At 37.9% G+C, this 72,089-nt stretch overlaps 2 protein-coding genes, 3 long non-coding RNA genes and 1 other non-coding gene across 6 annotated transcripts; 3 read left to right on the top strand and 3 right to left on the bottom strand.

Annotated features, from left to right (window-relative positions):
* Positions 1 to 516: 516 nt before the first annotated feature.
* Positions 517 to 623, top strand: LOC145566488 (small nucleolar RNA R71). Its single transcript, XR_014095432.1, has one exon. It is a non-coding gene; the product is annotated as a small nucleolar RNA R71 (small nucleolar RNA).
* Positions 624 to 24,066: 23,443 nt separating this feature from the next.
* LOC145634691 (uncharacterized) lies at positions 24,067 to 24,681 on the top strand. The gene is made up of 2 exons (XM_081686092.1): positions 24,067 to 24,342; positions 24,421 to 24,681. Exons 1-2 carry the CDS (start codon positions 24,067 to 24,069, stop codon positions 24,679 to 24,681), a joined length of 537 nt encoding a protein of 178 aa, XP_081542218.1.
* An 8,726-nt stretch (positions 24,682 to 33,407) lies between these two features.
* LOC145597912 (uncharacterized) lies at positions 33,408 to 37,062 on the bottom strand. The gene is made up of 3 exons (XR_014103457.1): positions 36,955 to 37,062; positions 34,841 to 35,102; positions 33,408 to 33,897 (listed from the first exon to the last, which is right to left on the bottom strand). It is a non-coding gene; the product is annotated as an uncharacterized LOC145597912 (long non-coding RNA).
* A 1,228-nt stretch (positions 37,063 to 38,290) lies between these two features.
* On the bottom strand, positions 38,291 to 38,711 carry LOC145597853 (uncharacterized). The gene is made up of 3 exons (XR_014103433.1): positions 38,623 to 38,711; positions 38,454 to 38,553; positions 38,291 to 38,361 (listed from the first exon to the last, which is right to left on the bottom strand). It is a non-coding gene; the product is annotated as an uncharacterized LOC145597853 (long non-coding RNA).
* Positions 38,712 to 39,724: 1,013 nt separating this feature from the next.
* LOC145634683 (uncharacterized) lies at positions 39,725 to 41,259 on the bottom strand. Its single transcript, XM_081686087.1, has 2 exons — positions 40,521 to 41,259; positions 39,725 to 40,299 (listed from the first exon to the last, which is right to left on the bottom strand). Exons 1-2 carry the CDS (start codon positions 41,257 to 41,259, stop codon positions 39,725 to 39,727), a joined length of 1,314 nt encoding a protein of 437 aa, XP_081542213.1.
* A 14,697-nt stretch (positions 41,260 to 55,956) lies between these two features.
* Positions 55,957 to 57,229, top strand: LOC145597793 (uncharacterized). Its single transcript, XR_014103429.1, has 2 exons — positions 55,957 to 56,336; positions 57,011 to 57,229. It is a non-coding gene; the product is annotated as an uncharacterized LOC145597793 (long non-coding RNA).
* The last annotated feature ends 14,860 nt before the right edge of the window (positions 57,230 to 72,089 follow it).

Below are 72,089 nucleotides of genomic sequence, written 5' to 3'. Positions count from 1 at the left end.
GGGAGTTGCTGTTGTGGTTGTTGTGGAGGTGGAGGGTTTTGTACATTGGTACTCAGGTATGAAAGATAAGGATGGTTTTTATAACCGGCATTGTAGGAATTGGAATAGGGGTTATTTTGCCTATAAGTTTGGAAGGCATTAATTTGTTCCATAGAGCTCCTACAATCTTGCTCCCAATGACCTATAATTCCACAATTTTCACAAAAAGCTTCATGGTTAGCAACAGCAGAAACATTAGCTACAGAGTTAGGAGCAGCAGTAAGATTATCTAATTTTTGGCAAATAGATGTTAATTGAGCTTGCAAAAAGGATACGGAATCGACATTATGTTTTCCCTTATTTGCAAACCCCCTCGGATTCCCATATTGGGAATTGTGTATTGCCATGTCTTCGATAACCTGTCCTGCATCATCCACATTTAAATTCATAAACCTCCCACTAGCTGCCGAATCTAGTACTGATCTAGAAGAATTTCCAAGTCCATTATAAAATGCTTGGATCAATTGCCATTGTGCTAGATTGTGGTGGGGGCACTCTCTCTGTAGATCCTTGAACCTCTCCCAAGCCTCATATAACGTTTCGTCGGCCTCTTGAGCGAAGTTCTGAATAGCACTTCTTAGTACCGCTGTTCTCTCTGCAGGATAATATTTATTATAGAAATTCAAAGCAAGAGTTTCCCAGTCAGTAATACCAAGTGCAATTCTATTCAAACCATTAAACCATAATTTTGCTTTGCCACATAATGAAAAGGGGAAAATAATCTCCCTGATTTGGTCCTGCGTGACCCCGGCTTGTCTAATGGTGTTACAATATTGACAGAAATCTGCAATGTGAAGATTAGGATCTTCACCCTTATCTCCGCTGAACTGCTTCCTCTCTATCATAGTGATAAATTGGGGCTTGATCTCAATTTGAACTCCATCTAGAGCCGGAGTAGGAGTAAGGTGCGGGAAATCTGTGAGCTTCGGTTGCGAATAATCACTAAGTTTCTTCTGGGCCGTCATCTCTGATTCTGAATCTGAAGGAATATCTGTATCACTAGAATCAGGGGGAGGATCTCTTCGATCGTTGTCCTCCTTAGAACCCGCCAGAATTTGTCTATAGAGTCTCCTTTGCCTATGAAAAGAACGCTCGATCTCAGGATCAAAAGGGATGTCACCTGATCTAGAACACCTGGGCATAAACAAAGAACTAAAGACAAATATGATATTTGCCTCAAAGAACTAATGTTCTCTGAGGCAAAAGGGGGATAATCTAGACTACAAAAATATAATCAGAAAATAAAAATAAAACCGTTTCCCCGGCAACGACGCCAAATTTTGACATGGTAAAGTCGTGTCCCCTAATAAAAAATAATTACCTAAATCACTAACTAAGGTAGATAGGGAAGTAGGGTCGAACTCCACAAGGAAACAAGTCTTTTTAGTTCTAATTAATTATTATATTCTAAATTATCCAAGTAACCAATGTTTTTAGTGTGAGATCTATACTACGAAGAATAAGTTTAAGGAGAAAAGAAACAATAATAAGAAGGCCTAGGGTCACAGGTTCACCAATAATTAATATTCCGGGATATAACAAAATAATTAATAATTAACAATGCATAGATAATATGATTAACAGGCTCTCGCAATTTATTAACCAACATAGATCTAACAGGCTCTCGCAATTTATTAGACCTAAGTTCCTATAAAAAATAGCCTTTAATATTAAATCAACATCTGCTCGATTCATCAATTCAATATTGCTAAACATTCACAATCAAATTACATCTGCTCGATTCATAATCTAATTGCAAAGAATTAAAACAATTCAATAGGAAATTATTATGCAAAATCAACAATCAATAATAACAATCTATCCCTTCATATTAATCATGGATCCCCATAAACCCTAGAATTAAACTACTCACTAATCATCATAACTAAACCAATCAAATAAATAAATAAGAACATAATCAAGAAAACAATTAAAATAGCTGAAATTAAAAAGGGAAGAAATTGTACCAAACTAAATATGGAATTAATTAAGGAATTAAGAACAAGAGTTTAGGGAGAATTTAAGAGAGAGAAAAATACTAAGTAGAGAGAGAAAGTCTAAGAGAAAAGAGGTAAGTAAATAATCCATACAAAACGTATATATACTTCTCCTAAAACACGAATTAAACTAAGCCTAATCAGACTTTAGAAAAACACGCGCCCGATCGGGCGAAGGGGCGCCCGATCGGGCTCGCCTTTTTTACAACGCTCCTTCTAATGTGCTGCGCCCGATCGAGCCTACGCTCACCCGATCGGGCGCGCCTTTCCTTCATGGCACTCATGCGCGCAGCCGCCCAATCGGGCGTATGCTTGATCGATCGGGCCCGGTCTTCATCTTCAAGGCTTGGACTTCGATTGGGCTAGATTTCTCGGCCCAATCCATATTTCCTCTCGGGTCTCGAATACACGGTCCAATTGCCTCGTGATCCAAATAACCGAGCCCTTAGTCACCGGCTCTCACCGATCTTGGGCTCAGAAAGTGGTCGTGTCCTTCTAGCTTCCGTAGTCGATCCAATAAGGCTCGGGAAAATGCTCCAAGAGTGCAATTTCCTGTAAAATACAACTAAAACTACGAAAACACTAGAACACACAAATTAGTAATAAAAGTGGCCCGAAAGAGCCAAAAACACTACTAATGATGACCACGGGACGGGGGTAAAACACTATATAAAATAGAAATATCAGAACTCCATAAGAAATATGATGAGCTTCCACTTCCGAAAGAAGAACCTAAAAGAGAATTCGCACCAGTGAGAACAACTTATGAGGCAAAGCACTTTCCCTTATAAGTCACTAAAAAACCCAAGAAGAGCAATAGAATCTACACTCCAATTGGGATCCCATATGCGCAAATGTTCGAAATGCTCTCCGAGAGTGGCGAGGTCAAACCTCTCGAACCGAGACCATTCGAATCATTAAAAAGGACAGATAGATATTACTGTCAGTATCATCAATCATGGGTTCACACTATAGAAAACTGTTTCAAATTCAAGGATTTGGTACAGAAAAAGATTGATGAAAAGAAACTACTCCAAGTTCAGCAAGAAGAGGATGCGACCATCAATGGAGTTTGGGACAGTGATGAAGAAGATGTCTATCTAAAGGACATAGTAGGACATTCACCTTCTGTGTCATACACCACAGATGACATTTGGGGTGAAGAAGATTCATCAATAGAAGTCCTCACAAGATCTGGGAGAATGCAACCTCCCGTTTCAACACAACCTATGCCAACCATACACCAAGTTCCCATACCTATCATCGAAGACAATGCCATTGTTAAACAGTTTAAGAAGACAAAAGTTGAGATGAATGTGTGGAAACTTCTGGCAACATCTCGAGAACATAGGTTGGCTGTAATGAATGCTTGGACAAAATCGGGATAGATTCTGACACTACTCCTGAGGGACTAGCCAACTTCCTCACAAGTGACCTTCCTAGTCCGATTAATTTGATCACCTTTTCTGACAAAGATTTACCCCCAGAAGGTGACAAACATTACAAGGCATTAAACCTCACAGTAGTTTGCAAGAGGATGAATGTTCCTATGACTCTTGTAGACAATGGATCGGCTATCAATGTCTGTCCGCTTAGAACTGCGAGGATGCTCGGCATAAGGGATGAAGACTTAACTCCGTCCACACAAGGGATAAGAGCCTACGATAACACTCGTCGTCAAGCTCTTGGCAAGATTACCCTAAATGTAACGGCAGGAGCAATAGAACATGCTACTACTTTCCAAGTAGTGGACATCAAAGCTTCATTCAACTTATTGTTGGGACGCCCTTGGCTTCATGATCTAAAGGCCGTCCCTTCATCTCTCCACCAACAAGTAAAAGCTATAGTTGGGGGAATTCCAATTACTATAGATGCTTTGCCTATGAGGATTAAATCCATAGAGAATCCAATCATTAATGTAGAGCACGACGAAGATGATGAAGATTTGTGGGGCTTTAACGAAGAAGTCTCCTTAATCCAGGAGGATGAAAGGACCCCTCTTTGCCATGACCCCCATTCCAACATGATTGTTAACGCCATGCTGAAGAAACAAGGACACTTTCCTGGGATGACCTTAGGAAAGAAGAAAGGAATGGCAAAATCACTGGAGTCACCTGGCCTCCCTAAGTTAGATACTTTCGGACTTGGTTTTGAATCGACTCGGAAAGATCTCAAGTGAGCCCAGGAAAAGTTGAAAGCACGTAGGGACCCTCGCATTCAAAAGAAAGCAATTCCAATGGATCAATACCCTCTTACACTTAATGGCCAGTTCATAAAAGAAGGAGAGGACTATCCATGCCATGAATTTCCCGAGCCATTTGTTGTAAACGGCATAAGACAATCGGGATTCGAGATTTTCTTGGATTGCTACTTCACTGATGAAATCCCAACTCTCGTCCATAAGGAGAAAGCACCCCCATGCTTTGACTTTAACGTCATGGGATTACTGTTTGGGCGAGAAAATAATGAGCCAACTTATGAAGAAGATAACTCCTCGCTCATTCAAACAGTCCTACAAAGTGAAAGCTTCGACCCCTCGAAGCTAATTACTCCAGCTGAAGGATCACTACAAGGGTGGCGCAAGACTATCAAGGTGACTACTCCAAGCAGAAGAAAGATATCAATCACGACAGGATAAGGACCGGTGTTTGAGGAGTCGTCTGAGTCAGAGTTTGAGTCGGAGTCTCTCCCTCTAGAGTTTTCTAAGTCTTTAGTAGTAACACCTCCCCCTCTTATTTCTTCTCCTAGGATAGTTAGTGATCTAGTCCCTGAGGACATATCACTCTTTGATGTAATGATCTCAGAGTATAATAACATTTCTCATTCTCCTTACTTCTTGTGTTCTTCCCTAACCTAAGATGACGATGAAAAAGACAAAGAAATTATTAAAGCAATGGAAACACTCGAAAAGAAAACACCGGTAATTGAAGAAACTGAAACAGTTGACATCTGAAATGATTCAACTCATAAAAGAGAAGTTAAAATCGGATTAACATTGAATAAGCAAGAAAGAACCGATTTAATTAACCTACTTAAAGAATTTATCGATGTATTTGCTTGGTCATATGAAGACATGCCAGGCATTAATAGAGAAATAGCTCAACACACCATACCACTAATTCCAGGAATGAAACCTGTAAAACAAAAGTTACGTCGAATGAAACCCGACGTAGCACTTAAAATAAAAGAAGAAGTTCAAAAACAGATAACCGCATGTTTCATCAAGGTATCCAAATACCCCGAATGGGTCGCCAACGTCGTCCTAGTTCCGAAGAAAGACAAAAGGGTAAGGATGTGTGTCGACTATCGAGATCTAAATAAGGCAAGTCCAAAGGACGACTTCCCTTTGCCACACATTGATATTCTAGTAGATAACACGGCAAATCACGCGCTTCTTTCATTTATGGATGGATACGCAGGTTACAACCAGATTCTCACGGCAGAAGAAGACATGGAGAAAACAACATTTATAACACCATGGGGCACTTATTGTTACACGGTAATGCCATTCGGGTTGAAAAACGCGGGTGCTACTTACCAACGTGTAGCAACTGCCTTACTCCATGACATGATGCACAAAGAAGTCGAAGTATATGTCGACGACATGATTGTAAAATCAAAAGACCGTCCAGGCCATCATCAAGTAGCCTTAAGGAAATTTTTCGAAAGGCTAAGAAAATATAATATGAGGTTGAATCCATCTAAGTGTGCTTTTGGAGTCACCTTAGGCAAGCTCTTGGGTTACGTCATAAGCTCTAGAGGAATAGAGGTAGACCCAACCAAGATCAAAGCAATCATGTCCATGCCACCGCCCAAGACCGAGAAACAGATTCGAGGATTTATTGGCCGGTTGCAATACATAAGTAGGTTCATATCAAAACTGACAACGATATGTGAACCAATCTTCAAAAAACTCAAGAAGAATGTACCAGTAATATGGGATGACGAGTGTCAAAAAGCCTTTGAAAAGATCAAATCCTATCTCGCAAATCCTCCCGTATTAGCACCAGCACTTCCCGGAATACCCCTTAGGTTATATCCGACGGTTACCAAAGAGACAATGGAAGCTATGCTAGCACAAGAGGTAGAAGGCAAAGAGAACGCAATTTACTACTTAAGCAAAAAGATGTTCGAATTTGAAGCACGCTACACACCGCTTGAGAAATTGTGCCTCACCTTGGTGTGGGCCACAACTAAGCTAAGACATTACATGTTGGTGCATACCGTCTTCGTAGTCTCCCGATTAGATCCACTCAAATATCTATTCGAGAAATCTACACTCAATGGACGCATATCAAGATGGATAGTCAATCTAGCCCAGTTTGATGTGAGATTCATGCCACAAAAAGCTATCAAAGGATCCGTGGTGTAAGACTTTCTAGCAGATTTTCCAATAGAAGACTCGATGCCAATGCAAGACAATGAATTTCCAGATGAAGACCTAATGGTTACTGAAGATGATACTTGGACCTTGTATTTCGACGGAGCCTCAAATCAAAAGGGATGTGGCATTGGAGTACTACTAGTATCACCTAAAGAGGAGCATGTTCCAATCTCCATAAAGCTTGATTTCGACGTTACCAACAATGCTGCTGAATATGAAGCATGCGTGGTAGGCCTTGAAACAGCTTTGACATTGGGAGTAAAGAAGTTAAGGATATTCGGAGACTCTTCTTTGATCATAAATCAGATATCTAAGAGGTGGAAAGTAAGGAGCGAAAGCCTAGCCCCTTACCAAACCTATCTGGAAACTCTTACCGATCAGTTAGAGAAGGTAGAATACACATATCTACCTAGAGAAGAAAATCAATTTGCTGATGCTTTGGCAAGATTAGCTTCAATGGTTAGGATTCCCACGGAAATCGAGCAAATGCCTCTAACTATTGAAAAAAGGCACAAACCAGCATACATCCAGGCCATAGAAGACGATGAAGTAGTCCAAGGCGAAGAAGAAGAAGAAGAAGAAGAAGAAGAAGAAGAACCATGGTACACGGACATACTCAATTATGTCACCAATGGAGAATACCCTCCTCATGCTGACAAAAGAGCAAAACGAGCATTAAGACTTTTGGCTTCTCAATATGTACTCATAGACAACGAGCTGCATAAAAGGGTACCTAAAGGTTGAGCTGTCCTATGCGTAGGAAAGAAGGATGCACAAAGAGCAATGCGAATAGTCCACGAAGGAATCTGTGGGACACATATAAATGGCAAAATGTTAGTCCAGAAAATAATACGAGAAGGATATTATTGGACTACAATGAATAGGGATTGCCATCAATACGTAAAAAGATGCCCTAAGTGCAAAATTTATGCCAATTTACAACATGTTCCTCCATCTTTGCTCTACACCTACACATCGCCATGACCATTCTCTACATGGGGAATTGACATCATTGGCAAAATCACTCCCCAAGGAACAGGAGGCCACGAATTTATCCTAGTAGCAATCGACTACTTCACAAAGTGGGTCGAAGCGCAATCGTACGCTAAACTCACTGCAAAACATGTAGCACTCTTTATCGAGAGAAATATTATTTGTCGATACGGAGTCCCACATGAAATGATAAGTGACAATAGAACTCACTTTCAAGACGAATGTGAGGAATTGCTAAAAAATATGGCATTCAACATCATCATTCTTCCCCTTATAGACCTCAAGCAAACGGAGTAGTCGAGGCAGCTAATAAAAATTTAATCACTATCATCGAGAAAATGACGGAGAATTATAAGGATTGGCCTGACAAGCTTCACTTCGCATTGTAGGGTTATCGCACGTCAATCCATACATCAACAGGAAATACGCCATTTTCCTTGGTATATGGAATGTATGCTGTAGGGAATAAATTTCAAGCTTTAAACCCCTAGCTTGAACCCCACTGTGATCATACACTAAAGTACGGTGGCGTCCAAAAGGGAAGAAGATAGAGCAAAAGAGTCGCCAACAAGTTTTAGGAACTTTTAAACCGTTCACGAGGTGAAGGTTACACCCCTTAACGATCCAAGAGATCGTCAACTCCATAAGGTCTAGAACCAAATAAGGGTTCGGGGATGAAGGTACAAATCCAACCTAAAAGAGATTGAACCTGCCCTAATAATAGGCCTCTACTTTATTCTGATCGTATTCATGTGCGCTTTCTAATTAACATGCAATCAATAGGATTAACCCTAAACCTGTTTAATCTATGTTGGTTGAATTTAATGCACAAATAAACTATTATTGACGATCACTTGAATTATAATCACAATTAACCCTAAACAAGATTATTAATTATATTATTAAGCGTGATTACAAGTACAAAATTCCCTTTAAACATGCATAAAAGGCGTGATCAAGCAATAACAACAAATATAATATCAAGCAACATAATAATAATCAATATCATGAATAATAATTATAATAATCATAATAATAATAATATCATCATAAATAAAATAATCATCATCAAAATAATATTCATAATCATCATGAATTATAACAATTATAATCATAATCATAATCATGTTAATATTAAAGCATAATAATAGCAAGATCCTAGGCATGATACTAACAAGATTAATAACAAAATCTAGCATGTCACTAAGCAATAAAAATCAAATCTTTAACCCTAACATGATACTAACAATTATAAATATTAGGAAGAACATAGGAAACATCGCGGGAATCATAATAAGCATATTTGATATTATAACCTTTTCCCTAAACATGATACTAGGAATATCATAATAACAATATAAACATGATATCTACATCATAATATCAATAAAAACCATTAAAGCACTTACTTTGATGCCTCGTACCTCTTTCTTTCACGTCTAGGGCGAAGGCAACTTCGAACATGGCTAGGTGTTTCTAGATCTTGCGAATGCGAAATTTTGTATTTGAAAACAAAGTTTAGAAAAAGAGAAAGATGAGAGAATGCTAATTAAAACTGATTGTAGATGAGAACTCGTGAATTATGAGAATTGGTGAATAGGTGAGAATAAGAGAGAATTGAAAACTGGTTTTAAAAATAAGAATCGATGAAATCTGGTTATCCAAAACGGAGTTTTTAATACGTAATTTATAGAGAAATTAGCCAAAAAGATAAAATATCAAAACAGAGTCCTTGGCGTACGCAAAACGAGGTTGGCGTACCTAAAATAGAGCTGGCGCCAGCACCAGCTTATTGGCGCCAGGCGCTGATTTCAGAAATTCACGCGTTTTTGTTTTTATCATATCTTTTGATCCAGAAGTCTAAATAAGGCATATAACATGTCGTTGGAAAGATATTAAAGTCTAATTTCTAACCCAATTAGAATCAGATTAAAATATTATGTAGATAAAAAGATATGGTCAAAATAGTGGAAGGGTGTCAGTTTTGGATAAAGTTTCATGTCTCATTCATATCTTTTTCGTTATAACTCGGATTTAATATTATAATATATCATTGGAAAGATAATTTCAAGATCTATCCAATCATATAAAATTTGGATAAATATTATGAGGCACGAAAATAAAATCTGAATATATTCCACTTCGTACAAAACAAGGATACTTAAAAGGAGTAGTTTTATTCAATTTCAATCAATCAATCAATCAATCAATCAAAGCCTTAATCCCAAAAGTGGGGTCGGCTAACATGAACCAAATTTGATTATTCCGTGTAGTCATCAACATAAATCTTTCTCCTCCATCCCTTACGATCCAAAACTTCATCCTCACGTAAATCCATGCACTTCATATCCTTCCTCACTCCTTCCAACCAAGTCATCTTTGGTCTCCCTCTTCCTCGTTTAATCCCTCCATGGTCCCACTCTTCCACTCTTCGCACCGGTGCACCCTCGGGTCTCCGTCTTACATGTCCAAACCAACGCAGACGATTTTCCCTTAATTTATCTACAATGCCCGCCACACCTACTTTCTTGCGAATAACCTCATTTCTGATTCTATCTCTTAAAGTTTTTCCACACATCCACCTTAACATGCGCATTTCCGTAACCTCCATCTTTTTAATATGCTCTTTCTTAGAAGCCCAACATTCTGTACCATAGAGCAACACTGGTCTTATGGCAGTCCTGTAGAATTTTCCCTTCAACTTTAAGGGAATGCTGCGGTCGCATAACACTCCCGTGGCCGCTCTCCATTTAAGCCACCCTGACTTAATCCTGTGGGTCACGTCTTGATCAATGTCACCATTCTTCTGGATGATCGACCCTAGGTACTTAAAACATTCACTCATGGTCAAATCCTTTCCATCCAAACTCACCACTTCATTGCTTGTCCCCCTCTGAGTGCCAAAACGACATACCAAATATTCAGTCTTACTCCGACTTAGCTTAAACCCTCTAGATTCCAACCTTTGCCTCCATTGCTCCAACTTGACATTAACCCCATCCTTAGTCTCATCCACCAAAACGATATCATCTGCGAACAGCATACACCATGGAACCTCATCTTGAATTGGTCTAGTTAATTCATCTAGAACCGTTTCAAAAAGAAAAGGGCTTAATGCAGACCCTTGATGCAATCCGATTGTAATAGGGAAATCTTTTGTCAACCCTCCGCATGTCCTCACATTTGTTGACACATCCCGATACATATCCTTAACTAGGTCTACATACCTTCGTGGGATACCTTTCTTCAACATTGCCCACCAAAGTATCTCTCTTGGCACCTTGTCATATGCCTTCTCTAAATCAATAAAGACCATATGAAGATCTTTCTTCTTTACCCTATAAAACTCCATCATTTGTCTTATCAAATGGATTGCCTCCATAGTAGATCTCCCAGGCATAAAACCAAATTGGTTATCTGAAATGCTTGTGCATGCCCTCAACCTTTGTTCAATCACCCTTTCCCACAACTTCATAGTATGGCTCATAAGCTTAATTCCTCGATAGTTAGAACAATCTTGAGCGTCTCCTTTGTTTTTATAAACCGGGACCAAGGTGCTCTTCCTCCAATCTTGTGGGATCCTTGTAGCCGTCCATATCTTGTTGAAAAGGTTTGTTAACCAATCAATACCAATCTTACCCAAACACCTCCACACCTCTATCGGTACCCCATCAGGGCCAACCGCCTTCTTAGGTTTCATCTTCCTCAGTGCAATCTCCACCTCTACTCTCCTAATCCTTCGCACATACTCCATGTTGATTTCTTCATCACTCATAGAGGTATCTCCTATCACAACTCCATTACTTCCATTAAATAATTCATCGAAGTACCCCTTCCACCTGTCCTTGATGCCCTCCTCTTGCACTAGGACCATTTGGTTCTTATCTTTGACACACTTCACCATGCCAATATCCTTCCTTGCCTCTTGTCTTCTCTTTGCCATCTTATAAATGATCCTTTCTCCCTCCTTGGAATCAAGCTTTTCATAAACCTCCTGATATGCCTTTTCTTTTGCTTGGCGAACAGCTGCCTTTGCCTTACTCTTAGCCTCCTTATACGCTGCAAAGGTTTCATCACTCCTACATTTTCCTAAGGCTTGATAGCATTCCCTTTTTTGCTTAATTACTGCTTTCACCTCTTCATTCCACCACGATGTATCTCTCTGTACCGAAGTTCTTCCCCTTACTTCCCCTAAGACCTCTTTGGCCACTCTTAGGAAACAGTTCTTCATTCGTAACCAAGTCATGTCCGGATCCACCTCTCCATCCCAATCCGCTTCTTCAATTACCTTTTCTGTAAAAACCTTAGCTTTTGCATCCCTTAGGGTCCACCATCTTATCCTTGGTTCTTCTTGTCTAACTTTTTTCTTCGCCTTCTCTTTCAGACGAATAGTCATTACCAATAGCCGGTGTTGGGTGACCACACTCTCCCCTGGGATAACCTTACAGTTTATGCAACTTTGTCTATCTATGCTCCTTGTGAGCAGGAAGTCTATTTGAGTTGCATTTGCTCCATTCCGAAAAGTTATCAAGTGTGAATCCCTCTTCTTAAGCCAAGTATTAGCCAAAATTAAATCATATGATTGGGCAAAATCCATAATAGCTTCACCACCGGCGTCCCTCTGCCCATACCCAAAGCCTCCATGGACACTCTCATAGCCATCTCGGCTCGCCCCAACGTGCCCATTTAGATCCCCTCCAATATATAACTTCTCTGAGTGGTGGACACCCTGCACCACCTCGTCTAGGTCCTCCCAAAATTGTCGTTTCTCTTCTGCATCTAAACCCACTTGGGGAGCATAAGCACTGATAACATTCACAATCTCCTTGCCACATAGCAACTTCAGCCTTATCAACCTATCGTTCTTCCGATAGACCTCGATCACCTCTTTTGCCAACCTCTCATCGAGAACCACACCAACTCCGTTCCTAGCTCCACCATTCCTTGTTCTGTGGCTCGTTTCTTGCCCAACATACCATACCTTATACCCCAAAACCAAGCCTCGAGCTCCTTCTCCTGTCCATCTTGTCTCTTGGAGGCACATGATGTTCACGCGTCGTCTTTTCATTACTTCTACCAATTCTGCTGATTTTCCCGTAAGAGACCCCACATTCCAAGAACCAATCCGCAAACTAAATTCTTTTCTCCCACGCTCCCTCCTGATCCCAACTCCAAGCCCTTGATTATTTGACACCACAATTGGGCAATATGGCGCGTCGCTTCTGGGCGACGACCTAGCAACCCTTACATACTTATCACTGCACCCGGGTCTGGGAAGTGCAGCGCGTCGCTCAGTAGGGAACGCCCCAATGGCACGCCCTTGCTCATTTGACACCACACTCGGGCAATGTGGCGCGTCGCTTCTGGGCGACGACCTAGCAACCCTTGCATACTTATCACTACACCCGGGTCTAGGAAGTGCAGCGCGTCGCTGAGTAGGGAACGCCCCCACGAAAATATCTGTTTGGCTCATGTCATGGGATGTGACGAAGTTTTATACTGGCTGTCACTGGCCTACCGTAACCCTCCTCCTTTATCCAGGCTTGGGACTGGCAGCGGGAAACCCACTGGCGGAGTTAGTTTTATTCAATTTCAAACTCTGTAAAACATAATTATCAATCCTAACTCCATTAGGATTTTAAAGAACGTCCTAGAGTATTCTAAAAGACTATAATCAATCCTAATATCTTTAGGAATGATAATTAATAATAGGCCCTCCTCTAGATCATTGGGCCGCACATAAAAACCAAATCGGGCCCAGTTTAGTATTTTGGCCATAACTTCCTCGATATTCATCGGAATTGGGCTTGTAATATATCGTTGGAAAGGTCTTTTCAAACCCCATCCAACTACACTATTATTGGACCCATATCATGGACCAACCAAACTGGATTGGCTGTTTTCTTAAAATAAGTTTTCAAAAATAGAGAGAAGAGAAAAGAATTAAAACTATCCGCAACACTAGACTTTCCACACTTTCACTTCATTCGATTATGATTCGATGTGAAAGGTACTCATCACCGGGTTTGGTTTTGGGGAGACACAAATGGGTGTCTACAAATGCCGCACAACTTGTCGAACTAGAAATACCATCTCTACGCATTGCGTTGGAGAGTAAACTCGATGAAGTTGAATGGACTAGGGCAAGGTATGAAGAATTGATTCTACTCGATGAGAAACGACTAGAAGCTTTACATCACACTCAGTGTTACCAGAATCGTATGGCTAGGCATTTTAATAAGAAGGTCAAGACAAGAAATATTAAAGTAGGAGACTTGGTGTTAAAAGCATTAAGGAAAAATGTTTTAGATCCAAGGGGTAAATTTAGACCTAACTGGTCTGGCCCCTACATTGTCAAAACAATCCTGTCAGGAGGTGCAGCAAAATTAACTGATATGGATGGCAATGAATTCTCAAACATGACGAATCTTGACCAACTTAAGAAATACTACCCATAATTACTTGAGAAGGATACTCAAGAGAGCTACGTTCGGCCTGATTCCTTAAGAAAGGATACGTAGGCAACCCTTTACGGGTGCGGCCACTTTATTCTTCGACATCCCCACGTTCCAGAATTAATTAAAAATTTAACAGAAGATCAGCGAATCATCGGCGTCGCAGAGAAGGACCTGGCGCCAGCCAACAATCATCAGCGCCAGCCGATGATATTGGCGCCTGGCGCCAGACTTCAATGACAGGCGCCAATTGCAAATAAGCGGCGCCAATCTGGAAATAAATTCTGGGCGAAGTTCGGTGTTTTTCGGAAAATTTTCGACTTCCGTACTCGAAGAATTTCTGGAAAATTATTTTTTTTTCGATTTTCATTGCTTTAATAAAATAAATTTAAAGTAAATAATTTAATTAAAAGCTCAAATTTCATTAATAAAATAGAATTACATTATTGATGGAATTTAAATAATGCTGAAATAAATTAACTTTAAATAAAAATAATAATCTAAGTCTAATAAATTTAAAGCTAAGCAATGCTCCTAATCTTTCTTTTCCTTTCTAGCTCTTTTCCAATTCTTGTCTGCTTCCTCCTCCTCATCCATAACTTTAGTTAGTAGGCATCCTTTAGAGGACCTACATTCAATTTTGGAGTAGATGGTGTCCCCTTCAGCTAACACTCCATGCTTCTTTTCCACCCAAGCCTTTTTATCTGTGGTGTTAGCTTTCCTTTTCCCTTTATCTTTGGTAGCACCTTTCTTCCTAGGCATTGCAGGTGTTTTGAATTCAATTCTTGCACCTAAGCGTTCCTTGGCGGGAATCACCCTGTCACCTAGACGATTCTTCACATCAGTTCTACCCTGATCCTTCGAAGATTTATTTAGCAACCACTTCTTTACATCATTGGGCAAAGAAGGAGGAACCTTTTGGGTAATCACTTCCCATAAAGGTCTAGCGCTCCAGTAAGCATCAAATCTGTCTACTTCTTGAGATACAGGGTACTCATAGGGAGGACAAAGATCCCCGGAAGGAATATTCTGAAGCAAGCCGTATTGTCTTTTTACCCTGTAGGGGTAATAATAAGTTACACGAGACAAGCTTGGAAGACGGCAGAAAGGTTGCTTGTTAACACCAACCATCCTTTCTATTTTCCACCATGGGACGACCCACCTGATAGCAAAATCACGTGATTCGAAGACTTTTCTCTTCTTCCTTCTCACGAAGCAATTGGGAGTATATTTCTCAATATCGTCCGGAGGGCTAATTAATCCTAACTTCTCCATTAGCCACATCTGTAAAAAAAATTGCAATGCAAATAAATTATTATTACAATACAAAAATATATTTTTTGATTTCTGTAATTAAAAATATTATTTTTCTACCTGTAATAAAATTGGAGAGCCGCGAAAAGGTGCTTTTGGGTCCCTTTTCAGTTCATCAAGACTAATCATAGTCTCTCCAACTATCAATGGCATTGGATTTCTCCCCGATTCAATTTGTTCTAAAACAGTGGTTATAATTGATTGACCTTCATTATTTTTACCACTACTAAGAAAAAATTGATTAAGCATGCAAAATAGGAACGCCCTTCTTCTATATATATGAAAAGATTCAGAAAGAGGTTTATCAAAATAATGGCGTGCAAATTCTTTCAAATTAACTATATTGCCATCTACTATTTTTGATAAATCCCTTTCTTTTAAATTAAAGAAGCGCTCAAAATCCTTATAATAATATGCATCTACTCTAGGGATTGCTATAAGGTCTATTGCAGGGAAGCCTAAGATAGCACCAAATTCCTCCGGCAAAGGGCTAATCTCATCATACCCTATTCTGAAGCAATGAGTATCAATATTCCAAAATTCTAGAGCGGTATGTATGAAATCTAAGTCAAGATCTACCCCTTTGATGCCATAAATTCCCCCCAAGTGACGCAAATCTAATTCTTTTCTCTCCCTAGCATTAAGAGATCGACACCATTCATGAGTATATTGGGTGAAGGTTTTGGTGACTAAAGACATGGTTATTATTTCTAAAGCAAAGAATAATTTTATTCGCTGGAATTATGAGAAGAATCGGCTGGGCAGAGGGGCTATTTATGCACAAATTGCGAGAAGTTTTAATCAGAATGAAATACGGCATCAGCGTCAATTGACGTCAAAATCCCGTAATTGGCGCCAGTCGCCAACGCTTGGCGCCACACGCTAAGTATAGCGCCTGGCGCCACGCGACATATTGTGGCGCCATCTGGCGCCAAGTTGTCACAGCAGGCGCGCGTGATTAACCTGTGTTTTTAATACTAAACCCGAGTCGACTAATGACTTTATGGCTCCAATTATCTTTCCTAAGCATCTTCTTTTTTATCCTTTTTCTTAATTAATTAAAATAGCTATTATTTTTTGATTATATTATTCTTTCTTTTGGACTTTATTTAAATTCCAAACACCCGACAGTTCATTTGACTTTTTCCTTTTTTTTATTTTTTTCTTTTTTTCTTTTTGGGGGAGAGAGTCGGATACCCTCCATCAAATAATAAAAATGACGGAATTTTTGCGCAAAATTGTTGTCACACTTCTCTTGCACACACAAACATACACATAAGAATAAATAAACTCATAATAGTATAAATATACAAAATGTGTCTATAAATAATGAGTCTAAGGCAAAGTTCTATAAAAAAGTCAAAATAAAATATACACAGGAACAAACTACGGCGCTGGAGGACGTATGCCCATCATATCATAAAATTGCGCCGTACGAGGAGTCACCTCTCCACCACCTCCAGCTCCAGCTCCAGTCTCCGTAGGAGGAGGAAGACTCAATATAGGACCACTCCACCCAGGATCAACCTGAGGCTGAGGCTGCGGAGGCTGCTACGATGACGAGCCTACCTCGTACATCACACCACATCTGAAAGTCGAGGTAGCCTCTCCTACCGGTGCAGCATGAGCACCCTCAGAAGAAGATCCCGAGCCCTCTGCGACGTCAGTGGGCAGCCTCGGAGCGACCACCTCTACCCCCTGACGAAGTACAACGACGTCTCGAGTTGTACCTCGCCGGATCCCTCCGCCCCTCAGGCCTCGCGCGGGTGTGAGAAGCGATAGGCTGGCCCTGCAAAAAGAATTAAATAAGAAACAAGGCAAAATTGAAACGGTAATGCAAGGAAATATATAAAGAAAGACTACCTCTCGGGTGACGTCATCCCGACAGCATGTGGCCGCATTCCTCATCTGGACGAGCTGGCTCCGGAAGGCATCTATACATCGTGCCATCGCCGAAACCACCTCGCGTGAAAACTGCCAAGAGAAATAAGTCAGTAAACATGCATGATATATGGACAAAAACAAAATAATTATGGGTAACTAGGCTTACTCGAGTCTGGTGGCGAGGAATCGACCGCTCTAGGAAGCGCTCGCCCTCGGGAGCAGGAGAAATCATCTTCTCAATCGGCCCGTACATCCCCTGATAGTGGATGGACATACGGGGTGGCACGAACTCAGCAGCACCACCCTGATAAGGCAAAAAAGTCAGTAAAACATTACTTGGGGGCTACTTCATGGAAAGTAAAGAACTGAAAAAGCTTACCCTCACATCCTCAGCCGGTACGGGGGCTGGAGCTAACAAAGGTAGTAGATCCTCAGCATAGCACCGCCCGAGGATCACATAGGACCGCCAAGGGGTACCAGCTCCCTCAGACATGCTCGACAAACGCGCGTCATTGAACTTATGACGTGGTGGAGGAGTGGGAACGACGAAGACATCAGAGGAATGCTGTGTAGCAACCCTCTCTCCTAAGTACGCGATTGCTCCATAAGTCCCCAAGAAATAGTGACGCTCAGCAGAATACTGTGCGGCTAACCCCGGGACTGTCCAACCGCCCCACGGCCGGTACACCACCTCAGGACCCTACAACGAACATCAATCAGGCGGAAGTATACTTAAAGCATCGCGGAAAAGCAAATAAACAATAAAAGTCGTACCGCGATAATCCAGTTCCGGACATGTGTATTGGACATGTCCACATGGTGGCCGCCCCAAGAGGCGCTCACTAGAAATCCCAGCGGCGATGGTCTCGTCGGCGCAACAGAAGGAAAATACTCGTAGAACCAGATCTACAAAGAGATAAAAGTGTGAGTAAATGCTAACTAATATGCAGATCTAAACTTTATAGGGAATAATGTTTACCTCTACGACCTTCCAAAAGGCAGACAAAGCAACGTTCGTCCCAAAGGACCGGTGTCGACACGAGTCCCTCAGCGCACGAACAAAGTCAGCATAGGCCAAGCTGGCCCAGTCATAAGTCCCGATCCGGTGGAGATCACGGACAGCAGGGAGATAGTAAAGCAACGCCCTACTACCCTTGTCAGGGGAGAATGTCCCTAACAACAACATCAGCACAAAGATGCGCACCCGCTGCTCTCGGGTGGTCGCATCGTCATCAAGAGCCGCTGCCAGCGTCGAGCGGCGAATTCCCCTAGCGCTAAACTGAGTCGTCTCGACCTCAGCTCAGGCCCGAATAGCGATCGGCCCCAACAGCTCCTCGACCTCCGAAGAAAAGACGTCGATTCCACTGTCAAACGGCAGTGGCACAGAGGTGAACTCCAGTCCTGTGATGAGACTGAAGTCCGTAGGGGTGACCATCATCTCGCCCTAGGGGAAATGGAAGGTGTTGGTAGTGTCCTAGAAGAACTCCACCAAAGCGCGCACTACATGATGACCCCCGCTGGAGGCGACCATAGCCTTAGAGGTCTCGAACAGAGTAGCTAGCCCGCAAGACTCCCATAGGAGTCTCGTCTCAAGATCCCTGGCAATGTACATCCTGTACAAATCGCCCAAACCATCACAGCCGGAGCCGTGATGCCGCGTCCTCCCGGGCACGATGCCCTGTCTTACCCTCTCAGAAATATGGTGGACAGGGGCGAAGAACAGGGTCCGCTCATCCCACTCTGGAATTCGACCAAGCGAAGTGGAAGGCGTGACGTCATCGTCTACGGGCTCATGCTCCCGTCTAGTGTTTCGGGACCGTGAACCCGAGCCTCGTTGTCTAGCCATGCTACATTGTGCAAAATTATCATAAATTGAGGTTCTATAGTATCTAAGGTTAGCCTAGCCGCATGATACTATGTTCGCAAAAAAACAGAGTACGTAGTACTAAAACAGAGCACAAATTCAAATCGAGCATAACGACATTTTTCAAGCAATCAAACAATTTCTTGCAACACTATAGTAATTATTGTGACAAATTGGACAAGAATTGCCAGCAAAAACATCAAGAACGAGTCACATTGTTCTTCACGACCTTGAGAGGTCCAACAATGGCAAATTGCTCATTTCTTCACCAAATTGAGTCAAACAAGTCTCAAATTACTCCAAAGGCAATATATAAACATAATCAAGCAATTTCATGGCATAAAACTTGACAAACAAAACAAATTGAACATTATAAATTTCGAATTTTCATGAAATTCGTGAATAAACATGCCAAAAATTCATGAAAACCAATGTGGGTTTGAAGAAAACTTACATAGATCGGGAAAATAGATGAAAAGAGCTTTGATTTGCAACAAATTTGAGCAAATTCGGTTGAGAAACGAGCAAGAACCGAGCAATTGAAGTTTTCGGATTTTTTTTTCGAGCAAAATCGCGACGAGCAGCCAGCAAAATGAAGAGGAAAGGGGTATTTAAGGAAATCCCCGTGCTGGCGCCAAGCCCTATGCATTGGCGTCACAAATTTGGCTTGGCGCCTGGCGCTAAGGCTAAATGATTGGCGCTGATGGTTTTTCAGTGGTGCCAGATCACCCAGCCACTTGGTGAGGTTCTACCTTTCTGCAACATATTTTTGGGTTCCTTGGTACGCCAATTAGCCCCTCTAAGCAATTTGACATGATTTAGTAATCGGCTTGATTACGTAAAGTGATCGACCTGATGAAAGATCGTCTCACTTAGCTTAAAGCGTCTAAGCATTGGCTCATTAACAAAAAGCACCGATATATAGGTTCAAAAGCAAAAGGGCACCGACGTACAGGTTCAAAGTAGCAAAAATATCGACCTACAGGCATAGCGGGAGCAAAGTTCAGGCGAACTTTTAAAGATCGACAGGCGTGGATCTTCGGTAATTTCCTTTGGAAAATTATCGCGTCAAATGAGGATGACTTCAAGAGAGGATATCTTCGACAACATTCCCTAGCTTGCGGAGAGTTGTCACAAACATCTGGAGGTAATTTCGGGCGAAGTTGTCTTCGATCATATTCCCTTAGGCATGGAAGATGGTCATAATGCGGATGGAGATTGTTTCAAGAGAAATAATCTTTGATAGTATTCCCTTGGACATGGAATATTATCAATGCAGATGAGGATTGTTTCGAGAGAAATAATCTTCGATGGTATTCCCTTGGACGTGGAATATTGTCAATGCGGAGGAGGAGTGTTTCAGGCGAAGCAATCTTCTAATTGGAAGCAGTTATAGGCGTAGCGGTTTTCAAGCGGGATGACATTCTCTAGCTTGCAGGAGGTCATCAAAACAATCGGTTACTTTCAGAGACGTGTGCTCGACGGTGAAAGATACGTGTTTCTTAACTCTTTTATTTGTTTAACTAATGCTAGTTTTGCAGGTATCGACGTTACAAGATTGAGTTAGGATCGCAGAACGTTCTGAATCATTCTCCGTCCCTATCGCTACTTTAGCTTTCGTTTTTTGAAACATGCGTTTCTCCAAACTCAGTCAAAGTGGGGGCTTCTGTAGACACCCATTTGTGTCTCCCCAAAACCAAACCCGGTGATGAGTACCTTTCGCGTCGAATCATAATCGAATGAAGTGAAAGTGTGGAAAGTCTAGTGTTGCAGAAAGTTTTAATTTCTTTTCTCTTCTCTCTCTGTTTTTGAAAACTTATTTTTAAGAAAACAGCCAATCCAGTTTGGTTGGTCCATGATATGGGTCCAATAGTAGTGTAGTTGGATGGGGCTTGCAAAGAACTTTCCAACGATATATTATAAGCCCAATTTCGATGAATATTGAGGAAGTTATGGCCAATTTACCAAACTAGGCCCGGTTTGAGCTTTATGTACGACCCAATGATCTAGGGGAGGGCTTAATATGATTTATCATTCCTAATGCAATTAGGAATGGTTTTAGTCTTCTAGATTCTTCTAGAAGGTTCTTTTTATTCCTAATTCAATTAGCATTGATAAATTGACTTTTGTTGACTTTTCAGAGTTTTAATCAAAATCAAATAGAATTTTTGAGGAAATTATATGATTTTATCCTCCAGTACGACAAACTTATCTGATTTTCGAAAACGCGTTAAATTTAGGCTTGGCGCCTAACCCCAGGCCTTGGCGCCTGGCGCTAGCCATTGGTGCCTGGCGCTAGTGTTGGTGCCTGGCGCCAGCTAGCCAGGGTTGTCGGCCAACTCTGTTTTTTATGCGTCAGACTCTGTTTTGTTTAATTTATCTTTTTGGCTGATTTTCTCTATAAATATCGTATTAAAAATTCCGTTTTCATTCACCAATTCTCACGATCATTCACCTACAATCAGTTTTCATTCGCAATCATTCATTCATTCATCATCAATTCTCATCTACATTCATCTACAATCAGTTTTAATTAGCATTCATCTCTTCATCAATTCTTTCTTTCTTTCTCTAAACTTTGTTTTTCATACAAAATTTCGCATTCACAAGATCTAGAAACACCTAGCCATATTCGAAGTTGCCTTCGCCCTAGACGTGAAAGGTTTTAATTTCTGAGGGTATGGTCCCAAATCTCTCTTTCAATTATTTAATTTAATTGGTTGTTTATTATTTTCCTTGAAGTTACTAACGTGTGTATTTTGTTATTAGAAAGAAGTACGAGGCATCAAAGGAAGTACTTTAATGATTTTTATTGATGTTATGATGTAGAAATCATGTTTAAATTGTTATTATGATATTCCTAGTATCATGTTTAGGGAAAAGGTTATAATATAAAATATGCTTATTATGATTCCTACGATTCCTTCTATTCTCTTCCTAATACTTATGATTGTTAGTATCATGTTAGGGCTAAAGATTTGATTTTTATTGCTTAGTGACATGCTAGGGTTTGTTATTAATCTTGTTAGTATCATGCCTAAGATCTTGCTATTATTATGTTTTAACAATAACATGAACATGATTATGATTATGATTGTTATATTTGTGATGATTATTTATGATTATTATTATTATGTTGCTTGATATTTTATTTATTTCTTGATCACGCCTTTTATGCATGTTTAAAGGGAATTTGTACTTGTAATCACGCTTAATAAGATATTTAATAATCTTGTTAGGGTTAATATGATTATAATTCAAGTGATTGTCAATAATAGTTTATTTGTGCATTAATTCAACCAACATAGATAAACAGGTTTAGGGTTAATCCTATTGATTGCATGTTAATTAGAAAGCGCACATGAATACGATCAGAATAATGTAGAGGCCTATTATTAGGGTAGGTTCAATCTCTTTTAGGTTGGATTTGTACCTTCATCCCCGAACCCTTATTTGGTTCATGACCTTATGGAGTTGACGATCTCTTGGATCATTAAGGGGTGTAACCTTCACCTCGTGAACGGTTTACAAGTTCCTAAATAAACTTGTTGGCGACTCTTTTGCTCTATCTTCTTCCCTTTTGGACGCCACCGTACTTTAGTGTATGATCATAGTGGGGTTCAAGCTAGTGGGATTAAAGCTTGAAATCCTTACAAGTATAATACAATATATTGATTTGGCTAACTTGGTTCCGTGCTACCATTTTGTTCCAATTGGTGTGGAGTTCGACCCCAGTAGCTTACAAAATTCAGCATTCAATTACTCCCTCCGTTTCTTATTTCTTGCAACAAAGGGGGGTTGCACATTTCCCAAGTCAAAACTTTTAAGGGAGTAAAGCATAACTTAGGGCACTTTCTTATTACGTTTATTTTCAGCTCAGTTCAGTTCAGTTCAGCTCCTAATTTCCTTCTCTTATAAAATATTCATTTCAGTTTAGTTCAATTCAGTTCAGTTAAGTTTAGTTTAGTTCAGTTCAGTTCAGCTGAGTTCAGTCTATGAGAACAGACCCTTAATCCCATGTGATTAAGTTTTAAAAAGGAGGGAAGTAAAAGGGACAACCTTTATTTTCATATCATTCACATGGGCTGATTTTAGGAGGTTGTACTTTTCCCTCCCAAAATTTCACCTAATTTTAAAAACTTAGTTTTCCATATCAATTTTTTTTCCCTCCACTTACTTTTCACCAGCAAATGTGGGTATAGATTGTTCAAAAGACAACCAGCAATTCATAAATTCATTACATTACCATTTTCTACTCCCTCCTAATGAATACATTTCACCTTAAAATTCCAAAAGTTAGCACCATGCAAGTTCTAAACCTACCATAATTACCCACAACCTACATTCCTAAATCTAATTAGTGCTAAATTAGGGGCAGCATCTTCATTTTGAAATCTTCCAAAAGCTGGTTCAGTTTGAGTTGTCCAAAAAGTTGCATCCTCCACTTCATTACCATTGCAAGACCTGGGTCAGAACAAGGTAGTATCTGTCAATGGATATTGATATTGAAGAATTTTTTTCAATAGAACAGTTACTAGGTGAAGAACAACAACCAATATCCAGTGATTCATCACATTCAAGTAGTGATTCAGAGGATGAATATGCTGCAGAATAGGCATACTCTCATATTTTTGAACAATCAGCAAACAATCCAGCAAGGAGAGAAGAGGAGAGACCTCACCATAGAACAGAATAGGCAAATCGTGGATGCCATTCTATAACAGATGCAAGGAGGTAGGTGAAATTTCAAGGGGAATTTTTTATCACAACAAGCAAGAAAATTTGACATTCATAGATCAACAATATCTAGGTTATATGCAGACACTAAGAAGAAAATGGCCCAGGGGAATGTCATTGATGTCAAGTCAAAAAAACTGGGCAGAACTAGTCCCAAACCCAAAGAGATGAATGGTTACAATATGTCCCATTATACAAGAGGACAATAGAGAGCAGCTATGCTGGAGCACTGAATGTTTCACATTCAACAATTCACAGATTAAGGAAGAAAGGAAGACTTAGGACTCACACAAGCACAAACCATCCTACATTAACATCCAACCATAAAGTGGCAAGGTTAAAGTGGGTTTTAAGTCACATAAATCCAATTCCAACTTAAGGAGACCCAAAGTTTGTTGCATGCAAGAAGTCATTCACATTGATGAGAAATGGTTTTACTTGAACCCAGAAACCAGAAAGTTCTATCTGCTTCGAAAAGAGAAAGATCCCTACAGGTGTCAACAGTCAAAGAGGTTTAAGGTGAAGGCCATGTTAATGGCAATGATAGGGAAACCATTGTATGCAAGAGATGGGATTCTATTACATGATGGAAAGTATGGTATATTTCCATTTGTCAAGAAACAGTTGGCAAAGAAAAAAAGCAAAAACAGAGAAGCTGGAACATTGGAGACTAAGGTTGTACAGAATATCAACAAAGAAGCAATCAGAGAAATGCTAATGAAACACATCATCCCTTCAATACATCTACAATAGCCACAGAATGTACCTAAAAATGTCAAAATTCAATGGGATAATGCAAGGCCTCATCAAATTCCTAAAGATGAGGAATTCATTGCTGCTTGTCATGCAAATGGTTTCAATATTGAAATGGTGTACCAACCAGCACTGTCTCCTGACTTGAATGTGTTAGACCTAGGGTTGTTCAAAGTCATTCAATCCCTCCAATACCAAGCCTTCCCAACAACTTTGGATGACTTAATCAAAGAGGTCATCAATGCATACAATGTATTTTAGGCTAAGGCCAACAAGTATATATGGCTAACACTACAGTCAGTGATGATAAAGGTACACCTTCCGTCCCTTTTTTACATTCTTACTTTCCTTTTTGGGTATTCCAAAATTACATTCCTCCTTTTCTTTTTTAGTAAGTATTTTTTTCCAAATATTCCAAATTATCCCTCTTTTTCTGTTTTATAATTAATGCTCACTCTTATTTCCCCCCTAAAAAAATTTAGAATCCTTGTGCCTAAATCTAGATGAATATGATTGGTTCTTAATTTTCCAATAGGACTATGTTATTGGTCCTCTTTTTTTTTTTTTTTTTTGCAAAGGATTGATGACATGGCATCATTAAATATTAATCTATCTTTGTTTACTCAAAGACATCATTTAATGTTTTGTACTTCCCATTTTTTTGTTTTTTTGTTATTTGTTTTATTCTTAGTTCCTTAATTCCCTTGTAATTTTACAAACAAGAATGTAAAAAAGGGACGGAGGGAGTACTAGAAAAGCAAGGAGGCAATAACTTCTCTCCACCTCATATGAAGAAGAAGAAGCTGGACATATTAGGGGTACTTCCCAAACACCTACATGTTCCAAGGGAGCTGATACATCAAGCTGTGACTTATCTAGACACCATGTTTATCCCAACAACACATGCAGCAGAGGAAGAAGCACACATGGAAAAAGATGCTGACCGAAGAAATGACAATACAAGGAGCCTAACTTGTGTACATTGAATGCCACACATAACCTTCACAGTATTTTAAAGACTTTGGTAAGAAGTATTGTGTGTTATTATTCTATGACTTTCTTTTGTTGTAGTTATGTACTTAATGCTTAGGTTATGTGTATTTTGATCAATCACATTAAAGACATGTAAGGCAGTCATGTATAGACCTGGAAATCCTAACCCAGACCCGATGACCCGAAACCAGTGACCCGAAATTGACCCAAAATCCGAATTAACCCGACCCGACCCGACCCATACCCGACCCGAAGTGGAACTGACCCGACCTTGGCCCGAAACCCGAAATGACCCAACCCGAAACGACCCGACCCAAGATGACCCGACCCGAAGTTGACCCGAGACCCGAAACGACCCGACCCGAAGTTGACCCGAGACCCGAAGTTGATCCGACCCGAAAATGACCTGACCTTTAACTTCTTTTAGTAAATAATTATATGAGTTACTACCTCCGTTAACTTTTATTTGCAATTTTGGAATATTTTATATCTCACAAATAATACCCCAAAGTTACAAATAAAAGTTAACGGAGGTAGTATAAAAAATTTATATTAGGAAATTATACATTAAAATAGACTCAACAACATCTTACATGACTACATTGACTTTCATATAATAGCTAAAGAAGATGGTCAAAGTGAGATGTGTGAATAGTGCAAAATGTCAAATCGTTAAGAGTAATTTGAGACGAAGGGAGTACAAGAATAATTCAAAGAAATTATTACAACAATCACAATGATTATAAGGGTACGTATTAAAACTAAGATCAATAAGAGAGTGAGGTATAAATCAATTAGTTCTTCTTAGTTTCAGGAGATCCTGAAAGTGATTCTTAGCCTAAAGTTCTAAACACAAAAAAAAAAAAAAAAAGTTAATAAAAGTCAAACAATTACTATAATCCATGAAAAAAATAGCCTTAATAAATATTGTGAGTTTTTCGTCAAAAAATAAAAAAATATATATACAGAGTTGAATTTAACCCAATGAATCACCCGAATATGACTCGACTAGAAGTTGACCCGACTCGAAGTTGACCCGGAAATTGGACCCGAAAATTGACCTGACCCGAACTGACCCGACCCAAAAATTGACTCGACCCAAATGACCCGACCCAAACTTGACCCGACCCGAACTGTTGACCCGATACCCGACCCGACCCGATTATCAGTCGACCCGAAATCAACCCGAAACCCGAAATGACCCGACCCGACCCGAACTTGACCCGATAATCTTTTGACCCGAACTTGACCCGACCCATACCCGACCCGAATGACCCATTTTCCAGGTCTAGTCATTATGTTAGGGGCTCTTTATTTTGAAATCATGGGTGTACTGTTTAACCTTTTGGTATTATGATATGAATGTTGGTTTTGTAAAGAACAAGTATTGTTTAACCATCAGCAAGGGTATGCATATATCAAACAGTTGCTTAATGTAGTTACCTCAACATCAAGGCCATATGACCATAGGTGGAGCAAATCTAGCACTAGCAACTATGATTCAAAAGAGTCCCTTCATCATTTGGCTTTATCCAGTCAGGCACAAAGGGACATTAACTAGGGGGGACTCAATCACACAGCAAACCAAAACCAAACATAAAAACATAGAGCTCTGTCATTAACATGTCATTAAGAACATAGTAGGGACTCATAATACCATAAGGCAACATATTCAACACTATAACCAAGTAAAAATACCATCACTCATAAGGGGGGTTGCATACCAAACAGACAAACATAGTGTTCTCTCATTAACATGTCATTGAGAACATAGTAGGGACTCATAATACCATAAGGCAACATATTCAACACAATCACCAAGTTAAAATAACATCCCTCATCACTCATCAACATAACATTCCCGTGGCCATTGTCAAACCAACATAAAAGGCAGCACGTAACAACCAACAAAATCATAAAGAGGAACCACCCAATACAGAGAATATTATCAACCAAAAAAACACAACATTGATACAGGGACTCATACCACACAACACATGCAACATATTAACAACTACAAAAGCAAATAAACTTGATTAAGGGTGAAGAAAGGTTATACGCTGCAGGATTAGTTGTCAGCGAACCACTCAGGGTGGACATCCCTCAGAATATCTTGGACGCCACCATGCTTAAGTGTATGATCACAGTGGGGTTTAAGTTTGGGGTAATTCTTGAAATATTCCCTACAGTTTTTGGCGACTCCACTGGGGACGATTTCTATTTTAATGCCTAAAATTTATTTTGGCAATTATTTTGAATGAGTGGATGAGACTAAAAAAGTTCTAAGTATTTCATGTGCGTAATTTTGATTAACATTATTGTCATATGCATTAAAAAAGGTTCTCATTGGAAAGACCATCCGTAATGAGTAAAAAATATAGGATTTTAACACGTAGGAAATTTGAAAAATATCTTTCACAACTAGAATCGAAATAATACTATGAAAACTGGAAAATTTTAAGAACATAGAAAGCTGCTGAGGCATGTAGGAACTAGCGTCTAGAAAACAAAGCTTGTCGCTGAAGATATGGCTCTGTCGCCATGCTGTCGTCTGGCGATAGAGCTTATATCCTAGCGACAGACTCTGTTGTCTGGCGCCGTGTTCTTCCAATACCGAGCCAGAAATCTGCCTTCTTGTTTTGACAAGTTCTAGCACTATTGGCTCGATTCTATATCCTGATTGAGTTTTTCTCTCTTTTTTGAAACCTATATGTGTTCTACATATGGACATAACCCTTTGGGAATTCATGCTCCATCTACCTGATTGAACGCTCTGAGCAACAAAGGGTACATCCGAGAATGTTGAATTCACCAAACCATGGAAGCAAGTTTAACTCGTGGGGTCCTATCCACACGCGCCAACCCTTCCAACGATAAGGCTTCCGCGCAGTGCATCTGGACTCATAACCATGGACCCTCTTTAACTAAACCCATATCCCGAACTTTAGAGAACTAGAGTCATGGTCAGGTTGCAAACTCATTGCATCATATTGTGCCTACTTGACTACTTGTGCATTATTTGTTGTGCATACTCTATGTGTTTTTCCTAACCGTTTGTTTGACTTGTGTTTAAGTCTAAATTAATTGATTAATGACTAAAAGGACTTTGCCTAATTAATTAATTAATTAATTTGAGTAATTAAAATTTAATAAATTAATCAAAAATAACCTAGTACGACTTTAGGCCTGTCCCCGTAGAGTAAAAATACTGAAAGCAGTCCCAGATTAATGTTCTAGTAATGGCGCAAATTTTGGGCTGCAACGTCGTGCGACAACTCTGTCGTCTGGCGCTGCATTGCAGGGTGCGGCGATAGTTCAGTTCTTTGCTCGAGTCATCACGACGAGTCTATTTAAACATTTTGGTCATTTTTTTAATGGCAGTAACCTTATTTAGTCGTAAATTAAGTCTAAGCACTTAGTCTCATGGTAATACAAAAGTCTTAACATGTCACCCACACTCACTAGTCTTAGCACATACTTTGCCTATGTCACCATGACCATGTCTTAGGTTCATGCATGAGTCATTTTCCGTCATTCGAGTGAGGGGGTCCAATCTATTCCCATTCTCTTCCACATTCTCTTCCATGTTGAATAGAGCTTAAGTCAAAATAAATAAAAAAAAAGAGAGAAAACTTACTCCTAACTTCCTTTTCCTCAGCACTTGATCAAGGAGAGAAGAGCACTTAACCAAGACAACACTTTTGATAAAGCATCACTTTTTACGAAAAGGGTTGTAACAATGGCCGGCAAAAAAGAAATTTTCTTAATTAATACTAGTGAAAGCTCATCAAGCCTAGAAGAGGATGTTCAAGAATTACGAAATACCGTTGTCATGCTTATGGGTGCGATAGAAGGATTAAGAGATTGGATAATGGTTATCGAACAACGTTCTCATTATCGACACCATATAGACCATGATCACACTGCCGAAGGACGATTCATCCTCAAAGATAGCGTTCAAGACCTCATTAATTCAAGTCTCCTCCATGTTCCTCCAAACAACAAAAAGGCCAAAATTAGTAACGATAACAACAGTGGTTGGAAAGGAAAGAAGAACGATTATCCTTATTCTTCCGAAAACACCTACTCTAGTAACAGTGTTGGTACTTTCGGCCTTAATGAAATCTTAGCCATGGATAATCGAGGATTTAGAAAGCAACTAAGAAAGGATTTCACCCCTATTGGAATTAGCTACGATGCTGCTTTCGATCAACTCCATGCCAAGGGACTCATTACTCCTATTGGACCCATTCAAGATCCCCCACCTAAGAAGAGATTGCCTAGTTGGAACCCAAATGTACATTGCAAGTACCATCAAGGTAGGGGTCATACTACTGAGAGCTGTTGGAAGCTAAAGGAAGCAATCCAATATTTGATCGACAATAACGGGCTTCCAATACCTCCAGTCGGCAAGAACACCAAGTGACGATAAGGTAAGGGATAAGAGGCAAGTTTCAACGACAAGATTTCGTGATCTCTTTTCTATTTCTTCTTTTCCTTTCCCCAATAAGTCTAGCATAGACACCTTTTATTTTCTTTAAATTTACTTTGTATATTTTTTTCTTTTTCCCCTTTTAATAAAATGAGCATTTCTTTCCTTGCATATGATCATTGCATTGCATTGCATAAAAATAAAAAAAATAAAAAAAAGAGCCAAACTAAGCATAGGGTATACCAATGATTTGAGGCAACCCTTGTAGACCATCATATCATCTTTACCCTTTCAAATATACAATCCTTTCTAGACCACTTTGAGCCTCGTATAACGATTGACTTTTCTTTCTTCAACCCACATCTACCTAGCCTTGGATGGGACAGTGTGCATCTTATGCAATTTTTTAAAAAAAAATCTTGAGTGATTTCAAAAGAGCAAAATAAATAAAATATAAATAATAAAGTGTACAAAAGGGCAAGTGTTCCAATGTCTTTAATATGAACATGTCTCAGATTGTGTTTCTTATCGAGTGCTTGGTACCGTGCCTAAGAAACATGAATGCCAAGTGAGTGATAGACCGCATGATCGAGATTGCCCACACTTATAAAAATAAAATAAATGCAAAAGCAAAAAAAGAAAGAGAGCTAAAAAAGAGTTAAAAGCCTCAAGCATGAAAATATAAAGATTCAAAAGCAAGGTTGCACACCTTGGGGGCTTATCTAGGGTCTTGAGCCTTTATCTCCTTCTTCTTCAAACCTTTAGCCTAACCACGTTACAACCCTTAAAAGACCTCTTTGAGGTATACACACACTTGTGCGAGGTTTGGCTAGAGCTACGTTCGGCCTGATTCCTAACGGATACGTAGGCTACTTCACATTGAGCTGCGGCCGTAATAAAATGCATTCATATCATATTTAGGAATTTCCAATGCTCACCCCTTTTCATTTAGAGATAGACTTGGGGGCTTGATCCTTACATCATTAGCCTACCCAGCCTAAGAGTCACCATTATTTGACTCTTTTCAATATATTTTTCCACACACTTAGCCCTTGCAGCCTAACCTTAGTGTCACTTTCACACACTGCACAGATACATGACCAAATAATCTTCCCCTTAGGAACCCTCTATCATGAAATCTTAACACGACGTTGAAGCATGCCTTTTCATATCAAAATAACTCATCACTTGTAATCATTATCGCATCACGAAGTATGAAGTTCTTAGCCTCCGTGCCTAAGTTACCTACATACTTTCATTATTTTGTCAACTAGGATAGCCTAGGATGAAATAACCTTTGCACCTTGAAAGACAACATCAAACGCATATACTTGGCTAAGCTCATTCAACATGCATTCAAAAACTTCGCTTCTTCCTTTTCGTGTCTTTCTTTTTTGGGAGAAAGTCGGTACCCTCCACAAAAAAATGACGGAAATTTTTTGCTTTTTTGAGTCGTGCGATCACACTATAATGCACACACGAGTCATGTATGTTGAGTTATGTCGTGTCATATTATCTGGAGTTTAGCCTAACACATGTGTCAAGCACTTTGAGTCGAGTCATGACAAGTCGTATGTGTTAAAGACACATTACGTCTTAATTAAGTTGTAGGACAGTCCTAAGATAATTAAAAAGCTAAGCAAAGTCCTATAGTAAAAAATATAAACGCTTGTACAATCCAAAGAGCAAACGAGTAAGAATATTCCCGGATTTTTTTTTTTCGAAAAACCGCGAATATAAATGCATGAGATTCTTCTAGGGATAAGAGGGGGTTAAGCAAAACTTACAAATTAGAGATGAAGAGCTTTAATTTGAGCAGATTTGGTTGAAAGGAAACAACCAAGTTAAAGGTTCGGAGGGAAACCAGGCACTGAACAGCAGCAACATAAGGAAAGAGGATTTATTTGAAAATCCCGAGTGCAGCGCCAGGCGACAAAATTGTCGCTTGGCGACAAGCAATAAGCACGGCGACAAGTCCTTCCAGCAGGCGCTGGTGCGGCGATAAAGTGTGTGGCCCCGTAATATGGTTATGTGGACCTCGTGCAGCAGTTTGGGTTACAATCACAGAAAGTGATCGACCTGATAATTGATCGTCTCACTTCGCTTAAAGCGCCTAAGCACTGGCTCATTAAAGGCATCGACGTAATGGTTCATAAATAGCAGAGGCACCGACATAATGGTTCACAAGCAGCAAAAGTGCTAACGTACTAGCATAGCGGAAGTAAAGTTCAAGCGAGCTTTTAAGGATCGACAATCGTTGATCTTCGGTAATTTTATTTGGAATATTATCGCAACCACTGGAGATGACTTCAAGCGAAGATATCTTCAACAGCGTTCCCTAGCTTGCGGAGGGTTGTCACAAACACTGGAGATGACTTCAAGAGAAGATATCTTTGACAGTGTTCCCTAGCTAGCGGAGGGTTGTCACAAACAACTGCAGGTGATTTCAAGCGAAGTTATCTTCGATCATGTTGCCTAGCTTGCGGAAGGTGGTCACAAGGCGGTAGAATATCGTTTCAAGCGAAGCAATCTTCGATAGTATTCTCTAGCTTGCAGAAGACTATCACAGCGGAAATGGAGGCGGTTACAAGCGTAGCAGTGTTCAGGCGGTATCATTTAGCTTGAGGAAGATCGTCAAAAACAACAGGATAACGTTCCTTAGCTTGTGGAAGGTTGTCACAACAACAATGTAACAAATCGGTTACCCCCAGAGACGTGTGCTTGACGGTGCTAGGTACGCGTTTCTTAAACTCTATTATCTGTTTTACGCTACAAGAAAAAGGGTAATTAGCGACGACCAATGTAGTCGCAAATCCGTCGCAAAAATGGATTTGCGACGGATTTGCGACTACTTTGGTTCGTTGCCAAAGACCTCGTCGCAAATCCATTTTTGCGACTAATTTTTGGACAGTCGCAAATTTAGCGACGGATTTGCAACGCCTTTGCAACTACCATTTCGCGACTAACTTTCAAATTTTAGCAACTAAATTATTGTCCGTCGTAAAATATTTGCGACGGATTAGCAACTACTTAGACCAATGTTTTAGGACTACTTTTGCGACGGATTAGCGACTACAAGACCAAACTTTTGCGACTACGAGACTAAACTTTTGCGACTACGGAGACTAGTTTAATTGCGATGGATTTGCGACTACTGAGACTAATGTTTTTTGCGACGGATTAGCAACTACTTACGAAACAAATTTTTGCGACTACAAAACTAATTATTTGTGACAAATTAGCGACTACTGAGACTAGTGATTTTGCAACTAACGAATCAGTCTCTAAACCTTGCAGTCGCTAAATATTTGCGACTGACGATCAATATTTGAGACCATAATTTAGTGACAACCAATATCAATCACAAAAAAAAGGTACCCACGCACAAATTCAAATAACCAAAATGTTAATTTTATTCAAATATCCAAAATATAATCAATTTTGTATCAATGCATTAAAAAACAATATTTAACTCATGTGACTAATTGTTCCAAAAGTCACCTCCCATATAAAAAAAGCTGCTTCAAATAAGAACTAATGACAATGTAAAAGACTAGTTGTTCATAAAATTACCACCAATAAAATAAAAATCACTTAGTTGTATCACGAGAGCGGGTGACTGCAGGCGTAGGAGGCTTATAAGGACGGTAAACTTGTTTTACAAGTGATGCCATTTCCTGCAATGTTTTTTGCATAGCTAATTTTTCCTTCTTCCATGTAGCTTTTTCGATCTCATGATTTTCGACGAATTCCTTAGCACATTTTAAGCTCTCTGTCGCTCTTTTTTTGCTTTCTTCCACCTTGTTATGGTTTTCTTCCACCATCTTCTTTAGTTCTTCAACTTGAGAACTTAATTGAGAAATCATGGAAGGAGTGGAAGATGATGCAGTAGATTGAGAAGTAGGATCGCTCTTGTAATACATTTGTGAAGCACTCCCTAAACCGTAGACTTTTCCTTTCTTTTGCCCACCTACAACCTCCAAGTAGACTTTGTCGGGGTTTATCTCAATTCCTTTGTTCTTATATTCCTCAAGTTTTTCCATATATTCTCCCTGCATTAAGATATGTATTAGTAACTATGATCTCAAATGTTAAAACTTAAATAAACTAAATACATTTAAATAAAAACAACTATAATAAAAATATAAGCAATGACTTGGGACATCGTCCGAGCCTAAAACTAGTTTGGACTTCTAAAACACAATTTAATTTAATTTGAGGGTGGGTGGTGATGGTTTGGAAATTCCTGAATGTGAGGATTAGGGGTAAAAGTGTCATTTTACCTCTTAATAGATGTTCCAGATTACAAAGGTACAACTATCGGGGAACAGAGGATCAGGGGTATTTTTATTATCGTTGTTTTTTTAAATAAAAGATGCAACTCTTATAGCAAAATAATTTATGTAAGCAGTTATTAGTAAAAATTTCGATAGAGTCTCCTTTGTAAATTGAAGAATTCCCTCCTATAGGGTATAGCTTCAAAATAAACCTGTTTCAATTCACATTATGCCATACCACATTAATCATATGATTAATGCCGGCAAATCATTCTCATCCTCCAACTCAATCACACAAACAAATAAACAATCCATAATATCTCCAAACATTAACTACCATATATTTTTTTTGTAATCTTAGAAAAATATATAAGTATACTCATGCCATGACTTTTTGAGACTTGTCACCCATCAATTCAACTTCATCATTGCCCACACAAACAGAATGAGTGCTCTCATAGACTTCAGCAGCAGTTGGTAAAATTCTATCCTTTTTCTTTGCCTTGTATTAGAAGAAGTTGTTAGCACTTACAGAAAAACAACAAAAAAAAAAGGAAGACATAGACTATAGAGCAATTGTAATAAAGACCAGTTTAGTCATCTATATTAGTGGCTAAAAAGTTTCTACTTGCTTCTATCTTATATTAAAAATCATAAGTTTGTTGCTAAAATCATACACTTACCATTTTTTTAACCACTTGAGGAGTAGATACGCTACCTTGGCGATGGCCAGGGTCAAACTTCTCTAATGTTTGGCCAGATAACCGATTATCTCTTGCTTGGTTAGAACGTTTTACAAAATCAGGATGCTTACGCTTATTTATGAATTCAGCTTGAACAGTGTCAGTCATGAAACTAACTTGCTTATGGAGAGCCATTTTGTAAACTTGGTTCAATGTGCCCCTAAGTCAGTCCCCAGCTTTTTTGTCAAATTCTTTCCTAGCCTTAGCATCGAACTCAGGTCTCCAAGTATATGTACGCTGCATTAGAATTAACATGTAAAGTTTATAATTTAACTCAAAATAGCATATTATACATAAATCATTTTATTTCTAATTTACAACCTGATATGGCTGCAGGAGTGCAAGATATTACACAACAGCACATTATAGTAAGCCAAAGCTCAATTAACTACCAAAATTTAATGATCTATCTCATTAAGATACACTAAAATATTGGCATGACGAAAACCATGGGCAACTCGTGAATCAATAATCTAGTGGTCATTTGTTTTGGTCATTTGTTTGCACTATGCTAAAAGAGGAAGAGGACAAGTGTAGTCTCTGGTGGGATTAGAAGTGCTGCTGCTGTGGGTCGTGGCTGTTGGAGGTGTCGTGTTGCTGGCACTGTGCGCATCAACACTGTTGCAGCAGTGTTGGAAGGGTGGGGTGTGAGCTTAGGGGCTGTGATTAGGGACTCTGATGGCAGCATTATGGCTGTGATGGTTCATAGTGTGAGTGCTCAGGTCCGTGTGGCTATGACAGAGGCTTTAACTGATCAACACGTGCATGATTCATTGATTCTCCACAAGATTCATATCTATCGTATGTGATTTTCTGCATTAACCATAACAGCAATAATCATGAAGTAACCTAAACATACATATTTTTTTCTCTAGAAATTAGTGTTATACTGCATATAGGTCAATGAGCAAAGTGCAACATAAAGGAGAAAAGGCAAGAAGTATCTCAATAGTCAATATCCAATGAATAAGAGCAAAATCAAAGCTCAGGGTATGCAGGGCACAACTACACAATCAGTGAGAAACAAATGCAGAAATTGACCAAAAAACACCCACCATAGTGATTTACGATAATTCACTTCACTCTCAGGTGGGTGAGTCTGGAGGAAATACTTATAAAGAAGAGGCACACTATTTATGAAATCCTGTAATACCAATAGTAAGATGGACAACTATTTTGGAGCAAGAAAAACAAGTTATATGTAGTAAAATGAGAGATACTAGGGAAAGAATGGATAAATTAAGAAAAATGCACATACAAACACTTCTGCTTAGAGCAGTAAACAAATTCAACTTCCCACCGCTGGGAGGTTGAAAAAGAAACGAATGGTATCAAAGCTATTGAAGCTTTGTATAACAGGCATTTTTCTCAATAGTTTCAACTATCTACAGAAGAAAACTGACCAATAGCCACCTGAGGACAGATTCACAGACTGAATAGCAGAACCCCAAACCTTTTTTTTTCTTCTTTTTTTCAAATAAACTGAATTGGTACAGCAGGAGATGGGAGAGGTCGGAGACTTATGGTGTGTTATGAACACACACCAGTATACTCACTTACCACCCATCCTTTTCATGACAAGAGTTAGATGATGACTTCTTGGTAGTTAGCCTGGGTCCATCTTCTACAAACTGGAACAAACCCCCAAAAAAATTGAGAGAACAGGACACAAAACATCCACTATGGAGAGTGGTATGGGTGTTGTGGTGGGTTGTGATAGCTATTCTGTTTTGGAAGCAGTAGAAGACAAATGCAATTAAGTGTGAGAGTCTTTGTGAGAGGGGAAGCTGAGTATAAGTAGAATAGCAATGTAATTGAATGGCATGTTCCGTTACAGAAGGATCAAACCTAAGTCTTCTAGGACTAATAGAATTACGAAGTTCATTAAGTCAATGCACCAAACAGAAATTAGTAATCAATCAAGCTTTCCTCTAAATTCTTAGTTAATTTGAGCATAATTACATTGATAATTATCGGTCCTTGACAGATAGAGCAAAAGGAACAGCATACAAAACACAAAACATAGTATTAAGGCTAATATGATTTAAGAGCAATGAATGCAAGAGAATGTCTCAAATTCTAAACATACCTTAAACTCAGTGAACCAACGATCCCTAACCATAAGTGGCACCTTAGTAAAATTCATGTATGGGTGGTTGTAGTGTGCCTTCCAAGATTTTGTGACATTTCCACTAACGGTTTGGTCATCAAACCTGATGCAAGAAAGATTAAGCACAAGCATAAATAATGATAATAAGCTACTAAGACAACAAATATAATACATAGATAAATATAACTGACCATATCCCATCTGGTGAGAGCTCAATCTTTCCTTGTTCCACTCCATTCAAATTTTGTGGTGCCACATCATTCTCAACAGCAACATCAGCATTAGAATTTACTTGCACAGGACCATTAGAAGGTGGTGGTGTCAGTCGTGTGACCACAGGATTGTCTTGATCAACCGATTGATTATTGGCTCGGACACCGCCTTGATTACCTCCCCGACCAAATTTTGAATTTTTCATGAAGGATTTCATTTCCAAAGAACTAGAAAGATCAGAAGCACAATAATTATTTTATACATAATAACCCATAATGAAAAAAAAAAAATTTAAAAAGTAAGCTCACAAATATGATCAAGAAATTTTAAAACATTTATCATACACCAAACAAATAAGATAAACACATTGTCTATTAAACAAATAAGCCCATAACAAAGCAAACACATTGAAAACTACAAGCTTAGAAATTATTCTTCTTCTTCATCCACATCATCATCATCATCATCCTCGTCATCGTCCTTGTCATCGCTGTCAGTGTATCCTAACTCTCCATCAACCTCTTCTTCAGATTCAGATTCAGTATCATCCCATTCATCTTCTTCATGTTGTTCTTCCTCTTCACCACCTGAGTCGTCCTCCTCCATTTCATCCATATCCTCGTACATAACACCATCATCATCATCCGACGAACAAAGGGTTGGGGTCTCAGCAATGTCTACTTGGAAAATTGACTCATCGATTGGGGCATCCACACTTGACCTAGCTTTAGTCTTAAAAACAGCCCACCATTGACTCTTATCTTTCTTTAAGCTTGGATAAGAGGTAAAATACACTTGATAAACCTGATGTGCTAGAACAAAATGATCATATGCAGGGTATTTCTTAGAGTGGTTCACATCAACTAATCTATACTGCTCATGAATATTCATGCCATTCACTGAATCCATCCAATTACATTTAAACAAGAAGGTTTTGAAGACATTTACGGTCCCCAAGTAGACCAGCTCAATGACTTCTTCTAAAATGCCGAAGTAATCAATTTCCTCCTCACTTATTACACCCACACCATAATTCATAGTCTTGTGCTTTCCATAATCAAAACTGTGAAACTTAAAGCCATTGATGTCAAATTGCCTCCATGTTTTGACTTGTCTAGACGGACCCATGGCAAGTGCTCGAATCACTTCATCAGTCTCATTAGATTCGATAACCTAAATTCAAATTCAAGCCATTAATTAATAAAATATATAACCTTAGTCATATTTAGCGAATGATATATCGAAACTTGATTGTAAAAACTTACAAAATCCTGAAACCATTTGGAAAATTCATGTGAAAACTTGCTCCAAATATCATGTAGGTCAATACCAGGATATTTTTGCATCATCGACTCTTCAAACTTCCTATAAACCTTAAAACGTTAATAATCTAGCAAATTACATAAAATAACTACCAATTATAGAAATTTGTACCTTTCATATTCTCCTAACACCCCACAATTGGAAAGAACATAGTGGTGTGCATGCTTGAATTCTTTCGAATCTAAAAACCTTGTTTGGACACCTTTGCCATGACCTTTGCTAAATTGGAATAATTCTGGTATAGTTGAATCTAGATCATCATCATCAACAACATTGCGTCCTAGATCTCTAGATTTCGTATCAACATGAGGTTGAAAGTAATAAGAACAAAAGTTTGAAATCTCTTCTGCAAGATAAGCCTTGCAAATTGAGCCTTCCACTCGTGCCTTATTACCAATTTTCTTCTTCAGATGATTAAGAAATCTACAAAATATGTTAAATTGACTCATTCACATGTAAAATTATAAATCATATAGAAGAAACTTGAAAACAATGGAGTGGCTTGGGAAAATGTATATTACCTCTCAAATGGATACATCCATCTATATTGCACAGGACCACCCACTTTTACTTCATGTGGCAAATGAACGGGTAAATGCTCCATTGAATTGAAAAATGCAGGTGGGAATATTTTCTCCAACTTGCATAAGATTTCTGGAATTTTTTTTTCTAAACGAGTCACATCATCAACTTTAATAGTGTAAGAGCATAGATCGCGAAAAAATTGGCTGATTTCAGTGACTTCTTTCCAAACATTATCAGGAAGAAGTTCTCTCATTGCAACGGGCAACAACCTTTCCATGAACACATGACAATCATGGCTTTTCATTCCATGTATCTTACAGGCTTGCAAATCCACACATCTACCAAAATCAGAAGCATATCCATCTGGAAACTTAAGATCTTTTATCCATTCACACAACACTCTACGTTGTGCTTTATCAAGAGTGTATGGTGCTTTTGGGAAGATCAAGCTCCCATCATCAGATTCAATAGGCTCTAAGCTACTCCGCTTACAATATCGCTGAACATCTAGGCGAGCCTTATCTGTATCAACTGCGGTATCTTTCACATTCATTATTGTGTGGATGAGTTGATCAAAAAAATTCTTTTCAATGTGCATAGCATCTAAATTATGTCGAATCAACAAATCTTTCCAATAAGGAAGCTCCCAAAAGATGCTTTGCTTATGCCACCCTGTCTTGACCTTTTTTTATTTTGTCGAACGGATTTTTGGATCAATGGACTTTGGAATCTCCTTAACCTGCTCCCATAGTTGATGGCCCGTCAATATTGGAGGAGGCAATCGAGTTTCTGCTCTTTTTTTGGAAAAAGCAGTGCGGTTTTTTCTATAAGGATGTGTAGGTGGGAGAAATTGACGGTGACTATCAAACCATGATACTTTAGAGTCGTTGTCTAGCCAAAAAGATCTATGCTTGTCCATGCAGTATGGACAAGCCATCTTTCCCGATGTAGTCCAACCAGATAACATCCCAAACGCAGGAAAGTCACTAACCGTCCATAAAAGGGCAGCTCGTAACTTGAAATTTTTCTTTGTGGATACATCATATGTCATTGTACCTACTTCCCATAAAGATTTCAATTCGTCAATCAAGGGTTGCATGTACACATCCAAGTTCCCTTTTGGGTTTTTAAGACCCGGAATGAGCAAGGATAAAAACATAAACGGCTTCTTCATACATAACCATGAAGGCAAGTTATATGGGGTAACAATTACTGGCCAACAAGAATATTGCCTTCCAAATTTTCCATGTGCTGAGAAACCATCTGTGCATAGACCCAATCTAACATTACGGGCTCACTTGCAAAATCCTTGTATGTGTTATCAAGATGTTTCCATGCTTCACTATCACTTGGATGGGCGAGTGTTCCACTTACCCTAGGATTTTTTGAATGTCACTGCATTTCATGTGCAAGGTCTTTGGTCGCATAGAGCCTTTGCAACCTTGGCGCGATCGGGAAGTAGAATAACACTTTGGTCGTCACACATTTTCCACGAGAAGTCTTCTTATAACGCTCTCCCCCGCATTTCGAACACTTTTCAAGGTGAGCTTTATCCTTCCAAAATAACATGCATCCTTTAGGGCATGCATGTATCTTCTCATGAGGAAGTTCAAGGCCCTTTACCACCTTTTTAGTGTCATAGTACGTCTTGGACATTGAATTCTCATCAGGAATTACTTCACTAATGAGCGATGAAATACTATCGACATATCTATGGGGCAAGTTGTATTCACACTTCAAGCTCGTAATCCTTGAAGCCATCTCTAAAACAGATAATCGACTTCCTTCATACAATGGTTTTTGTGCGGCTGCTAACATCTCAAAAAAATTCTTAACTTGAGGATTAGGTTCTTCTTCAACATTCTGAATATCTTCATGCATTGGATCACCATCAACTTGACCAAATGCATCAATAATCATGTCAACATACAGATCCGACGGCTCATCTGATGCTTTTAAAGAATCAAAATCCTCTCCATGACAAACCCATTCATAGTAGTCATTAAGAGATCCTTTTTTATACAAATGCCCTCTTACACTTTCAACATCTAAAAAAGGAACATTTTTACACTTTGAACAAGGGCATCTGATCTTTGAAGATTCTTGAAAATCACGGTGTTGTTTAGCAAACTCAATAAACTCTCGCACGCCAATTGTGAACTCTTTTTTTAGTAGTTGACCTTCTAATCTCTCATACATCCATTTTCGATTCAATTTCTCCATGATCCTAACTGCTAAACGACATTAATAATCATACACATATATGTAATATAGTCTTCTTATATATGTAATTTATTCTTATTATATATGTTACTTAGTTATTTAGGCAATTACTTAGAAGACAAAAGAAAGATAAGCAAGAAAAGGTGCAGCAGTTAAGTCATATAGTGTATACACAATCCTTTTTCTTTATTTTTGAGACAATGGAAACAAAAGTGTTCAATATTCATTTGGTGGGACAACATAAATATAGAGAAACCAAAAAAAGAAACTTAATAGGAACAAAAAAATATAAAAAAAAAACATAATGCATCAGTGTATGTATCCACGATTCGCATATGCTTATAGTGAAACAAGCAGAACAAAACAATGATAGGTACAAATCAATTTATTTTACCAAATCAGGGAACAAAATTTAAGAACAGCGGAAACTACATACATCAAAATATGAAGCATCATATATATGAGAATAGGATATCTAGTGTTAAGGAAAAATATAAGAAAAATAATCTAAAAATATTATATAGGGATTTAAGTCAGTCTGACTAATTCATTTATATAAACTCCTGTTTATAAGTTTCTGTCATATAAACTATCAATTACAACATCTATATAAACATATTGCAGAGAGTATTTACATTGTCAGATATTATTCATTCTGCAGTATACAATTCTGCCACAATTCTGGCACCTAAGACACAAAATTACTGCAATATAATAAATTCAAAACCAGGTAATGCAATGGTTATTATTTATCCTAAATTCAAAACCAGGTAACGAAACCTAAATTCGGCAGCAGTGCAACACCACAAGATCAACCACAGCTAACTAAATTAAAATTCTTTAGGAAACCTAATCTTGGTTATTATTTATCCTCTTCATCATTGTCATTTCTATCCTTAATTACAATGTAAAAATGCATATACACTTCACTTAATTATTATTTCAATTTCTGAAAATTATACAGAGAATTCGAACAGATCCAGACCTTGCAAATTTCAGCAGTGCAAATAAAATCAGTCATTAAGAAATTAAAAATAATTAGGGCTTTTTGAATAATAAATCATGTTTTAATGGTTTTTTAATAATTGACTTCAAAAATAACCCAAAAATTCGCAATTGCCTGTCAAACAAAATCAATTCAATCTTCGCAATAAACCAGATTAGATTCAATTCAATCAATTCACAACTCATTTGATTCACAATTCAATCAATTCGCAATTTGCAAACGAAACTAGACTAAAATTAAAAAATTGGACAAAATACTCAATTATACTAAATCGCAATTAGCAAATTGCAATATGTGAAATATTAAATGGACACTAGGAAGAGGAAGCATGCGACTAACCGGAGAGGAGATGGATGGCGCAACGGCGACCGATGAAGACGACGTGGGTTTGATCTGAAGTTCTGAATTGCATTGGCCTTCGTTTTTTGTCCTTTTTTTTTTTTTTGTGAGGATGAAGAGTATCGAGCACTCGAGCAGCAATGTTTGTAAATAAGGAGTGATGAATTTTTTTTTTAAGGAAGGATTGATATAATTGTTTATTGTGTTTTTTGGCGGCAACAACTTATTGTACTACTTTTACTAAGGGTTTTTATATTTCCGCACCAAAAAAAAACTTATTATATATTAAGGGTTTTAATTCCTTTTTAATAAATTTTAAAAACAATAGTAGCAACTACCATGTTAGTTGCAATATTAGTCGCAAATTTTTTAAAAAAATTGTTTCAAATTTGTTAGCCTTAGCAACTGCAATTTAGTCGCAAAAAGTTGTAACAATGTCGCAGATTAGCGACCGAATAGCAACTATTGTAAAATATGTTGCAAATTTGCGACAACTCATTTTTTGCAGTCGCAAAAATAATTTTTGCAACTAATTATTATGGTAGTCGCAAATATTAGTTGCTAATTAGCGACCGCATAGCAACTACTGCAAAATCAGTTGCAAAATTTGCGACTGCTCGTCTTTTTAAGTCACAAAAATAATTTTTGCAACTGATTATTATGGTAGTCGCAAAAATCAGTCGCTAATTCAACTTTTTCTTGTAGTGTTAACTTATGATAGTTTGCAGGTATCGGCGTTACAAGAATGATATGGGATCGCAGAACGTTCTGAATCATTCTCCGTCCCTATCGCTACTTTGACTTCTCCAAAACCAAACCCAGTGATGAATACCTGTCGTGTCGAATCATAATCGAACGAAGTGAAAGTGTGGAAAGTCTAGTGTTGCGGTTAGTTTTTTTTTATTAAAAATCACTCTTTCTGTTTTCGAAAACCTACTCTATTTTATGAAAATAGCCAATCCAGTTTAGTTTGGTCCATAACAAGGGTCCAATAATAGTGTAGTTGGATAGGGCTCGAAAAGAGCTTTCCAACGGTATATTATAAGCCAAATTCCGATGAATAATGAGGAAGTTATGGCCAAATTACTAAACTAGGCCCGGTTTGATCTTTATATGCGGCCCAATGATTTAGAGAAGGGCCTATTACGAATGATCATTCCTAATGCAATTAGGATCAATTATAGTTTTTTAGAATCTTCTAGAAGGTTCTTTTGAATCGTAATGGGATTAGGATTGATAATTAAGTTTTATGAGTTTTATTTGGAATAAAAGAAGTGTTTTAAGTGAAATTACGATTTTACCCCTCGTACGGAGTTTTACGATTTAATAATATTAAACAATAGAAAACGTGTGGAAAAATCTCCTGCAGCGCCGAACGCAGGCAGTCGCCTAGCGACAGACCCTGTCGCGCGACGACAGAGTACAAGGGTTGTTGCGGCGACAGAGGCGTGTTTTATTCCTTTTCGAACTCTGATTCGTTTTTATCAAATCCAGACTGTTTTCATTATAAATATCGTCCTTAGACCTTCATTAATTCTCACCAACTCTCATCAAGAAATTCTTGATATTCTCATTCTCTTTTTGTAAACCAACTTTTTACAAACAAAATTCCGCATTCACAAGCACTAGACACACCTAGCCAAGTTCGAAATTTCCTTCTCCCTACACGTAAAAGGTTTGATATTTCTAAGGGTTTGGTCCCAAATCTCTCTTTCAATTATTTAATTTAATTGTTTTGATTTATATTTTTCCTTGAAGTTTACTGACACGTGTAATTTTTTATTAGAAAGAGGTAGAGCCATCCAAGTAAGTGCTTTAATTGTTTTTATTGATATGATATAGAAATCATCTTTAGGTTGTTATTTTGATTCCTTGTATCATGTTAGGATGCTTTTCTTAGTATGATGTTTAGGGTAACAATAAGTTTCTTAATTATATCAATTATGATTTCCGTGATGCTTCCTATTTTCTTTCCTAATAGCATGTTAGTATCATGTTAGGGCTAAAACTTTGATTTTTATTCTTTAGTGACATGCTAGGGTTTGTTATTAATCTTGTTAGTATCATGCCTAGGATCTTGCTATTATTATGCTTTAACATGATTATGATTGTTATTATTATTATTATTATGATTATTATGTTTCTTGATATGCTTTTATTATTATTTCTTGATCACCACTTTTATGCATGTTTAAAGGGAATTTGGTGTTTGTAATCACGCTTAATAAGATAATTAATAATCTGGTTTGGGTTAATTTGATTATAATTCAAGTGATCACCAATAATAGTTTTGTTTGTGCATTAATATTCAACCAACATAGATAAACAGTTTTAGGGTAAACCTATTGATTGCATGTTAGTCAGAAAGCGCACATGAATACGAGAAGAATAAAGTAGAGGCCTATTATTAGGGCGAGTTCTTTCTCTTTTAGATTGAATTTGTACCTTCATCCCTGAACTTTCAGTCTTGGTTCCAGACCTATTGGAGTTAACGATCTCCTGGATCGTTAAGGGGTGTAACCTTCACCTTGTGAACGATTTACAAGTTCCTAAAACTTGTTGGCGACTCTTTTGCTCTAGCTTCCTTCCCTTTGGATGCCACCATGCTTAAGTGTATGATCACAGTGGGGCTCAAGTTTGGGGTAATGCTTGAAATATTCCCTACAAGGGGTTACTTGTATTTTTTTTTTCAAGAATTACTTGTATTTTTTTTCAGGGGTTACTTGTATATTTTTTTTTCCAGGGGTTACTTGTATAGGTTAATTCAAGGTTAATTGTATGAGTTACTTATTCAAGGGTTGCTTGTATGGGTTACTTATTCAGGGGTTACTTATATGAGTTACTTCAAAGGTTACTTATTTGAATTACTTTTTCAGTGGTTATTAGTTACTTATTCAAGGGTTGCTTGTAGGCCCATACCAAACCAGTAACACCCTACAAGTAACCCTCGACCAAAACCAATAACACCCTACAAGTAACCCCTGACCAAATTAGTAACACCCTACAAGGAACCCTTGACCAAAACAAGTAACATCGTATAAGTAACCCCTGACCAAACCAGTAACACCCTACATGCAACCCCTGACCAAACCAGTAACACCCTACAATTTTTGACGTAGAATGTTCGATCTAAGATTCCACAAAAAAATGAGCACAAATTTCTTTAGTTCTCATCGATTTCACTATTTCAAATGTTGTTTATGAACTTAAGGATAATTAATCACAATTTTTCACAGGAATTTAACACCCAATTTCTACAATTTCGGGCTTTAATTGCAACAATTTGGCAAAGAAGAGAGAGAAAATGGGTGGACTAGAGATATGGTTGTTGGTGATGTGTGGTTTGGCTTGAAGAAGAAGCTAAGAAAAGAGGAGATAGAAAATGGGTAGAGTAGAGATATGGTTGTTGGTGATGTGTGGTTTGGTTTGGAGAAGAAGCTAAGAAAAGAGGAGAGAGAAGAGTAGTGGTATTTAATAATATAAGAAAAATAATAATAAAAATTATGGTCAGCCACATACAAATTTTTTTTTGATTTTTATTCAGTAAGTCTTGTTGCTGCCCGTCACACCGTGTGGCCACTTAAAGTAACCCCTATAACATTGATTAAGTAACCCAATAATACCGACCGAGCAACCCCTATAACACTGACCAAGTAACTTTATAACAATGACGAAGTAACACCTTAAACATTGACCAAGTAACCCCCATTACTATACATTAGCGAAGTAACCCCTATAGTGACTAGCCATACGATGTGGCCAGCCACATATAAGACTTTATGTTTTTATTAACTTATCTTTTTTCTAAACTTTATCTTTGTTACGGATTTTGCAAATGATTTTCTACGATGAATCATTTTAACTCGGTATTTGTTAAAAGGAATAAACACAGTATGATTTATCCTAACTTTTAATGTTTATCTTTGTGACTTAAATCCTATTTTATGAGTGTAGACACTCATTTGTGTCTCCCCAAAACCAAACCCAGTGATGAGTACCTTTCACGTCGAATCATAATCGAATGAAGCGAAAGTGTGGAAAGTCTAGTGTTGCGGATAGTTTTTAATTTCTTTTCTCTTCTCTCTGTTTTTGAAAACTTATTTTAAGAAAACATCCAATCCATTTTGGTTGACCCATGATATCGGTCCAATAGTAGTGTATTTGGATGGGGCTTGCAAAGACCTTTCCAACGATATATTATAAGCCCAATTCCGATGAATATTGAGGAAGTTATGGCCAATTTACCAAACTGGGCCCAGTTTGAGCTTTATCTACGGCCCAATGATCTAGGGGAGTTGACGATCTCTTGGAACGTTAAGGGGTGTAACCTTCATCCTATGAACGGCTTACAAGTTCCTAAAAACTTGTTGGCGACTTTTTTTCTCTATCTTCTTCCCTTTTGGACGCCACCGTACTTTAGTGTATGATCACAGTGGGGTTCAAGCTAGTGGGATTAAAGCTTGAAATTATTCCCTACAGTTTTTGGCGACTCCACTGGGGAGTATTTCTATTTTAATTCCTGAATTTGTTTTGGCAATGATTTAGAATGAGTGGATGAGACTCGAAACGTTCTAAGTATTTCATGTGCGTAATTTTGATTAACATTATTCTCATATGCATAAAAAAGATCTCATTTGAAAGACCATCCGTAATGAGTTAAAAACATAGGATTTTACACGTAGAAAATTTGAGAAATATCTTTCACAACTAGGACCGAAATAACACCGCGCGAAACTTGAAAGTTTTATCGAGCACAGAAAGCTGCTGAGGCATGTGGCAAGTAGCGTCAGGGGACAGAGCTTGGCGCCAGTATTTTAGTCGTAGCGCCAGACGCCAGCATTGGCGCCAGGCGCTATAGTTAAAAGCTGGCGCTAGTCTCTGTTTGCTGGCGCCAATTTCCCCCAATACCGAGCCAGAAATATGCGTTCTAATTTCGACCGGTTTTTCGTATTGTTTGCTCGATCCTACTTCCTTATTGAATTTTTTCTCACTTTTCTGAAACCCATATGTGTTCTAAATATGGACATAACCCTCTGGGAATTCATGCTCCATCTACCCGATTGAACGCTCCGTGCAACAAAGGGTACATCCGAGATGTTGAATTCACCAAACCATGGAAGCGAGTTTTTTCTAAAACTCGCGGTGTCCCATCCACTCGCGCCAACCCTTCACGGTTAGGCTTTCGCGCGGTGCATCTGGACAATTAACCATGGACCCTCTATTGACTAAACCCATATCCCGAACTTTAGAGAACTAGAGCCATGGTTAGGTTGCAAACTCATTGCATCATATTGTGCCTACTTGACTAATTGTGCATTATTTGTTGTGCATACTCTATGTGATTTTTCCTAACCGTTTGTTTGACTTGTGTTAAGACTAAATAAACTAATTAATGACTAAAGGAATTTGTTTAATTAATTAATTAATTAATTTGAGCTAATAAATAAGTATAAAATCGAGTCATAGTTCCTTTAAGTCAACCCGGATTTTTATTCCTGTATACTGCACAAACGTCAACTTGTTTTGGTCATAGCCGGAGTTATAGGAAGAACTACGAGTCGTACAACCTATGGATCTGTAGCCCCGAGTTTTATCACCATGACCATGTCTTAGGTTCATGCATGAGTCGGTCTTTTCCGTCATTTGAGTCGGGGGTACATTCTATTCCTAATTCTTCATATCCCACCACCTCCATCATTCTTCTTCACATTCCATTCCATCTTTCTTCACTTCCTCCATCCATTGAGTGTTGAATAAAGTTTGAGTCAAATAATTAACAATGAATATCCCCAAATTCCTTTTCCACAGTACTTGGTCGAGGAGAGAAGGGCGATTAATCAAGGACAACCTCTTTGTTCAAGTCTCACTTTTTGATAAACCGATTCGTCAAAAGAGGAAGGCTAAAAAGATAATGGAAACTCAAGAGGAAGTTAATAAACTTAGGAGTCAATTGACTAACGTGACTGAGACACTGAAGCTACTCACACTCAAGATCGATGATCCCGTGAAGCAACAACAAATGAGCTTCATGCAAGAGAGTCTAAGCAAGCTATCTAGTGACTACAAATTTCAGGGCATGAGTTCACAAGGGGTCTCGCTGGACAAGGAACTTCTTCCACATAATTTCAATGCCACTGACATCCCTAAATTCAAGGCAACAGATAATCCTTACTTTCATCTAAGAGCTTTTGAAACCATAATGAACATTAAGGGTATCGATAAAAAGGTTTTCCCCTCTCTATTCTCACTATCTCTTGAAACCGTTTTCCAACAATGGTACTTCTCCCTTGACAAAGAGAAAACCTCTACCTGGGAATCGATAGTAAACGCTTTCATTGATAGGTATAAGTGCAATATTCAAGTTGAAACCGACCATAGACAACTTGAGATGCTAAGACAAAAGGAGAATGAGGGTTTTACTTCTTTCTTTAATAAGTGGAGGGAAACTTCCGCTAAGATGATTGAGGTCCCCACCGAAAAGGAGTTTGTGAGGATGTTCATCAAGAATCTCCAAGAAAAGTATTCAAAACACTTAAAATATCAACACAACTTGAATACTTTCAAGGCCATTTATGACATCGGAATTGAAATCGAAGACGACCTCTCAAAGCAAAAAGCTACTAACAATAGTAACCACGGTGGCTGGAAAGGAAAGAAGAACGACAATCCCTCTTCTTCAGAAAACGCCCACTCTAGTAACAATGTTAGTACCTTTGATCTCAGTGAAGTTTTAGCCATAGATAACCAAGGATCTAAGAAGCAACTAAGGAAAGACTTCACCCCCATTGGGATGAGCTACAATACTGCCTTCAATCGACTCCATGCCAAAGGACTCATTACTCCCATTGGACCTATTCAAGATCCCACACCTGAAAAGAGATTGCCTAGTTGGAATCCAGACGAACACTGCAAGTACCATCAAGGTAGGGGTCATGCTACTGAGAGCTGTTGGAAGCTAAAAGAGACTATCCAACATTTGATTGATGATAACAAGATTCCCATGCCTCCTCTTAACAAGAAGAGCGAGTGATGATAAAGGACACAACACAAGACAAGAGGCGAGCTTCAACGACAAGATTTCGTGACCTCTTTTTTCTATTTCTTTTTTATTTACCCTTTCCCCCAATAAGTCTAGCATAGGCACCTTTTTATTCCCCTTAGATTAATTTTTGTAGATTATTTATTTTCTTTTAATAAAATGAGCATTTATTTCCTTATATATGATCATTTCATTTTATTGCATTAAAAAAAATGTCGAATTAAGCATAAGGTATACCAATGATTTAAGGCACCCCTTGTAGCCACATCATATCTCCTTCCGCCTTTCAAATATGCAATCCTTTCTTCATAAACCACTTTGAGCCTCGTCTAACGATAGACCTTTCTTTTTTCAACCTACATCTACCTAACCTCGGGATGAGATGGTGTGTAACTTATGCAATTCTAAAAACGAGCTTGAGTAATTCAAAAGATCAAAATAAAAATAAGCAAAAAGAAAATAATCATAAAAGTGTACAAAAGGGTAAGTGTTCCAATGTCTTTGATATGAAAATATCTTCGATAAGAACACATCTCAGATTGCGTCTCTTATCGAGTACTCGGTACTGTGCCTGAGAAACATGAATGCCAAGTGAGTGATAGACCGCATGATCGGGATTGCCCACGCTTATAAAAATAAAATAGATGCTAAAGCAAAAGATAAAAGTGAGCTAAAAAAGAGTAGAAACTCAAGCATAAAAGTATAAAGATTCGAAAGCGAGGTTGCACACCTTGGGGGCTTATCTAGGGTCTTGAGCCTTTATCCCCTTCTTCTACAACCTTTAGCCTAACCACGTTACAACCCTTAAAAAGACCTTTTTTGAGGTATACACACTTGTGCGAGGTTCGGCTAGAGCTACGTTCGGCCTGATTCCTAACGGATACGTAGGCAACCTCACATCGAGGTGCGGCCGTAATAAAAATGCATTCATATTCACATTCACACACTTACACCATGATCATATCAAGTGATTTCCTATGCTCATCCCTATTCATTTAGAGCTAGACTTGGGGGTTTGATCCCTGCATCATTAGCTTACCTAGCCTAATAGTCACCATTATTTGACTCTTCTAATAATAATATTTTTCCACACACTTAGCCTTTGCGGCCTAACTTTAGTGTCACTATCACACACATCACACATACATGACCAAATATACTTCCCTTAGGAACCCTTTTTCATGGAATCTTAACACAACGCTGAAGCATGCCTTGTCATATCAACATCACATATCACTCATCATTGCATCACAAAGTATGAAGTGCTTAGCCTCCATGCCTAAGTTACCCAAATCCTTTCATTGAGTCAACAATTGAGATAGCCTAGGATGGATTAATCCTTGCACCTTGAGAGATAGTATCAAACAACATTTGGCTAAGCTCATTTAACATGCATCTTCAAATTTTCGATTTTTTTTTTTTGCGTCTTTCTTTTTCGGGAGAAAGTCGGTACCCTCCACAAAAATGACGGAAAATTTTTGCTTTTTGCATTTTTGAGTCACATTGAGTCAACACTATGCACACACGGGTCACGAGTCACACGTGTCATTTCACTTCGAGTCGAGTCAACCTCGAGTCAATCACAGCGAGTCAAGTTTATACCTTGAGTCGTGTCAAGTCGATGAGTCAAGAGACGTTAAACCTTAGGTCAACCCTAAGATAATTAAAGAGATTGGAAAAGTTCTATAGTCAAAATAAATACAGGTGCAGCAGAATAGGGAAGACCCTACTCCAATTCTTGGCGCCAGAAATATCTCAACAACGACATAGCTCAAAGCCTCTCAGAAAGGTGATTTCGACCTCAAGCAGCAATTTCGGGTTCCTTGGTACGCCAGTTAGCCCATATAAGCAATTTGACATGATTAAGTAGTCAGTTTGATTACAATTGCAATAAGTGATTGACCTGACAAAAAATCGTCTCACTTAGCTTAAGCGCCTAAAACACTGGCTCATTACAATCGGTTCAAAAGCAAGCACTTAAACGACAATATTTCCAAATATGGATTGTCGCGCATTCTTATTAAACGACAAAGTTTTCCAAAAATTGGATTGTCATCCCCAACTGACAATATTTCCAAAAATGGATTGTCGTGCATCTTCTTCAACGACAATTGTTCCAAGATTAGATTGTCATCTCTGGCAAAGTTTCCAAGCGTGGATTGTCGTGCTCCTTCTTTGTTTGGCAAATTTTTCCAAGTTCGGATTGTCATACATTCATAGATCACTGGCAAGTTTTCCGAGATTGGATTGTCATACACCCAGTTCCCTATGGCAAAATTTCCCAAAGGATTGTCGTAGGTCTCTACTCATCATAAATTTCGGTAAAAGTTCCTCAACGTGGATTGTCATTCATTTCATCAAGTGGAAAATTTTCCCGAAGTGGATTGTCGGCCGACTCTTTTTTGCAAATGTTCCAAGACGCGGATTGTCAATAGTGGCAATATTTTCCCAAAAGGATTGTCGCGTAGCGTTGGCAAATTTCCAAGGTGGATTGCTTTCAAGAGTTATATTCCAAGATGTGGATTGTCGATCGTAGCAAAATTCTTATGAAAGATTGTTACGAAGCATTGGCAACTTTTCCCAAAAATTGGATTTTGGCAAATTTTTCGAGATACGGATTGTCGCTTCATCGTGGCAACATTTCCAAGGATGGATTGTTACGTAGCATTGACAACTTTCCCTAAATCGGATTGTCATACATCATACAAGAGTTGTGTTGGCAACTATTCCCAAATAAAAGAGGATTGTCGACATACTGGTTCACAAGCAGCAAAGCGCTGACGTACTGGCATAGCGGCATTAAGGATTAAAAAGCAATGATCTTTTCGAAGACTATTACAGCGGAAATTGAACGCATCAAAAAGAAGCTCTTTGTTCAGAGACGCGTGAACATATCAAAAAGAAGCTCTTTGTTCAGAGACGAGTGAACATCGAAACAACAAGGTGGCGTTCCCTAGATTGTGGAGAGTTGTCACAAACAACTAAGGATTGTTTCAAGAGAAGCAATCTTCGATAGTATTCCCTTGGACGTGGAATATTATCATAGCGGAGGAGGATTGTTTCAGGCGAAGCAATCTTCTATATTGGAAGCACTTACAGGCGCAACGGTTTTCAAGCGGGATGGCATTCTCTAGCTTGCAGGAGGTCATTAAAACAATCGGTTACTTTCACAGACGTGTGCTCGACGGTGCAAGATACGCGTTTCTTAACTCTTTTATCTATTTAACTAATGCTAGTTTTGCAGGTATCGGCGTTACAAGAATGATTTAGGATCGCAGAACGTTCTGAATCATTTTCCGTCCCTATCGATACTTTGACTTTTGTTTTCAAAACTCGCGTTTCTCCAAACTCAGCCAAAGTGGGGGCTTCTGTAGACACCCATTTGTGTCTCCCCAAAACCAAACCCAGTGATGAGTACCTTTCACGTCGAATCATAATCGAATGAAGCGAAAGTGTGGAAAGTCTAGTGTTGCGGATAGTTTTTAATTTCTTTTCTCTTCTCTCTATTTTTAAAAACTTATTTTAAGAAAACAGTCAATCCAGTTTGGTTGGTCCATGATATGGGTCCAATAGTAGTGTAGTTTGATGGGGCTTGCAAAGACCTTTCCAACGATATATTATAAGCCCAATTCCGATGAATATTGAGGAAGTTATGGCCAATTTACCAAACTGGGCCCGGTTTGAGCTTTATATACGACCTAATGATCTAGGGGAGGGCCTAATATGATTTATCATTCCTAATTCAATTAGCATTGATAAATTGACTTTTGTTGACTTTTCAGAGTTTTAATCAAAATCAAATAGTATTTTCGAGGAAATTATATGATTTTATCCTCCAGTACGGCAAACTTATCTGATTTTCGAAAACGCGTTAAAACCAGGCTTGGCGCCTGACCCCAGGCTTTGGCGCCTAGAACCAGGCCTGGCGCCTGGCGCTAGCCATTGGTGACTGGCGCCAATGTTGGTGCCTAGCGCCAGTTAGCCAGGGTTTGCGCCAGCTTTGTTTTTTGTGCGTCAGACTCTGTTTTGTTTATTTTATCTTTTTGGCTGATTTTCTCTATAAATAACGTATGAAAAACTCCGTTTTCATTCACCAATTCTCACGAATTATCATCAACAATCAGTTTTAATTAGCATTCACCTACAATCAGTTTTCATCATCAATTCTCTTTTAATTCTTACTTCGCTTTTTCACATACAAAATTCCGCATTCACAAGATCTAGAAACACCTAGCCATATTCGAAGTTGCCTTCGCCCTAGACGTGAAAGGTTTAATTTTTGAGGGTTTGGTCCCAAATCTTTCTTTCAATTATTTAATTTAATTGTTTGTTTATTATTTTCCTTGAAGTTACTAACGTGTGTATTTTGTTATTAGAAAGAGGTACGAGGCATCAAAGTAAGTGCTTTATTGGTTTTATTGGTGTCATGATGTAGAAACCATGTTTATATTGTTATTATGATATTCCTAGTATCATGTCTAGGGTAACTTTAATATTAAATATGATTGTTACGATGCTTCCTATATTCTTCCTAATATTTATGATTGTTAGTATCATGTTAGGGTTAAAGATTTGATTTTTATTGCTTAGTGACATGCTAGGGTTTGTTATTAATCTTGTTAGTATCATACCTAGGATCTTGCTATTATTATGCTTTAATATTAACATGAACATAATTATGATTATAATTGTTATAATTTATGATGATTATGATTATTATTATTATTATTATTATTATTATTATTATTATTATTATTATTATTATTTTGATGATGATTATTTTATTTATGATGATATTATTATTGTTATGATTATTATAATTATTATTCATGATTGATTATTATCATGTTGCTTGATATTTATTTCTATTTCTTGATCACGCCTTTTTATGCATGTTTAAGGGGAATTTGGTACTTGTAATCACGCTTAATAAGATAATTAATAATCTTGTTAGGGTTAATGTGATTATAATTCAAGTAATCGCCAATAATAGATTTATTTATGCATTAAATTCAACCAACATAGATTAAACAGGTTTAGGGTAATCCTATTGATTGCATGTTAGTCAAAAAGCGCACATGACTACGATCTGAATAAAGTAGAGGCCTATTATTAGGGCAGGTTCAATCTCTTTTAGGTTGGATTTGTACCTTCATCCCCGAACCCTTATTTGGTTCTAGCTAGACCTTATGGAGTTGACGATCTCTTGGATCGTTAAGGGGTGTAACCTTCATCCTATGAACGGTTTACAAGTTCCTAAAAACTTGTTGGCGACTCTTTTTCTCTATCTTCTTCCCTTTTGGACGCCACCGTACTTTAGTGTATGATCACAGTGGGGTTCAAGCTAGTGGGATTAAAGCTTGAAATTATTCCCTACAATGAGTGAGTGTTCTCTATAAATAAGAGAGTTCATTTTATGAGTAAAGTTAAAGGTGGGCATGGGGCGTGCTGGCACGCGGGCGGCACAAGCCCGGCACGAGTCCACCAGGGGCACGGCTCGGCATGGCGGCCCAGGTGTGGGGCGTTCCGTGAACAAACTTTTTAAAAATAGGCATGGGCATGGCGGGCGACACGGTTCACCATGGTATATATACATATACATATACATATATGTGTAATATATATATATATATATATATATATATATATATATATATATATATATATATATGTACATATATATATATATATATATATATATATATATATATATATAGTCATATATGTATATACATATATATGTATATATATATATGTATATATGTACATATATATATACACGGGGTGTTTCCGTTGAAAACAAGCCTCATGTTGAAAACAACAAATCCCAACCATTCATTATTAGCACAAAAGATCATACGGTTCAAAAGCCCAACCTTACATATAATCAATTAAACTTTTTAAAGGTTACTACTTACTAAATTAAGGTAACTTTATCTAAATTGACGAAATTTACATAGAGTCACTATATATAAAAATAAGGAAAATTTGACATTTGCTACCAACGAAAGCACCTTGCTTCACATTTACTACCGGTTTAATTTTTTTATTTTATTTTACTACCACCCTGTAGGGAATATTTAAAGTATCCCACACTTGAGCCCCACAGTGATCATACACTTAAGCATGGTGGCGTCCAAAGGGAAGGAAGCTAGAGTAAAAGAGTCGCTAGAGTAAAAGAGCCCCACAGTGATCATACACTTAACTGGTCTCTCTTAATTTTTATTATTTTTTTATATAAAAATGGAGAGACCTGTGTTCTTAAAAAAGCGGTCTCTAGACCGAACACCTTAGATCACCTATTCAAGTTAGGCGGTCTCTTGCTTTTTTTTTTCCAGCTTTTCACGCTACAATTTTTTTCTTTATCATTTTCTCTTTTATTTCCTTTACCCCAACGGCCCAACCCACTCCTTTATAGAATTTTTTTTATCTCTCTCCTCCTTGAAAACGAAACCCTACCTTGCTTCCAGCCTCCAACCTTCTTATTCCTTCTCTTCCGCAACCATTCGCCCCCTTTGCACTTCCATTACTCACACTCACACTTCTTCACCCATTCTCTATCCTCATCTCAGCCCTAATACCGCAAACATCTTCGCCGCCGCACACTCATCACCAATTATCACATGCACGCAGCATCGCCAGCTTGTCATTCCCCTGCTTCAAAGAATCGGTACATTCTCTTTTGGTTCAAAGGTTTGTCTTTCTCTCTCCCCTCTTCATCTTTTCTTTCCCTTTAATATTTGGGTAATTTTTCTATATTTTGTTTGTGTAATTTATTTGGTGAATTGGATGTAAATTACGGAGATTAATTTTTTAAGCAAAATCCATTTTCACTTTGAGCAAACTTTCAAATCTTTTCTTTCCCTTTAATTATTTTTTGAATGAGTTGATTTTTGATTTGATATTTTGGGTAATTTTTCTGAATTTTGTTTTTGTAATTTATTTGGTGAATTGGTTTTGAATTTTGGAGATTAATTTTTGTAAGCAAACTTCATTTTCACTTTGAGCAAACTACCACATGGAAGAGTATATTGAAAGTGAAATTTGGATCTCATTTCACAATTTATTTCATTAGTTAAAGAGGATTAATTTCAGTGAATTTGTTGTAATTTTTTTTTTTGTGTAGTTATGCTTTTTCTTTCATTTTCTGCAAGTTTTTTCAATGATATAATTAGCAATTCAATTGGGATATAAAGAGTAGTTTTTTTAGGGTACTCCGTCATTTAAAATCTGGGTTTTGTGTTTGATTCTGAAATTTTGGACTTTTGAATTTGCTTAAGTAATTCTGGATTTGGATTGCACGATGTAGTTATATATGTACAGTTTTTTTGGGTTAAGCTAATTCATATATGTTAAGTTAATTGCAGAAATCATTTTGACCGCTTCATATTCGAAGCTAAAGACAAAGATCTACACGAATGACTTGTTAAAATTCACGATGAAGAGGATTAAGGATTTTTTTTAATAATTACGGGTTATGTATAAGTTTGTACTCTGTATCAGGTATAAAATTAAGATGATAATTTTACATGTATAAAAATCAATTAGTTATTTTGATGAAATGTAATTTTAATTCACGTTTTAACAATTGAATAATTTTTTTTAATTTTTTTATGACACCAAGAGACTTGTGAAGTCAGATAAGCGGTCTCTGTTTTACAAAATTAGAGACTGCCTAAGTTCAATAGGCGGTCTCAGTTTTCCGAAAAAAGAGACTGCCTAACATCATTAATGGGTCTTAGTTTTCTCATTCTAGAAACCGCCTTTCAACAATAAGCGGTCTTAGTTTTTGTTCTAGAGACCGCTTCTATCAAAGCATTCTCTTTGCCAAAGAGGCCGTATAGCTAGAGGCCGTCTCTAAAGCAGTCTCTTTGGCCTTTTTTGTAGTAGTGAAGGTACAAATCCAACCTAAAAGATATTGAACCTGTCTTAAAAATAGGCCTCTACTTTATTTTTCTCATATTCATGTGCGATTTCTAACTAACATACAATCAATATATTAACCCTAAACCTGTTTAATCTATGTTGGTTGAATATTAATGCACAAGCAAATCTATTATTGGCGATCACTTGAATTATAATCATATTAGCCTAAACAAGATTATTAATTATCTTATTAAGCGTGATTACCAGTACAAATTCCCTTTAAACATGCATAAAAGGCGTGATCAAGCAATAACAACAATAATATAAAGCAACATGATAACAAATAATCATCATCATATTAATAATATTCTCAATAAAGCATAATAATATTAGCAAGATCCTAGGCATATACTAACAAGATTAATAACAAACCCTAGCATGTCATTAAGCATTAAAGATCAAAGCTTTAATCCTAACATGATACTAACATAATATTAGAAATAGAAAGCAACCTAAGCATGATACTAGAAACATATATGATATTAGAAATATTATTTAATACCCTAAACATGATACTAGGAATTATAAAGACATCCTAACATGATACTAGGAATTAAAATAATGTAAAGCATGATTTCTATATCAAAAGAATAATGAAAGTAATTAAATTACTTACTCGGATGCCTCGTATCTCTTTCTAATAACAAAATATACGTGTTAGTAACTTCAAGGAAAATAATAAATCAGACAATTAAATTAAATAATTGAAATAGAGATTTGGGACCAAACCCTAAAAAATTATCAACCTTTCACGTCTAGGGCTAAGGCAACTTCAAAATTGGCTAGGTGTGCCTAGAACGAACTAATGAATGCGGAATTTTGTGCGAGGGAAAGGTTTAGAAAAAGAATAGAGAGAGAATAAGCTTCTAAGCTTTTAGAGAGAAGATAATAGAATTAGATGATTGTTGATTGTGAATGAATAAAAACGGGGGTCAAGGACCCTATTTATAGAAAAAATAGTCCGAAACGATAGAAAATACTTCAAGTTCTATACGGAATAAAACTGGCACCTGTCGCCAGACGACAGGCACCAGCGCCAGGCGACAGACTCTGTCGTTTGGTGCTAATTAAAAGATAGATAAAACGCGCTTTGTACGTAATCCTTTTCTTAATATGATTAAGCAATTAGAATCCGCGTTAAACAATTTTAAGATCAGATTTATCATAAAACACTTATTTTATTCCAAATAAAACTCTTTAAAATAATAATTATTAATCCTAATTCCATTAGAATTAAAAGAACCTTCTAGATTATTCTATAAGATTAAAATCAATCCTAATAACATTAGGAATAATAATTAATAGGCCCTCCTCTAGCTCATTGGGCTGCATATAAAATTCATTTTGGACCCAATTTAGTATTTTGGCCATATATAACTTCGTCATTATTCATCGGAATTGGGCTTATAATATATCGTTGGAAATCTCTTTTCGAGACCGATCCAACTACACTATTATTGGACCCTTATCATGGACCAAACTAAATTGGACTGGTTATTTTCATAAATAAAGCACATTTTCAAATACAGAAAGAGAGATATTTTAATAAAAACAACCGCATCACCAGACTTTTCACACTTTCACTTCGTTCGATAATTAAATGTCGTGAAAGGTATTCATCACTGGGTTTGATTTTGGGGAGACACATTTGGGTGTCTACACACCAAAAACCCAAAGTTATAGATATCGCTACCACTTAACCGTTAAGTGGGACCCATTATTTCATTAGATAATAATTTAATTTATTAAAAAAAATTTTTTTAAAAAAACTTTTTTTTTAAAATACCCAGCCACCATCCCCCTTCATGGGCTGGCTTTAATCGTTCGGTGCCGACGCCTAAACGGTCCCCCGACACCGACGAACTCCACTACCACCATTTCCCAAAGTCCATGCTGCCCGAAACCACCTTAAACGTGTGAATTCGAAACCCTAAAATCCGTTGGTGTTGGTTTTTGAGTGGGGGAAGGGGAGGGGTCGATTCAGGTTGGGGAAAGGGGATATAGGCCGTTTTTAGTTGAGGGAAAGGGGTCGTTTCGGGGAAAGGGGAAATAAGAAGCAGAATAACTCGCAACGCTACCGAGAAAAAGATGATTGCACTGTAATTCCCTTAAGCGAAAACCCCAGAAAACAAGCTGATATACCCCTTCTACATCAAATTTCTGGCTATCTAATGGTATTAAATTCAATTGGGTGTCTAAAAATCGGGTTTCTGCTGTCAAAAAATCGGGTCTTTGGCCGGAATTTGAGGTGGGCGGGTCCAATTCGGGGCAGAAATCTGAAGTGGGTGGGTCCACTTCTAGGGTGGTTCAAGGTGGGAAATGGTTGGATGAGAGAGAAATTGAGGTAGGAGAGAGAAATTATGGAGTTGATGAAAAGAAGAATGAAGGGTGTGAGTTGAGTAAGGAAGGTAATGGTGTTTAAGATGTTTGAAGATTGGAAGTGTTGCAATTTGAGGCTGAAGAAGTGAAATTATCTGAAGAGCAGATTAGAAATAATGACCAAGCTCCAAAATGGTAAGAAGTTGGTCATGGTGGTTTTGGGGTAACATTGATGGGGGAAATGGATGGGTGAGGTCGCCGGCGCCGGAGGATCATTTACGCGCCGACATTGATGAGGAAACGGAGGTTGGATGGTGGCAATGAGGGTGGTTAAGATGGAGCGGTGGCTGAAAGATGGTAGTGAGGTGGTTGGACGATGGTTAGGCCCCACTAACTGAAATGGTAACGACACAAGGCTAAAGGTAGTGATATCTATAGCTTTGGGTTTTGGGTGGTAGTAAAATAAAATTAAAAAAAAACCCGATAGTAAATGTGAAACAAGGTGCTTTCGCCGATAGCAAATGTTAAATTTTCCTAAAATAACGTAACTATATCAATTTTAATGATATTTACACAAAGGTCATTATATACAAAAATAAGGTAGTTATATCAATTTTAATAACATTTACATAAAGGTCACCATTTACAGAAATAAGGTAACTATATCGACTTAGAGTTTTTTGACACCATTTGCATAAAGATCACTATATACAAAAATAAAGGTTACTATATATAAAAATAAGATAACTACATCAATTTTAACAACATTTCCAAAAAGATTGCTATATACAAAAATACGGTTCCTGAAACAAATTTTACAACATTTTCATGATGCTAAGGTCATTGTATACAAAAATAAGGTAACTATATCAAATTTTGACAACATTTTCATGATGTTAAGGTCATTATATACAATAATGTTTTGAGCGGAACCACTATCAAATGCTCTTTTACATCACAAGGCTGCTGCCCCCCCTCCTTTGTTCTTGCCCCTAACAACCTAAGCCTTCACTCCACCATCAGCTAACTTACATAACACCAACAAGCAACAATAACAACCTTGTAACTCTACTGCAACCTGCAAGTATTCACCCCCACTCACCTACTTCAGCACAACCCAACAACACAAAGTAGCTACGCTTTCCCGCAACAACCACTAGCCACCTTAATTCGCCTAGCCATCCATGTGGTTCATCCACCTCATACCCTCCAAATCCTCAACCAACCTCCGCCAAGTCATATGACCAGCTATCGCAATAACCACCACAACAGTCAAACCGCAACATCAGCAGCCGCAACTCTATAAGACACCCACATAGCGCAGCCACCAATTACTTCACCAATTCGTCACCAAAGACCGACTACAACATCACCAATTCAACCTCTAACAGTCAACAATTCAGCCACGTGATGATCAAATTCCACTAATTTTTAGAAATATAAATCACACACAAGTACATTCAGATTCAACTAATGAATTACATACTGATGCATATAGATTATAAATACTCAAAATCCCCAAATTTAATTAGATAAAATTCTCATATATTAAAACTATTATAATAGACAAACGCGCAAATTCATTAGATAAAATTCAGCATACAACTCACAATTGCATTCGAAATCAGAAGAAAGTCAAGAATAAATTACACATAAGAACCTAATTTACTCAAATTAGATCCAGAGAGAAATTTACATAGAGAAAAATGATAGTGCGTGGTGAATTTCACCACAATTATGATTGAATATCTCTTCTTAATGTATATAAGAATGATGTTTTTGAGAATAAAGGTGAGATTCGTGAGGAATTCATGATGACGACCCAATTAAAAGGTATTTAGATTATTATTTTTTTTTTAATTTTAATTTCATTATTTTGATGGTTTTTTTATGATGATTTATATTTGTTCATTGATTATGGCTAACAACTTCGTTATTGAAAGTATCTAGTTTTCAATAATATTTAGTATTTGCATTTTTTTTTTTGTAAATTTGTGTTATTTTCAAAGGGCGAAGATGATGCTCTTCAAACTATAATGAATGTTCTTTTATTTGTTTGATCCATATTTATCTTTTTAAATGGAATGAAATATGTACTTTTGAGTTGGATTAATATATGTTATTTTAGTTTGAATAATATTTTCCTTACATTACCAATTATATTCTGTATTGTATATGTAGATTTTAAATGTTTCTTAGGTTTTAAATTATATGAGGTATGTTCTTTTTACGTAATATTTTTTTTTTCCTTTTGAAACAACATATAAGTGTTCTTTTATGTTCTTAGAATAATTTACATTTTTTTTATATTAATTTAGAATATCTAATAATTATGTTTTTATTTCTTTTTTAATTCGTAATCAGGATTATGAAGGTTAATGAGAAGTTTTTGGGATAATGATGGACATTTAGATTTAAAGAGCTGAGCGTGATAAATAACATGATACTATCATGTAATGAATAACAAGTACATTAACCTTATCATCAAAGAACATGGACATTTAAAACAATTTATTAGAAGATTTAAAAAATATCATTATATGATATAATAATGTACATATGGAAAAAGAACGTTGTTAAATTATACAAAGAACATTACAAGTTATACACATGAACATACCAAATTAAAAATGAATATAAGAATAATAATAATAATGAACATGATAGTATTATGAAAAGAACATTATTTAAATTTTAACTAGCATGATAAAATTTTGAAAATGAAATTTTAAATTTAAAAATTTGAAAATTAAATCTTGACTTATGATTAAGAAAAAAAATCTCGTAGAGGATAATTATTGTTAGAAAGAAAAAGATTTACCCTAAGATACAAACTAAAAAAATAAAGAGGTAATTATCATTAACTTATTTAAAATCTATGCTAAAAAATTGTAATGTTCTTCACCTTTTAACGGTATGTTCTTTTCACTCTAATTATTTGTTCTTTACATTCCATCTCAAAGATTTAAAAGCATTGTGTTCTTTATGTGTAAGCACTATGTACTTTATTGGTGTACCTTGCTCGGTACACTAGTGTAGACACCCATTTGTGTCTCCCCCAAACCAAACCCAGTGATGAGTACCTTTCACGTCGAATCATAATCGAATGAAGTGAAAGTGTGGAAAGTCTAGTGTTGCGGATAGTTTTAATTTCTTTTATCTTCTCTTTGTTTTTGAAAACCTATTTTAAGAAAACAGCCAATCCAGTTTGGTTGGTCCATGATATGGGTCCAATAGTAGTGTAGTTGGATAGGCCTTGAAAAGTGCTTTCCGACGATATATGATAAGCCCAATTCCGATGAATATTGAGGAAGTTATGGCCAAATTACTAAACTGGCCTGGTTTGAGCCTTATAGGCGGCCCAATGATCTAGAGGAGGGCCTAATATGGATTTATCATTTCTAATGCGATTAGGAATGGTTTTAGTCTTCTAGATTTTTCTAGAAGGTTCTTTTCATTCCTAATTCAATTAGCATTGATAAATTGACTTTTGTTGACTTTTTAGAGTTTTAATCAGAATAAAAGAATGTTTTTGAGGAAAATACGATTTTATCCTTCTGTACGGCAATTTCTATCTGATTTTAGAAAACGCGTCAATAATTAAGTTAGCGCCAAACGCCAGCATTAGCGCTTGACGCTAAGCTTGGCGCCAACCTCGTTTTGCGCGTCAGAACTCTGTTTCATTTTTTTATCTTTTTGACTGATTTTCTCTATAAATAGCCTTCTAAAACTCCGTTTTCATTCACCAACTCTCATCATGAAATTCTTGATTACTCTTTCTCTCTCTTTTCTAAACTAGCTTTTCTCAAAATACAAAAATTCCGCACTCGCGAGATCTAGATACACCTAGCCATATTCGAAGTTGCCTTCGCCCTAGACGTGAAAGGTTTAATTTCTGAGGGTTTGGTCCCAAATCTATTTTTATTATTTAATTTAATTCTTTGATTTTATTATTTTCCTTGAAGTTACTAACGTGTGTATTTTGTTATTAGAAAGAGGTACGAGGCATCCAAGTAAGTGCTTTAATTGTTTACATTGTTATTATGATATAGAAATAATGCTTAGGTTGTTGTTATGATTCCTAATGTTATGTTAGGGCGTTTTGATCTTCCTAGTATCATGTTAGGGCTAAAGTTTTATTTTTTATTGCTTAGTGACATGCTAGGGCTTGTTATTAATCTTGTTAGTATCATGCCTAGGATCTTGCTATTATTATGCTTTAACATGATTTTGATAAATATGATTATTTTATGATGATTTTTATTATTATTTTTTATTATTATTATTGTTGCTTGATATTTATTTTTATTGCTTGATCACACCTTTTTATGCATGTTTAAAGGGAATTTGTACTTGTAATAACGCTTATATAAGATAACTAATAATCTTGTTTAGGGTTAATTTGATTATAATTCAAGTGATCGCCAATAATAGTTTTATTTGTGCATTAATATTAACCAACATAGATTAAACAGGTTTAGGGTTCATCCTATTGATTGCATGTTAGTCAGAAAGCGCACATGAATACGATAAGAATAAAGTAGAGGCCTATTATTAGGGCAGTTTCAATCTCTTTTAGGTTGGATTTGTACCTTCATCCCTGAACTACAAGTCATGGTTCAAGACCTATTGGAGTTGACGATCTCCTGGATCGTTAAGGGGTGTAACCTTCACCTCGTGAACGGTTTACAAGTTCCTTAAAAAACTTGTTGGCGACTCTTTTGCTCTATCTTCTTTCCATTTGGACGCCACCGTACTTTGGTGTATGATCACAGTGGGGTTCAAGTTTGGGGTAACGCTTGAAATATTCCCTACAGTTTTTGGCGACTCCACTGGGGAGGATTTCTATTTTAATTCCTGAAATTTATTTCGGCAATGATTTAGAATGAGTGGATGAGACTCGAAACGTTCTAAGTATTTCATGTGCGTAATTTTGATTAACATTATTGTCATATGCATAAAAAAGATCTCATTGGAAAGACCATCCGTAATGAGTTAAAACATAGGATTTTTACACGTAGGAAATTTGAGGAATATCTTTCACAACTAGGATCGAAATAACACGACGCGAAACTGGAAAATTTTATCGAGCACAGAAAGCTGCTGAGGAATGTAGGAATTAGCGTCAGCGAACAGAAATTAGCGCCAATATTTTGACTTTAGCGCCAGACGACAGCCCTGTCGCCAGGCGCTAAAGCCAAAAGCTGGCGCCAGCCTCTGTTTGCTGGCGCCAAGTTCTTCCAATACCGAGCCAGAAATATGCGTTCTAATTTCGACCAGTTTTTAGCATTGTTCGCTCGATCCTACTTCCTGATTGAGTTTTTCTCACTTTTCTGAAACCCATATGTGTTCTTATATGGACATAACTCTCTGGGAATTCATGCTCCATCTACCTGATTGAACGCTCTGAGCAACAAAGGGTACATCCGAGAATGTTGAATTCACCAAACCATGGAAGCGAATTTTTTCTAAATTCGCGGTGTCCCATCCACTCGCGCCAACCCTTCACGGTTAGGCTTCCGCGCGGTGCATCCGGACAATTAACCATGGACCCTCTATTGACTAACCTATATCCCAAACTTTAGAGAACTAGAGCCATGGTTAGGTTGCAAACTCATTGCATCATATCGTGCCTACTTGACTAATTGTGCATTATTTGTTGTGCATATGGTATGTGTTTTTTTTAACCGTTTGTTTGACTTGTGCTAAGATTAAATAAATTACTGACTAAAAGAACTTTGCCTAATTAATTAATTAATTAATTAATTAATTTGAGTAAATAAAGTCTAATATTTTAACCAGAATTGACTTAGTACGACTTTGGGCATACCCCTGTTAATCAATAATACCGAAGACAGTTTCAGATCGACGCTCCAGCAATGGCGCCAAAGTTTGAACTGTAGCGCCACTCTGTGGAGTGTGGCGCCTGGCGACAGTTCTATCGTCTGGCGCTACACTGCAAAGAGAGGCGCCAGTCCTGTCGTTTTGACGACAGTTCGGTTTATTGCTCGAGTCATCACTTTGTGTCTAATTAACCAGTTGGCTAAGTAATTCGGTTAATTTTTACTGTTAATAATACCTTGTTAAGTCATTAATTGAGTCTAGGCACCAAGTACCATGGTCTTACACAAAAGTCCAAGCATGTCACTTACACTCAACGCACACACCAATACACATACTTTGACCATGTCTAAGAAAGTCTTGTATGCGCATTTTTTCCGTCATTTTTTTAGGGGGGTAAGTCGCATATTAATCCTCCAATTTAAATACCATACTTGATTCCTAAAAATATATAACTTATTTTTGCCAAAAATATATACCTTATTTTTGCCAAAAATATGCACCTATTTTTTTTTCCTCTTTAAAACTGTAAAGTCAAGGTCGATTTGAGTCAAGTAATTAAAACAAAAACTGTTTAAATTACAGAGCGTGGGCAAGAAAGGAAGGGCGGTTAATCAAATACAATCTTTTCGTACAAGTCCAACTTTTCGACAAACCCATCGCTTGTAAGAGGAAAGCTAGAACAGCAATGACAACACAAGAAGAAGTCAATGAGCTTAGGAACCAACTGGTTACCGTGACTGAGGCACTAAAAATCCTTACCCTCAAGATCGATGATCCCGTGAAACAACAACAAATGGACCTCATGCAAGAGAGTCTGAGAAAGCTATCAAGCGACTACAAGTTTCAAGGGATTAGCTCACAAGGGGTCTCGGTGGACAAGGATCTTCTTCCGTAGAAGTTCAATGCCAACGACATCTCAAAATTCAAGGCAACCGATAATCCTTATTTTCATTTAAGAGCCTTCAAAACAATAATGAGTATTAAGGGTATCGATAAGAAGGTGTTCCCCTCTCTGTTCTCACTATCTCTCGAAACCGTTTGCCAGCAATGGTTCTTTTCTCTCGAGAAAGAAAAAACCTCCACCTGGGAGTCCATAGCAAACACTTTCGTTGATAGATACAAATGCAACATTCAAGTTGAGACTGACCATAGGGAACTTGAAATCCTCAAGTAGAAGGAGAATGAAGGCTTCACCTCCTTCTTTAACAAATGGAGAGAAACCTCAGTTAAGATGATTGAGGTGCCAAGTGAAAAAGAGTCCGTAAGGTTATTCATCAAAAACCATCAAGAAAAATACTCCAAGCATCTCAAATATCAGAATAATCTCCATACCTTCAAGGCCGTCTACGACATTGGAATCAATATTGAAGACGACCTGGCTAAGTTGAAAGCTGCCAACAATAACTCCAATAGTGGCTGGAAAGGCAAGAAGAACGACAATCCTTATTCTTCCAAAACCACCCACTCAAACAATGTTAGCACTTTTAACCTAGGTGAAGTCCTTGCTATGAATAATCAAGGACAAAAGAAACCATTTAGGAGGAACTTTACTCCTATTGGCATGAGTTATGACACCGCATTTGACCGATTAAATGCAAAAGGTCTTATAACTCCTATTGGGCCATTTGGGGACCCACCAGTCGAAAAGAGAATGGCTAACTGGAACCCCAATGTACATTTCAAGTATCACCAAGGTAGGGGCCATCTTACCGAGAACTGTTGGAAGCTTAAAGAAGCTATCCAAGACTTAATCGACAACAACAAACTGTCGTTGCCCCCTGCCAGCAAAAAGCCAAGTATTGATAATGCGCCTCTCGCTCACTCCTTGGTCATCTCTGATGAGGAAAACGAGGTTGATCCCTCGTCTCTCATCAAAACTGTTAAAGAAATCCATGCCATTGAAGAAGAGGAGGAGATCTTTTTCGACGCCATGGATAACTTTCCAGAATTAGCCAGTAAAGAGGACTTACAATTCTTACACTGACTATGATGGAAGGTTCACACTTGCTACGTGAAGCCCTCAAGGTTATAAAAGAACTTCAGAAGAAATATGACGAGGTTCCACTCCCGAAAAATGAACCTAAGAGAGAGCTCACACCCATGGGAACGACTTATGAGGCGAAACGTTTTCCTTTACAAGTCACCGATAAACCCAAGAAGAGTAATAGACTCTACACTCCAATTGGGATCCCATATATACAAATGTTCAAAATGCTCTCCGAGAGTGGCGAGATCAAACCTCTCGAACCGAGACTATTTGAATCTTTGAAAAGGACAGATAAATATTACTGCCCATATCATCAATCAGGGGGTCACACTATCGAAAACTGCTTTAAATTAAAGGATTTAATCCAGAAAATGATCGATGATAAAAAGCTAGTCCAAGTTCCACAAGAAGAGGATGTAAACATTAATGGAGTATGGGACAGCGACGAAGAAGACGTCTACTTAAAAGACATGGTAAGACCTCCACCTTCGGTGTCATATGCCATGGATGACTTTTGGGTTGAAGAAGATTCATCAATAGACGTCCTCACAAGATCCAGGAGAATGCAACCTCCTATTTTGACACAACCCATGCCAACCACACAGCAAGTTCCCACACCTATCATTGAAGATAATGACATCGTTTAACAATTCAAGAAAACAAAAGTTGAAATGAACGTATGGAAGCTTCTGGCAACGTCTCGAGAACATAGGTTGGCTGTAATGAACGCCTTGGACAAAATAGGGATAGATTTTGACATCACTCCTGAGGGGTTGGCTAACTTCCTCATGAGTGATCTCCATAGTCCCATCAATTTGATCACCTTTTCCGACAAGGATTTACCCCTAGAAGGTGACAAACACTATAAGGCATTAAACCTCACAGTGGTTTGCAAGAGAATGAACGTCCCTATGACTCTTGTAGACAATGGATCAGCCATTAATGTATGTCCACTTAGAACTGCGAGGATGCTAGGCATAAGGGATGAAGACTTAACCCCGTCAACGCAAGGAATAAGAGCCTACGACAACACTCGTCGTCAAGCTCTTTGTAAAATTACCATGAATGTTACGGCGGGGGCGATAGAACACGCTACTACTTTCCAAGTAGTAGATATTAAAGCATCATTCAATCTATTGTTGGGACGCCCTTGGCTTCATGACCTAAAGGCCGTCCCCTCATCTCTCCACCAACAAGTGAAAGCTATAGTTGTTGGAATTCCTATTACCATCGATGCTTCGTCTATGAGAATCAAGTCTATAGAGAATCCAATAATTAATGTGCAGCATGATGAAGACGATGAAGATTTGTGGGGCTTTAATGAAGAGGTCTCCTTAATCCAGGAGGATGAAAGGACCCCTCTCTACCACGACCCCCATTCCAACCTGATCGTGATTGCTATTTTGAAAAAGCAAGGACATTTTCCTGGGATGACCCTAGGAAAAAAGAAAGGAATAGCAAAACCGCTGGAGTCACCTGGCCTCCCTAAATTAGATACTTTCGGACTTGGTTTCGAACCAACTCGGTTAGATCTTAAGCGAGCCCATGAAAAGTCAAAGGCACGTAGGGACGCCCTCATTCAAAATAAAGAAATCCCAATGGATCAGTACCCTCTCACACTTAATGGTTAATTCATAAAAGAAGGAGAAGACTATCCATGCTACGAATTTCTTGAACCATTTGTCGTAAACGGCATAAGGAAACCGGGATTCGAAATCTTCTTAGATTGCTATTTCATAGACGAAATCCCAACTCCTGTCCATAAGGAGAAAGCACCCCCATGCTTTGACTTTAATGTCATGGGATTATTCGGGCGAGAAAAGGATGAGCCGACATACAAAGAGGATAACTCCTCGCTCATTCAAACAGTCCTACAAAGTGAAAACTTCAATCTCTCGAAGCTAATCACTCCAGCGGAAGGATCATTGCAAGGGTGGCGCAAGACCGTCAAGGTGACTACTCCAAGTGGAAGGAAGATCTCCATCACGACAGGGCAAGGACCGATGTTCGATGAGTCGTCTAAGTCAGAGTCAGAGTCAGAGTCTCTCCCTATAGAGTCATCTAGGTCTTTAGTTGTAGCACCTTTCCCTTCTATCTCTTCTCCTAGAATAATTAGTGATCAAGTCCTTGAGGACATATCACTCTTTGATGTAATGATCTCAGAGTATAATAATATGATTTCTTCTCCTTACTCCTAGTGTTCTTCTTTAACCCAAGATGACGAGCATTGCTTAACTAACAATGAAAAAGACAAAGAACTTATTAAAGCAATGGAAACACTTGAAAAGAAAACACCGATAATTGAAGAAACTGAGACGGTTGATTTCTCAAATGATTCAACCAATAAAAGAGAAGTTAAAATCGGACTAACACTTAATGAACAAGAAAGAACCGATTTAATTAACTTGATTAAAGAATTCATCGATGTATTTGCTTGGTCATACGAAGATATTCCAGGCATTAATAAAGAAATAGCTCAACACACTATACCACTAATTACGGGAATGAAACCTGTAAAACAAAAGTTACGTCGAATGAAACCCGACGTAGCTCTTAAAATAAAAGAAGAAGGATTCCAAAACAAATAACTGCAGGTTTCATCAAGGTATCCAAATACCACGAATGGGTCGTCAACGTCGTCCCAGTTCCGAAAAAAGATAGAAGGGTAAGAATGTGTGTCGACTATCGAGATCTAACTAAGGCAAGTCCAAAGGACGACTTCCCTTTACCACACATCGATATTTTGGTGGATAACACAACAAATCACGCACTTTTCTCGTTCATGGATGGATATGTAGGCTACAATCAGATTCTCATGGTAGAAGAAGACATGGAGAAAACAACCTTCATAATACCATGGGGTACTTACTGCTACACGGTAATGCCATTCGGGTTGAAAAATGCGGGTGCTACTTACCAATGTGCAGCGACTGCCTTACTCCATGACATGATGCATAAAGAAGTCGAAGTATATGTGGATGACATGATTGTAAAATCAAAAGATCGCCAAGGCCATCAAGTAGCTTAAGAAAATTTTTCGAAAGGCTAAGAAAATACAATATGAGGTTGAACCCATCTAAGTGTGCTTTTGGAGTCACCTCAGGCAAGCTTTTGGGTTATGTCATAAGCTCTAGAGGAATAAAGATAGACCCAACCAAGATCAAGGCAATCATGTCAATGCCACCGCCCAAAACCGAGAAGCAGATTCGAGGATTTATTGGCCGGTTGCAATACATAAGTAGGTTCATATCAAAATTAACGACGATATGTGAACCAATCTTTAAAAAGCTTAAGAAGAATGTACCAGTAATATGGGATGACGAGTGTCAAAAAGCCTTTTAAAAGATCAAATCCTATATCGCAAATCCTCCCGTATTAGCACCAACACTTTCGGGAATACCTCTTAGGCTGTATTTAACAGTTACCAAAGAGACAATGGGAGCTATGCTAGCACAAGAAGTAGAAGGCAAAGAAAACGCGATCTACTATCTAAGCAAGAAAATGCTCGAATATGAAGCACGTTATACACCACTTGAGAAATTGTGCCTCGCCTTGGTGTGGGCCACAACAAAGTTAAGACATTACATGTTAGTACATACCGTCTTCGTAGTCTCCCGATTAGATCCACTCAAGTATTTATTCAAGAAATCTACACTCAATGGGCGCATATTGAGATGGATAGTCAATTTATCCCAGTTTGATGTAAGGTTCATGCCGCCAAAATCTATCAAAGGATCTGTGGTGTTAGACTTTCTAGCGGACTTTCCAATAGAAGACTCGATGCCAATACACGACAATAAATTTCCAGATGAAGACTTAATGGCCACTGAAGATGATACTTGGACCTTATACTTCGACGGAGCCTCAAACCAAAAGGGATGTGGCGTTGGAGTATTGCTAGTATCACCTAAAGAAGAGCATGTTCCAATCTCCATAAAGCTTGATTTCGACGTTACCAACAACGCTGCTGAATACGAAGCATGCGTGGTACGCCTTGAAACAGCTTTGGCATTGGGAGTAAAAAAGTTACGGATATTCGGAGACTCTTCATTGATCATCAATCAAATCTCTAAAAGGTGGAAAGTAAGGAGAGAAAGTCTAGTCCCTTACCAAATCTATCTGGAAACCCTTACTAATTAGTTAGAGAAGGTAGAATACACATATCTACCTAGAGAAGAAAATCAATTTGTTGATGCCTTGGCAAGACTGGCCTCAATGGTTAGGATTCCTACCGAAATCAAGCAAATGCCTCTAACTATTAAAAAAAGGCACAAACCAGCATATATTCAAGCTATAGAAGATGATGAAGTAATCCAAGACGAAGAAGAAGAAGAAGAAGAAGAAGAATCGTGGTATACGGATATACTCAA

Source organism: Chenopodium album, chromosome 1 (assembly GCF_948465745.1).
Source record: "Chenopodium album chromosome 1, dcCheAlbu1.1, whole genome shotgun sequence".
Classification (NCBI taxonomy): domain Eukaryota; kingdom Viridiplantae; phylum Streptophyta; class Magnoliopsida; order Caryophyllales; family Amaranthaceae; genus Chenopodium; species Chenopodium album.
The sequence above is the reverse complement of the archived record's forward strand: the minus strand, read 5'-3'. Positions and strand labels throughout refer to the sequence as shown.

Coding starts and splice junctions, on each gene's coding strand:
- LOC145634691 (XM_081686092.1), top strand. CDS start 24,067: ATGCAAGAAGTCATTCACATTGATGAGAAATGGTTTTACTTGAACCCA. Junction 24,343..24,420: donor CTGGAACATTGGAGACTAAG/GTTGTACAGAAT, acceptor CATCTACAATAG/CCACAGAATGTACCTAAAAA.
- LOC145634683 (XM_081686087.1), bottom strand. CDS start 41,259: ATGGAGAAATTGAATCGAAAATGGATGTATGAGAGATTAGAAGGTCAA. Junction 40,300..40,520: donor GAAGACTTCTCGTGGAAAAT/GTGTGACGACCA, acceptor GTCTATGCACAG/ATGGTTTCTCAGCACATGGA.